Source organism: Pseudorasbora parva, chromosome 3, assembly GCF_024679245.1.
Source record: "Pseudorasbora parva isolate DD20220531a chromosome 3, ASM2467924v1, whole genome shotgun sequence".
NCBI lineage: Eukaryota > Metazoa > Chordata > Actinopteri > Cypriniformes > Gobionidae > Pseudorasbora > Pseudorasbora parva.
The window spans coordinates 56,597,960-56,670,048 of NC_090174.1; the positions used below are offsets into that span (position 1 = coordinate 56,597,960).

General features: G+C 37.8%; 3 protein-coding genes across 4 annotated transcripts in view; 2 read left to right on the plus strand and 1 right to left on the minus strand.

Moving 5' to 3' along the window:
• gdnfb (glial cell derived neurotrophic factor b) overlaps nucleotides 1-6,960 on the minus strand; it is a 7,367-nt gene extending 407 nt beyond the window's left edge. The window contains exons 1-3 of one of the 2 annotated variants that reach the window (XM_067440298.1): nucleotides 6,588-6,960; nucleotides 5,709-5,948; nucleotides 1-1,760 (exon numbers count right to left, since the gene is read on the minus strand). The exon at nucleotides 1-1,760 is cut by the window's left edge and continues 407 nt beyond it. In XM_067440298.1, the coding sequence (XP_067296399.1) occupies nucleotides 1,339-1,760; nucleotides 5,709-5,922 (636 nt within the window). In that variant the 5' untranslated portion in view covers nucleotides 5,923-5,948; nucleotides 6,588-6,960 and the 3' untranslated portion in view covers nucleotides 1-1,338. Of the gene's footprint in view, nucleotides 1,761-5,708; nucleotides 6,121-6,587 lie in introns of those variants that run through there. The other variant, XM_067440300.1, reaches the window with a different exon arrangement.
• A 3,215-nt stretch (nucleotides 6,961-10,175) lies between these two features.
• On the plus strand, nucleotides 10,176-44,461 carry LOC137071518 (pikachurin). The gene is given in 28 exon segments (XM_067439606.1): nucleotides 10,176-10,634; nucleotides 15,747-15,856; nucleotides 19,585-19,671; nucleotides 19,866-19,892; nucleotides 19,979-20,096; nucleotides 20,187-20,322; nucleotides 22,675-22,841; nucleotides 27,922-28,034; nucleotides 29,598-29,997; nucleotides 32,969-33,069; nucleotides 33,145-33,245; nucleotides 34,074-34,218; nucleotides 35,597-35,786; nucleotides 36,477-36,602; nucleotides 37,631-37,884; nucleotides 37,973-37,998; nucleotides 38,000-38,072; nucleotides 38,992-39,040; nucleotides 39,043-39,062; nucleotides 39,065-39,109; nucleotides 39,266-39,392; nucleotides 39,395-39,445; nucleotides 40,819-40,842; nucleotides 40,956-41,034; nucleotides 41,137-41,280; nucleotides 41,415-41,498; nucleotides 41,653-41,756; nucleotides 43,460-44,461. Coding segments are annotated over 28 exon segments (3,147 nt in total). The 5' UTR covers nucleotides 10,176-10,540; the 3' UTR covers nucleotides 43,612-44,461.
• A 9,281-nt stretch (nucleotides 44,462-53,742) lies between these two features.
• Nucleotides 53,743-66,717, plus strand: opn4xb (opsin 4xb). Its single transcript, XM_067440301.1, has 6 exons — nucleotides 53,743-53,879; nucleotides 58,828-58,961; nucleotides 59,247-59,450; nucleotides 62,655-62,826; nucleotides 62,921-63,076; nucleotides 66,606-66,717. The coding sequence occupies exons 1-6, from the start codon at nucleotides 53,743-53,745 to the stop codon at nucleotides 66,715-66,717; spliced, it is 915 nt and encodes a 304-aa protein (XP_067296402.1).
• Nucleotides 66,718-72,089: the final 5,372 nt, after the last annotated feature.

Genomic DNA, 72,089 nt, shown 5'->3' on the forward strand with positions numbered 1-72,089 from the left:
GTATCGAGCGATACATAAAAAACATTACCATTCTGAAACATCGACTTGTATTCAAGGCGGTTTGAGTGAGTGTAGGCGGGGCTCATTTGCATATTCATGGCTCTGCATATACTAAATTAGGCAAGGGTGTAGAGCAGGGCTATTTAAATCTTACCCTGGAGGGTAAATGCAGTGCAGAGTTTAGCTCCAACCTTAATCAAGCACACCTGAACATGCTAATCAATAGCTGTGTCTCATTTCAGAAGGCTGCGTCCTCTGGAGGTCGCATTCGAAGGCTGCATACGTCATAAGGCCGCCTCATTTCAAAAAAGTGACTCTCCAAATGCGACTTTCGAATGTGCCCTTCTTTCACAGGATTTCGGAGTGTGCATGAGGTGTAGCCTTCACGGCTGGAGATAACCCACAATTCTTTGCGTCTCCGTTAACAACCGTCATATTTTTTTATATTATATGAAAAAACGGCACCACCGCTAGATATATGCAAGCGTAGGTGTGGTGTTTAAATTAAGTAGTTCAAGCTTTTCTTTTCTTTTCTATTACCTCAAACAAATAGTTGTGGTAAACAGGATTACAACTTTTTAGTGCATTTTAAACGTTTAGAACAGTACATTGCTGTCAAGACAAGAAACATTTCATAGTCATTTTCAAGTTATAAATAATTTTCATTCATATAACTGGCGTGAGAGCGCAACGAGGCTGAACTTGTTGGCATAGCAACGTGATACTTCCTGCCTGTGTGTCCTACGGAGGACGTCCGTATACTGCATCCTACACAGGACGTGTCCTCCGGAGGACGCAGCCTTCGAAATTTAACGAAATGAGACAAAGCTAATGTCTCCAGGATCAGTAGAAAATCACAGGTGGGTGTGTTTGATCAGGGTTGGAGCTAAACTCTGCAGTGCATTGGCCCTCCAGGGTAAGATTTGAATAGCCCTGGTATAGAGTTACATTCAAGCTATTTTAAGGCATGAATATTTTTTTTCCCAAAGGAAAAAAAAAAAGTTTAAATATGCCATTTTGATGAGTTTTAAGGGATAGCATGTTTGACTACAGGGGGGCTTTAAGAAATCTGACAAAAAGATACCATAAGAACTTTTAAAATCACACAGCACACAAAACATCCCGTGTCTCGTTTTAAAAGGCCTGTTGAGGAGACCAGCATCGCTATCAGGTGCTTTAACGCTGTATATGGTATTGTATTTCATTCTTGAAATCCTGTATCTTCTCAGAGAAATGCAATCATGATGATTTCCTCAAACAAGTCATGCTCACACTTGTAATAACCTGAAATTGCTTCTATTGATTTTCCTGTCTTGTGTCATTGTCTCCCACAGTTGCTCAGACACAGCCACATTTCCGTGCCGAGTGCCTCTCCATGGTGTGGTATATCAGGTTGTCATCCAGAAACGACAGGTCGTCATCGTATTCGACCGGTCGACAGCAGGCGGTGGGAGGGGAGCTGCGCAGAATGTTTTTGGCTCCGCCGGCGAGGCTGGTGAGGATTTTGTCGTAGTTTGTGAGGGAGTTTACACACACGCCGCTGCAGTAGCTGAATATCATCTCCTCCTGACTCCGGTAGCCCAAACCCAGATCAGACACTTTCAGCTGGACCTGTCTCAGTGCACACGCTCTTCCTTTTCCTTTCTCTCTCTCGTCACGACTCGGTCTCTTTCTGTCCGTCTTGCTACGGAATAAACCTCTCCGTTTCAGAGATCTCTTGACTCTGTGGATGAAGGCTGAGTCGGGATTGGGAAAGCTGTCTGGATGACAGAGGAAATAGACACACTCACACATTTGCACTACAGATAAATCAATCTGATTTTTAGCAATGGGATCAAATTTGAGCAGTCTAAACCTGAACAAGGTGTTTGATTTGTGGAATGATTGACTTCTTTGTGTTGTGTATGCATGGTTTGAAATGGGTCATATCAAATAAAAAATAAATCCTTCATCTATTTAACCCTATAAAGCCTATGGAGCCCCTAAAAGGACCTTAGCAAAAAATAAAAAATATACAGACTTTATGGGTACGCGATATGTTTCTCGTGGGCATGTGAAAGTCTGTATATTTTGTATTTTTGCTAAGGTCTCTTTAGGGGCTCCGTAAAAGCCTGACAAGAAATCATAAAAAACTATTTTTGGCTCTATTGAACCTTTAAACAAAATTTAAAAAAAAAATGCATTTATGATTTTGTATAATATTTGATACATCAGGTTTATGGCTCATATAGTGAGCATATGAAGCTCATACTATACTCGTACTCAAAAAAAAAACTCTTTTATTCAGAGTCCAAAACTGAGCAAAAATATGTAATTTGGTGCTGTTGCTGATATTATTTGAACAAAAAGGTGAGATTAAATTCTGAAAGCTTGTAATTAATGTGTATCGAATATGATGAGTTTTATTATAGGGTAAATAAAAAATATATACCTTTTTTTTAATGAGATAACTCTGGTACAGATAGGCCGTTTATTGAAACTGTGCTTCAAAAAAGGTCAATATGACGTCTATGATTTTGAAGTTATATCTAACAATAAGAGTATGTTGGGAAAATCTGTCAAACCTTGTTTCCCTGCATCTTGCTTATGATCTCAACATTAGAAACAAGCATCACAAGTTTATTTTTAAAGGAGCTGTATGTAAGAAATGTATTTCAATGAATCATAAAATGTCCCTGATATGTCAGTAGACATTAAGAAATCATGTTAATTTCAAATACTTATATCACTATAATATCCTGGCCACAACAGTAGTCCGGCCAGGATATTGGACATCCTCAGCTGATGTTGATGTTAACGTGTTTTGGCCTGTAGCTCCGCCCTCCACCTATCGACCAATCACGAAGTCAGTAGTGTTTGGGCATCCGGGTTGCCAGATCTGCTCTAGTTACCACAGCTGCAGCTACAAACGTTTCCTGCTGGATACTGCAGCCTATCTGGCAACCTCGAGTGAGGGGGAGGGGGAGAGGGGGTACACCGCTCTACAGTCATTTGAAAGAGATTGCAGTACCAGTTTTGGCCACAATCTTACATATACTTCCTTTAAAGGGGGGGTGAAACACTCAGTTTCAGTCAATCTCATGTCAATCTTGAGTACCTATAGAGTAGTATTGCATCCTTCATATCTCCGAAAAGTCTTTAGTTTTATCATATTTATAAAAGAAATATAGGCTGTACCGAGTCTTTCCGGAAAAAACCGAGCGCCTGGAGGTGTATCGTGTGGGCGGAGCTAAAGAATGACAAGCGCGCAAAGCGGTGACGTCCTCAAGCGTGGAGAAACCCATCTATCTCAGCTAATATAGATAATGATCCACAATCAAATCTGAGGGAGAAATAAATTGAACAGGAGAAACGGCAACAGCAGGACGTCCGTCTCTGTGGTATGTAAGTTACTGTATTTAATGGCCTCTCCACATTTCTGTGTGTTTACTCGCAGAGTATGAGGACATGATTCGGTTTATGGACTATTGTATGCGACTAGACCTTAGAAGTAGCAAGCAAAACGGTTTTGCACGTCAGAATACTGTAACGTTATACAGAGAACAACAATGGAGTAACCGTTAGCGCATTTGAATGACGAAGCACGCGATCGTGTCGTTTACTGATGTTTACTCATGCGACGGTAGCCAATAGCAGAGACATTTGAAGCAGTTTAAGTTAACTCACCGTCGAAGCTTTATCGCTGGGACCGCTCCGTCAGAAACACACTTCTTTGGTATGATTTGGTGAAGTCCTGTGACAGCAGTGGCGTGTAAATCCATTTTGAGACGCAACTGAAACGATGTTGTCAAGCTTCCCGTCATTTCTGCGTTCAAATCGGTTCAAATGCAGCGCTGCCTTCCCGGAATGCTGTGCTGAAGAGTTGAAGTCGCTCGACGTCACCCATAGGAATAAAGTGGAGCGCGGCGCCGTTCACGGACGACTGGATCTGCAGCTGAGAGACTGTTTACAGCGTGCTCTAGTCACGCGCGCGCGCACCCTACCGGGAGAAGAGCCCGTACGGCCCATACAAGGACCTTCCGCTCTTATTAACGTCAAATAGACCCATACTCGAAAAAAACTCGCCGAAACTTGTGAGAAACCGGAAGGAGTATTTTTGACACAGAAATACTCCATCAAACGTCCAACATTAGTTTTTGAAACTTTGTCTATGTTTAGGATGGGAATCCAAGTCTTTAACAGTGTAAAAAGCTCAGTATGCATGAAACAGCATTTCACCCCCCCTTTAACAATGTCTCTGATCATTTCAATCTGATTTTAACAGTCTGCACGTTACCTTTTAGCACAGAACATTATATGCTATCTTGTAATAAAGCTAAAATAAAATAGAATAGAATTTTGCCATGGCAAATTAAAATGACAAAATCTGAAAATAAAATAAAATAAATGAAAGCTAAATAGAAATATAAAATAATAATACAATTGACAAGAGTGCATAAAATTACTAAATCATCTTATAAAATTAAATTAGAAATGTTCAACTTAAAAATAGTTCACTGAAAAAGTAACGTAATCTAGCGGTGAGATTGTGAATTGCCACCGCTCACCTTTCCCTTTAGAGGCATAGAGAGAAGCTACGGTGGCTGACACAGGACAAATATGTCGTCGTCTGAGACAGCAGAGTGACTAGTGCTCTGTAGAGCAGTTTGTCCATTTAGGGCTACTGTAGAAACATGGCGGTGCAAAATGGCGATTTCACTGTAAGGGACCTGCGGTGTATTGAGATAGAAATGGCTCATTCTAAGTTAATGAAAACATAATAGTTCATTTTGTAAGGTCTTTACACCCCTGAAAACATAGTTATGGATATGAGATTAATAGATCCTCATAAATACTACACACTGCACCTCTAAGAGCTGTGCATGTAAACCTCAAATAGGACGCTAGCAGTGGACGTTAGAGACTGCGGTCTTTAGCATCCTTGTTAGCATGCCCATCCTCATGCCAAAGACGGCAGTTCGAATCCCACTCGGAGCGGGATCAGTAGGACTGAATACATTGGTACTGTCACCCGGATGGGAGCGAGGTTTAGGGGGACAAGTGTTACAGAGGCAAGCTAGTAGGAGCTGTGCAAGTAAACCTCTCTGGCCTCAAGACGTTAGAATTAGACTGCGGTCTTCAGCGTTCTTGTTAGCGCACCCGCCTCCCAGGGGTTGAATAGGACCGGTTACATAAACGTACCCTAAGAGTCAAAGAGGGTAGAAGATGGTCATGTAAAACTAAATCATGATTTTTTTTGCAGGAGAAACCCTTGGTTAGTGTACCTCAAGAACAAAACGAACTGATATAAATTATGATATGACCCTTTTGAAGTGCACTGGACATTGTGTTTTGACAGTATGTAAAGCCGGTCGTGTTTTGATGTGCTTTGTGAAACGGTACCCCCATTGATAGCCATGAGAGGGCGAGTAGAGTGATCAAAGAACCATAACGTGATATAGTTTGCTTTATTCTGACAGCTTTTAGTAACAATACTGCTTTTGTCCACAGGTACCAGATAAAATACAGGTTTTCTAAACGTAGATGAGTTGTAAGCTGATAGAACTAGAGTGGTGTGTGTCTAGTGTCCCGCCCAGGTACAATGGGTCACCTGAAACTTCCTTACTTAACCATTACAACAGTATCAGGTGTGTCCTGAAACGCGCTTTATCACACCTGTGTGTATTCGTGTGACTTTTAATAAAAAGAATCATATAGGATCTCCTGACCTGAGTGACTTCTTGGCTGCAGATGTTTGATGGTTCGAGCATCAGGCAGATTTTGGTTTGCTTTTCTCAGCAGGTCCAGTCTTTGAGAACACTGAGTGTGTGGTTGTGAATAGCGAGAGTGTCCTGCTCGGTTCGGGATCTGTAGAACCAGCGGGACGGAGGACGCGCTGCTCAGCATCAGTGCACACGCCAGCATCACAGCCCAGATCTTCATCTTACTCTCTCCTCAGCTCAGAGAGCCTGTGTCGGTCAGCACAAACTCACATTACACACATGAAGTCCAGTCAGGAGTATAAATCACTTTATCACTGCAGCCTTTATTGTACTGTATTTTTATCACATTTATATCACATGATTTTAGAAAGCCCAGCTTTGTATCACTTTAAAAAACAATATTAAAACATTAAATTAATATATCAGTTAAGACAGATATATTGTGTTTTTGCATATATATATATATATATATATATATATATATATATATATATATATATATATATATATATATATATATATATATATATATATATATATATATATCCACAACTAGCCGCTATATAAAAAAGGCATTATATTAATCATAAATATAAAACTACAAATTATCTTTAAATAACTAAATGTGTGTGTGTATATATTTATAATAATAATAATAATAATAATAATAATAATAACAATAATTTACACAGAATCCGAATTCAACTAGCCCCTAGTTACTTACTATAAATAATAAAACTTGTCAAATTAGCATTATTAGCAGTAGGCCTAGTATAAATAGTCGTATATACAATTTAAAACTTAAAAACTTTTTGTGTGTGCTTATAATTGTGGCAGTGATGAACAGTGATGCAAAAAACAGAAAAGATGGTTGTTTCGACTCACCCGAGTTCAGCTCTGTGTATCCGGCCATCAGCACTGATGATCACAGAGCCAATAAAGGAGCTTTTCGAAAAAAAATTATTAAATAAAAACCGCGCATCTTATATTTCCTTTCAGCGGACTCTCATGCTCTTCTGCTGTCAGGGATCATCGCGCACAAACTTCATCTGCCTGACGTGACGGCGGTTTAACATATGGTGCAAAATATATTATTGTTTCTTATCATCTTCTATAATCAGATTATGTTTTTAATTGCATTGATTATTTAATTGCTCAGCTCCAGTCTGAGTCCAGTTCAGTCACGCGCCAGCTGTGATGTGCAGTGCGCGTGAACAGTTCGCGCGCTCGAAACACGCTGAGTGACATCATGAACAAAGCAAACAGCCTCCGGGATATTATTAAAACGTGTTGGAAAGATCGATAAAGATACATCTGTTGTAGCTGTATGATAAAATTTAGGCCAATTTAGTTAGTCTTCCTCTCATTAATTATTGTATTATATATATAGGGCTATTCAAGTCATCTCTTTTTACAAGAATTCCATGCTGAAGAGATATAAAATACAACAATAGGCTACCTCTATCCACAAAAAAAGTATATATATTATTATTCAAATGTACTATAATTAGTTTGGCAACAAATACATCAACAGACAACAATAACCTGTTGATATTGATAAATGGATTTCCACTTTCCATCTTGAGTTCGAGCTCATATAAATGACGAAGACTCCCTCTGGCGGTCAATGCTCTACAGTGCAGCGAGTTTAAAATGTGAAAGAATAATGTTAATTTATAAAACGTGAATCATCAGCCTTTTAAATTTATACGGCAACATTTACAACTTTTATATTAATTTAAATACCATATCTCAGCAGATGAAGAGAGTTTATAGCCCAAGTTTTATGTAGGAACACAAAAACAAAAGACAATTGTTCCCTCCTTCTCCGTAGCTCCTCATCTCACCCACAGCAATCAAATATACACAAGGGGAAGTGAATAACACTGATTCTCTCTTCATCACGGCATGTTAGTTGGTGGGATATATTAGGAAGCAAGTGAACATTTTGTCCTTAAAATGTATGTGTTAGAAACAGGAAAAATGGGCAAGTGTAAGGATTGAGCAAGTATGATAAGGGCCAAATTGTGATGGCTAGACTGCTGGGTCAGACAATCTCCAAAACTGCAGCTATTGTGGGCTGTTCCCGGTCTGCAGTGGTCAGTCTCTATCAAAAGTGCTCTAAGGAAGGAACAGTGGAGAACCGGCCACAGGGTCATGGGTGGCCACGGCTCATTGATGCCCGTGGGGAGCGAAGGCTGGCCCAAGTTAATGCTGGTTCTGATAGAAAGGTGTCAGAATACACAGCATATGGGGCTGCATAGCCGACCAGTCAGGGTGCCCATGCTGACCCCTGTCCGCCGAAAGCACCAACACTAGACATGTGAGCATCAGAACGGAACCACGGAGCAATGGAAGAAGGTGGCCTGGTCTGATGAATCACATTTTCTTTTACATCACGTGGCTGGCCAGGTGTGTGTGCGTCGCTTACCTGGGGAACACATGGCACCAGGATGCACTATGGGAAGAAGGCAAGCTGGCGGAGGCAGATTCTATAGGCAGTGTTCTGCTGGGAAACCTTGGGTCCTGCCGTCCATGTGACTGTTACTTTGACACACACCACCTACCTAAGCATTGTTGGAGACCTTGTTCACCCTTTCATGGAAACGGTATTCCCTGGTGGCTGTGGCTCTTTCAGCAGGATAATGCTCCTGACACAAAGCACAAATGCTTCAGGAATGTCTCTGATGATTGTCATTGTAATTAATTAGCTTACATTGTTAAAAACTGTTGAAGTTATATATATTCTTTTTTTAATTAATCACTTTAAAAAAATGCATGATCAAAAAGTCAGGACATATGTTTTTACAATACATTTAAAACATTTTTTTTTTTTTTTTAAGTTATACAAGATCCAACACATTTTTTTAATTGGTTTAATGTAATTTAGGTTAAAACGACTTACACAGACAAGTTGATTGTACTTGTAAATGTAATATCGGTAGCAAGTTTTTTTTTTTTTTTTTTTTTGGGAGATTATTTTATGGTGACAAATATACTGAAAGACATAGCCTAATGTGTAAGTTATTAACTGGAATCATTAATTATAATTCAGTACAAATAGAATGTATTAGACAAAGAAATAGTGAATATTTAACAAGAAACTGGTGAGAAACAGATGTCTAGGAATCTACACGTTTGCATATGACTCCCTCTTCCGGTCATTGGTCTGAAGTACAGGATTGTAGGCTACACGTCAACTTCTTGTAACCCGCTAAGCCGCACTATAACAAGCAATACACCATATCTTTTTCTGTGATTAAATTTCCGGTTAATTTGGTAAATAATAAAATTCATATAATATAATTTTATAAATAATATAAGGCGTGTGTGTGGCGCTCTCACTCGTTTTAAGTGTGAAATATTATCGGCCTGTGTAATTACAGTGAATGTGGTCACTAATTAGGCTGGGTTAATCATCCGACTTGATTAAGATTTCCATTGATTTTAGCAGGGAAAACAATGCAAATAATGTTGTGATGATTTTCTTTTTTGGACGTAAACATCCAATTCTATAAAAGAAATGATTGCTTTGAATCTGACAGATATGAATTCCTTAATTTCCGGTAGGCCTATAGAGCTGGAGATTCCTCATATCCTCCAGCAGCACGGAGAGAAGAAGAGAAAACATGGAAAGGAAAGGAAAACGGTATCTATCTATCTATCTATCTATCTATCTATCTATCTATCTATCTATCTATCTATCTATCTATCTATCTATCTATCTATCTATCTATCTATCTATCATTCCAAAGCATAATTTATAATGTCATACTTTTTACTGCACTACATTTCATTAATAAAAGTTGTTGTTTTTTACCTTTGACTCTTAATTGCATTAAACATATAGGCCTATAACTTTTTTTTGTACTAAAGTAATATTGTAATTACTTTTACTTGAGTAAAAGTATACAGCACTATATTTTTAATGTAGGCCTAGTTAAGTATTTAATTATATTCAATATGAAACGCAGTGCAGTAAAAAGTAGGCCTACAATATTATGCTTTGGAATGTTGTGAAGTAAAAGTTTTTGTTTTTTTACTTGAAAAATTAAATTACTTGGCAGGTAAAAATATTTCAATACTGTTCGTTTTTATCTATATCTATCTATCTATCTATCTATCTATCTATCTATCTATCTATCTATCTATCTATCTATCTATCTATCTATCTATCTATCTATCTATCTATCTATCTATCTATCTATCTATCTATCTATCTATCTATCTATCTAATCTCCCACAATAAGTAGCCTAATTTAGTTAACCTGTACTGTTATTTATGTTCAATACCAACCTTATAGTTGATATAATAGCCCGTTCATCTGCACTTTACCGCTCAAACTTTCCCTCCCCTCATCCTTCAGTCTGTGCTGTAGTATTTTATCGACCGGTCTCCGTGTTGCTATATTGGTCAGAGTTACTGAAGCGAGCTCAAGTCTCCATCTGTGTAGATTAGACCATTATCCTCTTAACTCCGAGTGTCCCTGCCTTCTCTCCTCACTCCTTGGCTCAAAAAATACTCTCAAATAAGAAGAAACTTTGCGTCTGACGCGGATTCGCAGACACCCGAGAGCTGCGTGCCGTGGCGCTCCGTGGATGTGGAAGTTCTTCAGAGTTGCTCTCGCGCGTCGGGGCTCCTGTGGGGCCGCACACGAGGAGTGTGTCTGATCTTCAGCAGACAGTAATCGCATCAGACCGGCTTCAGCGTGCATACAAAAACCTGCAACAGACTAGATCGCTTTTTTTATTCTCTATAGGAGTTTAGAATGAGGAGCAACAGCATTTGAAGATCAGATTGACGAGATTATACATTTCAGAATCATAAAGGATTGAAAATGCGCCTCCAGAAGAGAGTGATGGTGCTTCTAGCATTGGTGTGGATGTGTAAAATCGCTCTTTGCGCGAGGAAGTCTGCTGCACGGAAGACAGGTGAGTGTGATTTTCATCTTTTGTTACAATTAAGTCTCATCTTTGATGATTATTTGATTATGTAATACAGTGACCCCAACAAATAGGCTATTTTGGGACACATGTCTGATGTCACTGCATTAAATAGGCTATCCTCACTAACTTTTCTTCGTTTTTGCAATCAGCTGGTGTTTTGTTCATTTTTGAGTAATGTATGAAGTCAGTTCTTCTCAAGTCCACAGGTGTCCAACTTTTTTGTGTGTGCATTCTTTATAATCAATGACACTATTTTGTTAACTAATGCAATTACATGCACACATTTTTAAGCATGCATCAGGTGTCTGGATACTTTTTGGAGCTCCTTTATGTCCCATAATCACACCAGACAAATATTTAGGCTGTTCCGATGGATAGATGTACAGGTGATTTGTCACAGAGACATCTGAGGTCGCAGACACACAGCGGGGTCAGTGCTGTATATGGCACTTCCCTATGCCCTCCGGACGATCTCATGCCCAATGCCCATGGCCAACAGTTTCGAGTAATGAAAGCCATCAGTCATTTCAGATAAACAAGCCCTCTGATAACTGACACTTCAGATGAAATGCTGCAAATTGGTGCTTGTCCCTTTGGTAGCCTTCGGTATATGGAGATGATTAACCTTAATGCGCTTTTTAGTGGTATAGCCAAGAAACTGGAAGCGATATATAATTTGGTGGTCTTGATTTATTAAAAGACTAATTCATTCAAGTCTATAGCCACATATAGACACGTTTAGTCAGTTTCGTTTCAGATCTCAAGGTTTCGCCCTTTGAAAGTGGAAGGAATGAAAGTGTAGAAGTGGACTACTAGAAGTTACATTTCCTTAAGATTGCATCATCTGTTGAAAAAGATCTTTGCCTGGAGCATTTTTTCTTTAGTTCGTATTGACTCAAAGTTATTAATGAAAATGTGATATTTTTGGTCACCAAAGGCCCTTTCGAAAGTTTTCTTACCATCAAACTTAAACGTCAATTCCAATTTTGTTACACAATTTTCTGTTGCCTAAAAATCCATACCGTAATGATATCTACATTTTTCTGGGTTGCTCTCGAAGGATGCCATTAAATCAAATCTGGAGTACTGTGGCTTTGGCTTTTTCTGTTAGCTTTGGGTCTATCTATCCTCCTAAAAGTTACCAAAAGAATAAATATATGAGTTTTAAATTTAAATTATTTTATTTTTATAGTTCCGACTGCTTCTGACAAGCAATTGCACGTTGTAAATCATGGGCTGTGTTCAGAATGGCACGCTGACACCACACTATTAGTTAAATGATATGCATATGTGCACTGTATTCAAATCTTATACCAGATAAGCTATTGCATTTTCCAAAATGAGCACTAACAGAGCATGTTGGACGAAATACTGTATCCCACAATGCAATGCTCTTGACTTGACCTTTCATTATTTTGCGTGACGTGTGAAGCAGAAGTAATTGAAGAAATCTCTTTTCAACGACTTATTTGATTGGACTTCAAATGTCAAGACATTTTTACACAAAATTGTAATAAAAATGCAAAATAACTTGCTTTCCAAAGTGCAGTGTGATGAGGTAATTTGACAATAATATAGCATACTACTTTTTGAAATGTTTGAACATTCACTGGCAAAAAAAGAAAGAAAAAAAAAGGGTAACACTTTACAATAAGGTCCTGTTAGTTTACGTTAGCTAAATGTATTGCTCATTGGGTAACACTTTATTTTACAGTGTCCTTGTTACACGACACGTTACCTGTTACTACAGTAATTAATACTGTTCATTGTTAGTTTCAGAGGTGGACAGTAACTAAGCGCATTTACTTGAGTACTGTACTTGAGTACTGTACTTGAGTACACTTTTTGAGTATCTGTACTTTACTTGAGTATTAGATTTTCCTTTTTTATTAACTTTTACTTTACTACATCTGAAAGACAAATATCGTACTTTTTACTCCACTACATTTCTATCAAAGTCGAAATTCGTTTCTGTAGCAGCTTTGAAAGTCAGTGGATGATTTTTTTTCATGTTTGGGTTTTTGCTGAAAGCCTTTCAGGAATCACTCTTGTAGTAGCCTAGAAATCTAGACGCACTCTAGCGGCAGCAAATCAAATCTGCCGCGAGTATTGTCTAGCAACTCTCAATACCCTTCTGAGTCGTAAAAACCAAACTCTGGTCAGGCCAATCACATCGTGTATAGAGTCGGTGGGCGGGGCTTAACAGAATGACGTCCGAGTTTTTGAATCAGCTTTGACCGCGACTCTGGAAGACTTGGAGTTAAGCTTTTCTCTGAGAAAAGAACGGCACTGAAGTCATTCTTAAAAAGGGAAGATGTGTTCGGAGTTTTGCCGACCGGATACGGCGAAAGTTTAATCTACTAGCTCCGCTTCACCTTCGATGCTCTGGTTGGTGTAGCGCTATCCTATCGCGTGCAGAGGGAGTTTGAAAGACAACCGTTTATCCCGCCCCTCAGCTGTCTATGGTGAGTTTCCAGACCAAGCATCTTGATGTGGGTCTGGCTTGTCAGGCTACTCTTGTAGAGTCACGTGAAGTTCAATGATTTCCCAGCAATTTTTGAACACTGATCAGTTTATAGCAAAATGGAAGAAGACGGATGTCAATGTTCATTTTGGCAAGTATTCAACTAAACAAAGTTGATTATGTCTTAAGTTAACATAAACAGTTGGGAGAACATCAGATGTGTATCAGTGTATTGGATCCGTGCATTCGGCCTTAAAGTGACAGCCGCTTTGTAAAGAGCTTTGTAACGTTTTGTCAAGTTTAAATTACTTAAAGTTAGTCGTATGCTATTATGTTGGATGGAGCATCACTGACTGGCTTAAACCATAATGGCATAGTTTACATTCATACAACAACAATAAAATAATGCGCTGACATAAAAAAAGAAATGTACTTTTGATACTTAAGTACTTTTGAAAAAAAATACTTCTGTACTTTTACTTAAGTAAAAATCGTTTTTTACAACTTTCCCTTGTAACGGAGTAATCTTTGACCAGTAGTACTGTTGCTTTTACTCAAATAATGAAGTTGTGTACTTTGTCCACCCCTCTTAGCTCCATTAATATTAACAGATGCAACTTTTGATTTTAATAGTGTACTGACATTTATATAAGATTAATAAATGCTTCATGTTAACAAATGAACCTTATTGTAAAGTGTTTCCAGATATTGTATTAAGATTAATTGAAAGAAAAATGTATTTTTACCTCTTTTTAAAAGTTAATTTCTGAAAAGTTACAATTACTTTTCCACACTGTTGCTTTTGAGCTTTATGTTCTTCTAAAGAACACAACATGAAACTTCAATAATAATAACAAGCGTTCATTCGTGAGTGGTGAATGGCTCATCATGTGAGATCCTTCGTAAACTGCTTCCCATACGTTGGTCTGTTACATCTGATATGGCTCTGAATTTATATCTTTATTTCACTACATCCAGTAACATGCTTGGTTTGTATGTTTTTAGATTAGTGTCGGTTCAGATTGGTTTATTTTTCAGAAAGCAGTATTTTAATTGCGACACAAACACCTGCAGCTCATAACGGATATATCAGATCCAAGATCACATGGAACGCTCATCAAAGAGCGTATTAGTCATACTCCATCAAATGACTTGATTTCTCTAATGACTATACAAACCTTTTAAGTGAGATGTCTTGATGTGTGTTTATTTTGAGGGAAAGCGATATCTTGTTGATCTGAAAGGAGAGAGTGATGCGTTTGGAATAAATGCATCTTTAATGTGAATCCACTGCAGGCTCCATGAATGTGTCAGGAAGAGCTGAGGATGGGTTCACGGGATACACTGAAAAACATTTAGTTTTGTATGAAGCATTATAAAGGTATTCTAAGAATACATTATAATGCATTATATCTTTCCATAAAATTATTGTAACCTAAGTTAAATTAATTGTTTGTCATGTGTTTTAATGCATTATCCTTTGATAAGTAGTATAATAATGTATAATAAATGTGGTTACAATTATTCCTAAACTATACAATGTATAGCAATGTAATGCATTAAAATACTTTTATAATACATATGAAGGCTTTAAGTAAAGCGTTACCACAAGTTTCACTCAGAAATGCTATACATGTCTCAATTAGTTACAAAGAAACAGCAAATTACACATGTAATTTGACTAAAACATGACTAAAACATCGAATTACACATGTAAAAGTAGAAAAACATGTTATTGTAAAATTTACTCCAGTAACCTTTTATTTACAACTTTGAAAAAAAAGAAAAGAAAAGAAAAATGTGTATTATATATATATATATATATATATATATATATATATATATATATATATATATATATATTATAAATATTTTTTTTTTTTTTTTTTTTTTTTTTTACAGTGTAGAAACAATAGATGCTATTCCTAACAGGCTAGGTGAGTTTCTTTCTTTAGCTGAACACAAAAGAAGATGTTTTGAAGAATGTCGGTAACCAAACAGTTGACGGGCTCCGTTGACTTTTATAGTATGGAAAAAAATAGTAAAATAGTTTGCAGGTCAACGGGGCCCATCAACTGTTTCGTTACTGACATTCTTTAAAAAATCTTCTTTGTGTTCAGCAGAAGAAAGAAACTCATAAAAGTTTGGAGTAACTTGAGGGGGAGTAAATGATGACTCCCTTAATCCGTGAACTTTCAGAGGCAGTGGCTCCATCAGGAGATTGTGGTGTTGTCTTCCTGTCATGGGTTGCAGCGACACACACACACACACACGCACACACACGCACACACACACACACACACACACACATACACACACGCACACAAACTGTGCATCAGCTCTTGTAGACATTAACTTTTTCCTCTGATTGAGAGATTTAGGAAGGACCTTGTCCACACGCATCACCTGTAATTAATCCAAAATCAGCCTGTTTTATAGGCTATTCTGCTTTCCTTGTTTTCTTGTTACGAGCGTTCAGTTCATTAGTATTGATGAGAGACACATTAATTAATTAGTGCTGTTTGCTATCTGCAAGATCTGTTGTTTAGTTGAATGTTGACAGGTATGAACTGATGAATGATGAAGTAGTATTTGTATGATATATGTCTGCTGTGATGTGTTGTTCCTGTCAGAGAGGTTGAGTCCACCGCTGGACATTCAGCTGGAGACGGTGAACTGCACTGCATTCAGCGTCCGGTGGAAAATGCCCCGCAGACACGTCAGCACTATCACTGGCTACAAGGTACAAATCCTTCCATCTTTAAACTGTAAAACTGTGCTTAAACAGTTTTGTAACTTTTAATTTGGTGCCTTCATTAAAAAAATATAAAAATATAAGCCTTCTGTTCATGTCACTCTGCTGATTGAATAGAATATCGATTGCTCATCATATGTCAGTGTTAAAGGGTTAGTTCACCCAAAAAAATTGTCATTAATTACTCACGTTCATGCTGTTCTAAAGCTTGTAAGACCTTTGTTCATCTTCTGAACACAAATGAAGATATTTGTGATGAAATCTGAGAGCTGTCTGTTCCTCCATTGACAGCTACACAACTGACACTTTGACGCTTCAAAAAGTTCATAATGAGATAAAACTAATCCATATGAATTCAGCGGTTTAGTTCAAAATTGAAAATTGTCTCTAAAGAGACATGATCGCTTTATATGATGAACAGATTGAATTTAGCCTTTTATTCTCATATTTTATTCATTCCCACTGTTACTAAGAGCTTTGGGACATACTCTAGGGGAGCGCGGGGTTAGTTGTAACACGCATGGTTTAAAACTTTCCACACTTGCCAGGATGGCAAGACTAAGTGTATTTATTAAATGCCATATTAACATTATTTAGAGAAAAAATTACGCCAAAATTAAAAGAAATCTTTGGAAGATATGTCACTGATCATTTATTTAACCATAGGAAAAGTACATTTCTCACTTAAGTTGATTTTTCATTTCTGTTTTTTGTGTTTATTTAAAATCAAACAAATCTGATATTATTGTAATCGTATATCTGTTATAAGCTGCGGTTTAAATCCCAGTCGCGCAGGTGGTGTGTGTTGTCACACTGTGTTACAATCAGCCCCTGTTAGAACTATGATATTATATACTATACTTTTATGAATTCTTTTGAGAAACTATGAGAAAAGGGTGAACAAAGATCGAGAGTCGATGTTCAGAAGTGATTGATTTTTATTATTATGTTTTAACTATGCTATAGGTGTATTTAGCGATGTGTTTGTTGTAAACTCAAAAAAGTGTATATTTTTAGTAATTAAAAAAGGCAATTTTTTATTTAAAAAAGTTAATAAGTGTATTTTATTGACAAATATTTTTGTTTGTTTTGGATATTTTTGTAACATTTTAAGCTGTCATTTGGTCATGTTACAACCCCACCTATGGGGCATGTTGTCACATTTCACGTCCATTCTTTCTGAGTAAATCAAGAAACAAATATGCACCGTATTAATGAAACAAAACAACACAGTTGTACTAGACATGTGAAATGAATGTGGGAAAAATAAATACTCTGGATCCCAAGTGCATTTACACAAAGTGAGAAAGTCAAAAAGGCTTAGGTTGTCCCCGTTCTCCCCTACTCATTGTTGTGTCTTAGTTATGTGCATTTAAACTTGTCACAGTTAAAATCCTCCACATTCAATTGATTTTATTTTGCTACTGTATTGGGAAATGTAGCGCGTTGATCTTCCAGTCGAGTGTTTTTCATGCGGAGACTCTCCTCATGTGTTTGCGTAATGATGCGTTCAAAATTAAATGACCAAACATATCTTTATAAAAGTTCACAATGTTGTTTCAGATTAATAATAAGGTGTAACATTGAATAAATATCATTTTGTCAGTTTTGATACTGAATATTATCGATGCTAGCCCTTTCTCTATGTAACCATTGGTCTCACACAGCTGCCATTTTTGTAGTTTTAACAGCTTTTATCCATGTTTGTAGTTCTGATCGAATCCTCGTCCAACTCACAACAGATGTGCAATATTAGCTGTTGGAGTGTGTCTGGATCTGTACTTTGGATTCTAACCGGGAAAATTAGACCATCTGAGTATCTTTTGGGATACTTATTTCAACATACTACAATTTGGAACACTATTTATCATTTTAGTTTTAATTAAATATAATAACCCTGGCTGGTATTTGGATTGTTCTTGAGTAAACAATTTTGTGATGGCAAGACCAAAGTCATCCTATTGAATGTTTTGATTTATCCCATTCATATTTACAGTTTTTCTCAGTCGCTTTGGTACATTTCTCACATCACTTTTTACATTTGCACAGCAGTTAATGCAGTTCTCAAAACAATTAGTACAAACTGCAAAACCTATAGTTGATAACCTGCAAAAGTGTGTCACTTGCTCAAAATGGATAGCTCATTCCTCAAAAGCAAGTGTTCATGTCAATGAAAGTGTCAGTGTCATCCAGATGAAAAGTCCTGACACCATTGTTTATGAACAAGATAGTCGAATGGTTTTGTCATGTTTTCATTATGACAGTTTATTCTGTCTTATTTTCCAATGCAAAAAAGTCAGATGGTAAAATGGACTGCATTTATATAGCGCTTTTAACAGACCCTATGGCCATCCAAAGCGCTTTACATTTTTGCCTCACATTCACCCATTCATACACCGACGGCGATGTCAGCCATGTAAGGCGCCATCTAGCTCGTCGGGAGCAGCTGGGGTTAGGTGTCTTGCTCACGGACACTTCGACACTTGGTCAGGTGGAACCGGGGATTGAACCACCAACCTTTTGGTTTGTAGACAACCTACATGAACCACTGAGCCACTGCCGCCCCTAAACCACTGCCGCCCTAGATCTTGGCGACACTACCTGAAAATGCTCAAAACATCACTATATTCTGTTTGCACAGCCATTTGAAAAATACAGTAAAGTTACACAGTACTGTATTATTTAGTGAGGTGACTGAGTACAAGACACTGAATATGTGTTTCACATTTTTACTGCATATGCTCTTTGAAATTCAAATTTGTTTCTCAGCATTGTGCAAAAGAAAAAATACACCCTTATTTGCAACAAATATAAAAAAACAATATTGCAGTACATATTTGAACTGAACATACAACATACATAGTCCTGTAATCATTCATGCACCTCCAGACGTTACTCTCTGTCTGGCCACATCATTTCATCTACATCGCAGCGAATATCTCTTGCAATGCAGCGAAGAAAGTATCTAGTAAATGTGAAAAATTGGCTTGACAGATTTTGACAACAAGTTCAACATTTTTGTATGTAATGACTCAAGCAATGAAATGAGGACTATTAGTTTTATATGGAATGACTATTCGGCATTCACAAGTATAGTTCGTTTTGACTGACATGACATGAGCAAATGATAAAGTTATAAAACAGCAGGGAGTTGTATGAAAGCAATTGATGCATGTCCAAAAGCATTTGCAATGTGTTGGAAGGAATGAGAAACTGCTACTGTGATGTGCACAAATGTTGTGGAGGTTGAGCTATCTGTTGTGCAAATGTTAGTAGTGATGGGGGAAATGAGCCAAAGAGACTGAGAAACACTGTATTCTGGGTGCACCATCCGACCATATCCGTCATACTGTAGAAGCGCAGAAACGTCACACTTCTCCTTTAACTACAGACAGAAGAGTTTACCATCTGACCTACTGTACTGTAGTGTGAGGACGTGAAGCGCTTAGATCTTTTCCCCTTTATCCTATTTGTAGAGACAGTAGGAGGTGTCCTCATCTTTGCTTGCTGTTAGGGTACTCTATGTTAACTTATGTTAATGTATTAAGGTTGCTTATTGGATGAGCACTTGCCAAAACCGTCTGTTATTTCACTCACAAGCCTTAGTGAAGGCTCTCTTATTCTTCAGATTTCCACACCGGTGCTGTATAGATGTCACTACAGAAATATGATTTGAGAGCATGTAAATATTTGTTTTATTTTATTTTATTGACCAGGTGTTTTACACGGAGATGAGGAACAATCGTCCGACCAGCAGCGCTGTTGTCCTGGAAGTCCCACTGAGTTTAGAAATGCTCACAACTGTATGTCCATCCTCTTTATTAATCGGTATAATACTACTGCTAATAAAAATAACAATAAATTATGATATAGTTATATTTTTTGTTTATAGGTTTAAATTTACCTAGGTGTAATATTTAATTAAATATAGATCAAAGTGATTGTAAGGCTTCAGTATACCACAGTTGAAGTGAATGATTTGTATTTTGTCTTACAGGGGCAGTTTGATGGCCAGGCGAGCTTTGTGAGTATAGATGTTCAATATCTGATTTTCTATTAATGCCATATGGTGCTGTCCTGCATGGCAAGCTGTTCCCGTGTGTCTGTTAGGATGTGGTGATCGGGACCCTGAAGGTGGCCACGCAGTACCGTGTCAGTGTGGGCGCGTACGGTTGGGCAGGGGAGGGCAGACCCAGCATGCCCCGGGACATCAGCACTGGCTCTTATGGTGAGCAGACAAATCACAAAACATACATTTTGATCCGCATTACTGTGCATTTATCTAACAGAATTCATCAACTTTTCTCTTATGTTGTAGAAAAGTGCATGCCTCCTACACCTCCCACTCAGCCTAATGTGGTCGCCGTGTCTGACACAGAACTGGCCTTGTCATGGCAACATGGAGAAAGTGAAGGAAGTGCACCTGTGCTGTACTTCCTGGTGGCTTATATCAGGTAATTGTTCAGGTGATAGATAGATAATGTGACTTAATTAGACAGATGAACGGACGGACGGGCGGATAGATACTGGAGATGGAATGGATGGAAGGATGTATGGAAGGATGTATGGAGGGATAGCTAGATGGACGGACGGACGGACGGACGGACGGACGGACGGACGGACGGACGGACGGACGGACGGACGGACAGATAGATAGATAGATAGATAGATAGATAGATAGATAGATAGATAGATAGATAGATAGATAGATAGATAGATAGATAGATAGATAGATAGATAGATAGATAGATAGATAGATAGATAGATAGGACGTATGGATAGATGGATGGATTGATAGACAGATGAGGTAGAGATGGATGGTTGAATGAATGGACAGATAGACAGATGGATGGATGGATGGACGGACGGATGGATGGACAGACAGACAGAAAAGTAGAGATAGATGGATGGATTGGACGTATGGATAGATGGATAGCCAGATGATGTAGAGATGGATGGATGGACAGATAGACATAGAGATGCACAGGTAGACGTAGAGATGGATGGATGGATTAGACGGATGGATAGATAGATAGACAGATGATGGATGGATGGATGGATGGATGGATGGATGGATAGACATAGAGATGGATTGATGGATGGATGACGTAAAGATGGATGGATGACGTAAAGATGGATGGATGGATGGATGGATGGACAGAGATGGATTGATGGATGGATGACGTAAAGATGGATGGATGGATGGATAGACATAGAGATGGATTGATGGATGGATGATGTAAAGATGGATGGATGGATGGATGGATGGATGGATGGATGGATGGATGGATGGACAGATAGACGTAGAGATGGATGGATGGATGTATGGATGGATAGACGTAGAGATGGATGGATGGATGTATGGATGGATAGACGTAGAGATGGATGGATGGATGTATGGATGGATAGACGTAGAGATGGATGGATGGACGGACGCAGAGATGGATGGATAGACAGCGAGATAGATGAATGGATAGATTTGTACAAAAGCAGCTTTTTCATGTGAAAAACATTTTCAGTCGACAAAATAAAGTTCTGTCCATCTTCATTCATTTTCTTTCAAAGAATGCATTCCCTGAAAGTCTTCTGTGCATTTATTAAGACAAGAGCGACTGATGTTTCTGCGTGTGATCTTTACCCTGTCCTGATGACTCATGCAACTAATGCATTTCTGTGGTAGTTACTGTTCTAGAACACAACTAACCCATTCAGGCCAGTTCAGCACACATCCACACACACATTCACACACATCCACACACACATTCACACACATCCACACACACATTCACACACATCCACACACATCAAACCCCTGCCCCGCGGGACACAACGGACCGCTGTGATGTGTGCATGAGTCTTTGATAAAAGTGACTGAGTGGTGGTCCTCATTCTTTATTATTATTATATTTTAGAAAAATAAAGAAGTCATAAAAACTATGAGATATATATTTTTTGAGTAATAGATTAATGCATTTAATATATTGATTTAGATCATGAAAACTGTAATACTATATACCACTAAATTAATTTAGTGGAGCATGTCCAGATGTCCTCGTATGTTCATTTGGATTTAAAATTGTGTTTATAATACTAACTGGTTGATAATTGTGCAACATGATTCAATAGAACTGTGGCCTCCTGCAGATTAGGACCCCCCCCCCCCCCCCATCCCACAGAGACTGTCTGCTTCTCAGATTAACAACCTTTCACATAATCTGACCAGTGAAGTGGACGTCATGGTTTGGTAAACTTCTATATTGGTCAATGAAAACTATTACTACAAATATTATTTTTGGTATTCCCATTCATCTCAATAGTTACAGAAAAGCAGTCCACAATAAATTTCCATGATGTTCCAAAAGAGGAAAAAGCATTGAGAGATTGATGCCAAATTTTCCTCAGCCATTGTATTAGAAACACTTGCGCACCAGCATTAACCAATTTTCTGTAATTTAATGCCAAGGTTAGAAACTATAGTGTTATAAATTTTTTTTTTTTTAAAGGTAGATTTACATAGAGCTTCATCGCAGTCATTGAAAAGGGTCCAAATCAACATCCTGGCAACTACCCACAAACAAAAAATTTTTTTTGCTCAAGCAACACTCACAGTTTCTTCAGAAACTGGACAAAACTAGTAGCGTTTTAGAGTTAAACGCGCACAACTGTTCTCTAATTCTCTGATCAAGGAAAGCAGGATGACGGTTTGGTGATGTGTGTGTGTGTGTGTGTGTGTGTGTGTGTGTGTGTGTGTGTGTGTGTGTGTGTGTGTGTGTGTGTGTGTGTGTGTGTGTGTGTGTGTGTTGCAGGCCGGAGATGGACACTGAGTGGACGTACATCAGAGAGCCGGTAGAGTCCAACACTATGGTGCTCAGGGGTCTGATCCCTGACACGGAGTACCAGTTTGTGATCAGAGCCGTGAATGCACATGGGATCAGCCCTCCCAGTGCCATTAACATCCCCGTGCGCACACTCGGTGAGTTACAGTACAGGACATGACCTTAGGAGACCGGAAAGTTGCACTATAACCTATGCTCTTGATTTGTTCTTATAATAGTGGATAAAATGGTTTAAATGATTACTTATGTGTGGTTTGCATGATTTATAGTGCTCTAGTTAGAGTTTGGATGCTCCTCAAAGATTTAAGGAGGTTTTTTTGTGTGTGTGCATGCTGGCTGGAAAGACCAGACTAATTAAATTAAGCATCTTAAAGCCTGCTCATTGTGAGGAAGACCCTCCTCAATGTCACACAAAAACACATTTGGAGGAAGCTTATGGCTAGTTACCCGCCCCCCACTCGCTAGCAGACAGATTAAGAACACCCCAACACACACACACACTTACAGTCCAATCACATCAGATCACACTAACGCATTCTGATGTAGGGTTTCAAGAGAGCAGTCAGTTTGGTTGGTGTCGGCCTCCAATTGAATTCACTCAAAAACAACTGGATTAAAGGGTTAGTTCACCCAAAAAATAAAATTAGCCTGTGATTTACCCAGTGTTGGGAAAGTTCACGTTCTACATGAACTAGTTTAAAGTTCAATTCACAAATTTTAAAATGAACTAGTTCAGTTCATAGTTCAAACTACAAAATTTTGAACTAAGTTCACTAAGTTCCAAAAATGAACTAGTTCATAGTTCTGTTTTTCCATATGTTGCTGCGAGCTATTATTTTTCACAATTATTGCCACAGCCCATATAGAATCACAGACAGCAATTATTTTATCAGTTTTAACAATGAAGCTATGCGTCAGATTTCATCTTCATATCCAATTTTGAATCCTTATCCAACCAGGGTTGACATTATCATTGAGGGGACAGCATTTCCCCATTGTTGCTTTAATGCTTTGTTGCTGTCCATTCACTCCACACTAGTAGCAGCTGCAGCTTAACCCTACAGTACATTTTCAAAAACATGAGGAAAAACGTGCTGCTTGAATGGTCTTTCTTAAACAGGACAGTAATCATTAAGGTGCAAACGTTTTTCAAATTTAATAATTTTCCATTGTCCTCATGCTAAAACAGAATATTGGAATCCTGGAAAAATATACCAGGCAGGTTCAACAAAGCCCCTTTCACACTGCACGTCGGACCCGCAATATTCCCGGAACATTGCCGGGTCGCCTTCTGTGTGAAAGCAACCACGTCCCGGCATTGATTACCGAATTCGACCCGGGTCGGGGACCTAGTAACATTGCGGGATTTGACCCGGGACGAGCGCTGTGTGAACAAAAGCCGAAACTAATGCCGCAACGTAGGGCTGGACGATATGGCCAAAATTCATATCACGATATTTTTCTTAATTTTGGTCGATACGATATAATTCCGATATCGATATGAACTATATAAAAGCTTTAGAAAAAACTACTAAGAACTGCCACATAGGATGTCTGTCTGTACCTACAAACTTCTGAAAAATGTATTGGCCAAGTCTATGAATAGTCCTCCTATAAAATATAATATTTTAGAAATAAAACCAGTACAAATAAATTAATGTTCACCTTTTATTTGTATTTAGCCTTTATATGGAAAAGAAATGTGAAATCAACATCAAATAAACATAAGACTCTCACTTTATTAATATTAATATCTTTAAGTTTAAACTATAACATAGGCTGATTATATTATTCTTAATATAGATTAAACAAAAGTGATTCAGCCAGGATTCAGCCTGACTCAGAATATTCTAGCGGATGGATCTTCTTCAGATGGTGGATCTGCTTCAGATGGTGGATCTGCTTCACAGCGTAGGCTACAGTGCTCCTATGCCGCAGACGCAGTTTATTGAGCATTTTCTTTTAAGTTTTAAATTTCAGTGAAGAACAATTCATAGTGCTCTATTTTTCATTTATGCAAAATTATAGCATATATTTAATGCTGCATTTATTTAATTAAAAATGCAGTAAACAACGTAATACAGTGAAATATTATTCTGATCTACATCATCTGTTCACTACGTGAATATATAGTAAAGTGTCCTTTATTTCTGTGATCAAAGCTGAATTTATCATCATTACTCCAGTCTTAAGTGTCACTCATCATTCTCATATTAGGATTTGATGCTCAACAAACATTTATGATTATTATCAGTGTTGAAAACAGTTTTGTTGCTCATGATGCTCCTTCATTGCTTTCATATATTGTCGCAATCGTCTGACTGTCGATTGTCACCTTTCAGCTCATAACGATTTGTATGTATATGTAACGTCCTTCAGCTGCAGCTCCAGCGCGACAGTAACGTTAGTTCTGCAAATCCGCTTTTGGACTTTCTGTGAGAGAGCGTCCTCCTCATATTTAGATACGAATAAAATGACAGGTCATGCATAGATTATTTTTGGTCTCTGAAATTAAATCTTGATGTATTCACGTTGGTTTCTATGTATACACTTGCCCGTGACCTCAAGAAGCGCGCAATCAAACGAGGTTAGAGAAAGCGGTCTTTAGCGTCCCTGTTAACTTGCCCGCCCTCGCTCCAGGTAACGCCGTTTGGAATCCCGCTCGGAGCGGGTCGACTAGGACCGGGGAGACCCAGTAAAAGTGCGGGGGACACGCCGAACCACTTCCACCCCACTGAATTAACGTTAGTCTTTCTTCTCTTATCAACTATTTCTTTCTCCTTACTTGTGGAAGTTCGTTCAGTTACATTTGTGTTACAGTCAGGGAAACTGTTTTTGTAGCTAAAACTTGCCGCGTTGGATCTATCAGCCTACTACTGCTGAGCACTGACTGCGTTTCTGTGGTGTACGTCATCGCGCAAGTAGCCAATCATGTTCTGCTCTTTCTGACGGCTGCGCCCTGAACGTCAGTCAGTGAGGAATGCTGTAATATATTTATCGAAATATCGGAAATGTGTTTAAAAATCATATCACCGTTATTGAAAAAAATTATATCGCGATATATATTGATATTGAATTATTGTCCAGCCCTACCGCAACGTGTACGTAGTTATCGTGCGACTCCTAGAGCTTGTTTTTTCAATAATACAACCCTGCAGTGCCAGAAGAGCTCGTCTGTGTTTTAAACGCAGAGAGTGTTCGTATACAAAAGAAACTAAAATTAAACAAGCAGAAATGTGCGCAAACTGGACACAAGTCGAGACCACGGAGCTCCTTACTATCCGCGCTGAAGCTGAGATCGCTCGCCATTTAACGTCACATCAGGATGTCACGTGTCAACTCGACCCGGGACCGTTAAGCGTTGTGTGTGAAAGTGCACATATTACGGTATTTCGCTGGCAGTGAGAATGGACCAAATCTAGCGTCCCGGGACCAAATGCCGGGTCGCATTATCCGTTTATTTGCCGGAATCGCAGTGTGAAAGGGGCTCATGACACATGAATAGCAAAACCCGTTTCAGGTTTGCTGTGGATGTAACTAAAGTGCGGATTTTCTTTTTGAAAGCCGGCGGGCAAAGTTTGCACAGAAAAGTGAGATTTCTCCCATTCTCACCGACCTTGTCATAAAATTCTTTTAAATGATCATACTCCTTGCAACATGCTGTTGTCGCCTCTATGCCTTTTTTTTTTTTGATGACGCACCACGCATGCTGCGGACGGCGGTGCGACACTGGTGGCTGGTGTTGCCAGATTGGGTGTTTTCCCGCTCGTTTACGGTGTGTTTTAGCCGGGATTTCGCCTGGAAGGCTCTATAGAAATCTGGCACCCTACTGATGGAAGTTAACCTGAGAGAGCTTGCCGTTCACAGACACCAGAATGAACGAGTTCACAGTAACGTTCATCAGGCAGTAATACAGCACGTTCAGTTCACGTTCGCCCAAAATATGAACTAGTTCATGTACTATCGTTCAATGAACTCGTTTAGGTACAATACTGGATTTACCCACCGTCAAGTCATCCTAGGTGTATATGACATTCTTCTTTCAGATGAATAAATGTTGAGTTATATTAAAAAGTCCTGACTAATCCAAGCTTTATAATGGCAGGGATTGTTGCTCTGCTTTTGTAGTCCATAAAAATGCCGCAGTCCGTCAAATAACATGCTCCACATGGCTCCAGAGGTTAATAAATGCCTTTGGAAGTGAATTGATGCATTTGTGTAAGAAAAAATTACATTTTTAAAACTTTATTAAGTAAAGTTTCAGCAAATTGCCTTCCATGGAAAAGTGTTGAAAGTGCCTCTGCAGTTCAAAAGCTTATGCTACCAGTTATGCTCGCCAGACGTCGCGTACGCATCTTGAACTCCGAGAAGGCACTTTCAACACTTTTCCACAGACGGCGATTGGCCTGAACTTTAATTCAGAAAGTTTTAAATCTGGATATTTTTCTTTCACAAATGCAACAATTTGCTTCAGAAGGCATGTATTATCCTCCCAGAGCCGTGTGGAGCACGTGTGGAGCATGACAGATGCATTTTAATGGACTTCAAAAACAGAACAACAATCCCTGCCATAAAGCTTGGATTAGCCAGAACTAATTTTAATATAACTCAACTTTTATTCGTCTGAAAGAAGAATGTCACATACACCTAGGATGACTTGAGGGTGACTGAATCATGGGCTAATTTTCATTTTTGGGTGAACTATCCCTTTAAGAGCACCTTGACCACCTCAAATGTAACTTCAGGGTTGTGTGTCATTCAGAACTGACTCAACTGAGAACCTAGTGCATTTTCTTTTTTAAAAAGCATAACATTTGCTATGTTTACACCTGGCATTTACACTACTAGTAAACACTCGAAGTCTGAGAAATTAGGAAACGCTGCAGACGGCGTTTTTATTTGAAAACTCTAGGGTTGCATTTCAGTGTAAATGGACCAAAACTGAGACTATTGAAAACGAAGACGTAGTTGCCCACTTTTGCTCCCTGAATCATTACACATCCTTCCCTGATTCGTCAGGCCCCTATCATACGATCGATACCATTACAATAACAGACCAGAGCCATCGCTTAAAAAATATTGAAATAAAATGTTGTCATTTTAATACTTCAACTTATTTTATTATACTTATCAAGTTAAAAAACTTAAGATTTAAAAATCTGAAATGTTTTAGTCTAACCTTTTCAAGCACTGTATGATACCCTGCTTTAAAAACAGGTTCCGTGGATGTAGGCAGTGGAGACTATGACATCTACATCTCAAACTCTGACAGGAAAGATGAGGACGGGTTTGAGATCGACGACTCAGATTATGACGTCTTCGTTGAGGAGGTGAGCGATTTTTTGTGATTTTAAAGGGGTCATGAATTGAGAAATCAATGATCATTGTTCTATAAAAACATGTACGTTTCAAATCTCAAAACATCATCCATCATCAGTCTAAAAACAGCTTTTATTTAAACCAAGCTCCGAAGACAACTCACTTCAGATTTTGTCATATTTTAACTTTTTTATTTTGAAAAAACGTCTACTTCTACATCATCATGTCTTTGGCCCCGCCCACTGCCACCTTAGTGAGATGAGAAGAGAGATACAGGATCCCTGAACTAAAATAACATTGCCTTCCAAAGGATCATAATGCTAGGGATGTGGTTATTTATTTTCAACAATGTGAATGTCTCAGTAGAGCATTATTTGTTTGTATTAGGTACATTACAATATGGATTCTTTAGTAAATCAGTCCCAATTTAGATAGATAGTGCATGCTATGATATGGACCGACAGTAATGCGACAACATGCATGTAGCTGTGTTACTTCTAATGCCTGATCTGTGATCAGTGATGTCTGATATTGTCACCTTCCTAAAATAATTGCCCGAGCCATTAGACATTTATTTTAGGATGGTGACGATATGTAATGATTCATGTACAGTCAAACGTTCTTTGTCTCAAAATCATTTATTGCTGTTTATGTGTCCGTAAATCAAGCCAGTAACTTAACTTCACATTGTTTTTCTTAGTAGCATGAAAATAATTTTATTTAAATTGTGATTAAATTATATAGGCCTACAGAAAGCAAACGCTGGAGCTGTCAGTCACACAGCGTGAGTTTATCAGTGGCTGAATTCTGGATTTGCACCAAAACTCCCGTAATAATCAATGTCATCTGCTCCTATTTACATCATGTTTACACTGATAGTTATGATGAATGCATTCATGAGGGTGCAAAATCAATGAGGTCACTGCATTTCAAGAGAGTTACACATGTCCTGTTTATTTCATATGCAAATATGTTGGCCAATCACACCAGTGGGCATGTACACTGATGTCTAACAGCAGCCAATCACAGCAGTGGGCGTGTACACTGAAGTCTCACAGCAGTCAATCACAGCAGTGGGTGTGTACACTGATGTCTAACAGCAGCCACTCACAGCAGTAGGCGTGCACACTGAAGTCTCACAGCAGCCAATCACAGCAGTGGGCGTGTACACTGAAGTCTCACAGCAGTAGGCGTGCACACTGAAGTCTCACAGCAGCCAATCACAGCAGTGGGCGTGTACACTGACGTCTCAGCAGACACACCCCTTCAAACAGAGGGTTCAAATCAGAGGCTAAAATCAGTGTAGAAAATGGCCTCTTTTTTCTAAATTGTGACAATTTTTTATGTAAAAATCATACTAACATGATAAGTGCACCCCAGGAAACATTATAAAGTAATACAAAAAATGCAGAAACCTACTCAATGGAAGAGCCTAAATGAAAAATGAGAACGTGAAAAATTATTCAAATTTTTTTTCTATAAATACAACCATGTACACAATAAACAACATCTTGTCACTCAGAATGTGTTGCTATTCTGTTAGTAATCTTTCTGGCATTATGTGTTTTTTGCAGATACAGTTTCCTAGCAGTAAGAAAAACGACAGACGGTCTCAGCTACGCTCCCGCATCGGGACTCCCGGTAACGGAAATGTTATTTTTAGGATGCGTACACCTGCTTCCCAAAATATCACGTCAACAACAACTGTAACCATGACAACGGTCGCTAGCTCCACCCCCAGGACAACCACCACACCTATTATAGTGACAGACGCGGCTCCTACTACGCCTCCGCCTGCTGTGCCATCTCCCAGTCCGTCAATGACGGCGTGGAAAGGTGAAAGCCCGAGGGTCTACGACGTGCCATGTGACGAGACGGTCTGCCCTCCTGACAGCTTCTGCATCAACGATTACGATACAGGAGGCTCTCGATGCCACTGCAACCTCGGTCGCCAGGGAGACTTCTGCTCAGAAGGTTAGTTAGTTCTGTCTGGTTAAAGGGTTAGTTAACCCCCCCAAAAAATATTTATGTCATTAATGACATTTACATTTATGCAATTGGGAGACGCTTTTATCCAAAGCGACTTACATTGCATTCAAGGTACACATTTTACATCTTTGTCAATTCTTGCTTTCCCTGGGAATCGAACCCATGACCTTGGTGTTGCTAGCGCCATGCTCTACTCATTGAGATACAGAAAAGACACCCCTAATGACTCACCCTAATGTCGTTCCACATCCGTAAGACCTCCGTTCATCTTCAGAACACAGTTTAAGATATTTTATATTTAGTCCGAGAGCTTTTCTGTTCGTTCATGAGTGTATGCACACTATACTGTCCATGTCCAGAAAGGGAATAAAAACATCTTTAAAGTGGGTTAATTAGAATCTCTTGAAGCATCGAAAATACATTTTGGTCCAAAAATAACAAAAAACTACAACTTTATTCAGCATTGTCTTCTCTTCTGTGTTTGTTTTCAATCCTCAAACAAAGATTTGAACGGTTATGAATCAGCGTATCGATTCATGTTCATTTTGCTGACTGGCTGAAAAAAGTGTGAAATGTGACCAGTGATGTCAAGTCCATGGTTTTCCAGTGGAATTGGGCTACTTTTACACTGTTGCCACGGGTTGGGTTGTTTTTTAAGGGACTCCAAACTAACCCCATTTACCATGAAATGCGATTGAGCTAGTTTTTGACCGTTATTTGGCGGGTATTTAATAGTAATTGAGCTGGTTTTATTACGCCAACCTTGACCAAGTCTAGTACTGTCAGAGCGTTTGATTTTATATGACACCTATTTTGTCTGAATGGAGTATACTTTATGTTGTGGTATTAAAAAAAGCAGATAATTATTTATAATGAATCATTGCTGTTCTGCAGGATTTGCATTGTGTAGTAGTAGTAGTACTTCTCATCTCTTTCCTTAGTTGACACGATATACAGCAATGTTTTTGAAGTTTTGTTTTATTGAAAAAAACAAAAACCTTAGGAATCCACTAACCACTCTCTCAGATGCTTGGAGAATTGGTCTCTTTCCCTTTTTATTTCATTGTTTCCTCCATCTGTCTCTCTCTTGCCTTCTCTGGGGACTGTTGGGAGTGTGTAATCTTTGAGAATGGAGGTTTGCATGTGATGTTGTGTATTCCCCTGGCATTTTTTCTTCTTGTCTAACCTTTTCAAAGCGAGCTCAATAACATTTTTAAAACGAGTCGACTCCACAGACAAGATATTGCTTCATTGTTCTAAGTCTCTCACTATTGTATCTCAGTATTGCATATCAATTTTAATATGTTTAAATGTAATATATATGAGTTTTGCTGAAAATGTCAATTTCTGTCAAAACATCAGCTTTTGTAATAAAAGCATAGGCAGGCAAAATAAATATATAACACACATTCCTTCAGCCTCCAGGGGGAGCACTTAAGCTTTCCATTAGTTCCAAACTTACATTACAGGGCCCAGACAAAAAATATGCATATTGTGTCTACAAATTAACAATTTGTTCCCACAACACACTCAGAAAAAAAGTGTGTAAAAAATACCTTTAGGGGTACCAGAGCTTGCCACTGGGACAGTACCCTTAAAAGGACTTATTTGTATCTTTCTCACCCTTAAAACGTGCATATTAGTACCTTAGAGTAGCAATATGTTTCTAATTTGAACCTTTTAGGTGTAAAAAAAAAGGTACAAATATGTCTGTCTATGTACTGTCCCAGGGACAAGCTGTTGTACCCCTAAAGGTACATTTTTACTCTTTTTAAAAAAAAATATCAGCAAGGGTACATTTAATCGTTCAAACATAAAGACGTGCAATTTTCCGAAAGACATAAAAAAAAAAAATTCTGTTCTTTTGAACTTTCTATTCATCAAAGAATGATGAGAAAATAATTTTTGCACAAAAACGGTTTAAGCAAAAATATTAAGCAGCATAACTGTTTTCAAATGATAATAATCATAAATGTTTTTAGCATCAAATCATCATATCAGAATAATTTCTGAAGGATCATGTGACACTTAAGACTGGAGTAATGATGCTGAACATTCAGCTTTGATCACAGGAATAAATTACATTTGACAATATATTCAAATAAAAAAACTGTCATTTAAATTTTAATAATACCTTGCCCGGCCCCCAAAATAGTCGCTGTTTGGATTTAAATGCTTACGAGTCTATGATTGGATAATTAATGCAGTGGTTATTATGTTTCTAGCATGTTATCTGTTTGGCAACAGTTCTTCTCACCCACTGATGGAGTGTGTAGATTTTCATTTCTTAAACAACCATGAATGAAGACACATCATGGCCATATTCCAGGATGACAATGTCAAGATTCATCAGCTCAGATTGTGAGAAAGGTTGTGAGGGAGCATGAAGAATCGTTCTCACCTCCAGAGAGTCCAGAGCTTAAATTACAATGACAGTATTTGGGATGTGATGTGCTGGAGGAGACTTTACAGAGTGCTGGACTCTTACACTGACAATACAAGATCTTGCCCAAAAACTGTTGCATCTCTTGATGGAAATAAATGTTGTGAGGTTATTTCCATTTCCAATATTTCCCAATATTACGACCCCAAACTTTTGAACAGTAGTGTAGGTGACCTGAAAGCTCTTAAACATGGACTAAAAGCCACAAAACTTCAGTTTTTGGTTTAATTAGGGTTTGGGCTAAAGGTCATGTTCTAGCACTGTGAATGTGACTGTACATCAACATGGCAGTAATGAACTATGGGATTTGTGCCCAAGAGATGAAACACTCTGTAAACCCTTGTTGGATGCTGAGCCAGAAAGCTTGTCCAAACGGACTGAAAGAAATCATTTCCCATGACCTTCAGTCACAGTGTTTGGCTCTGTAGACTCCCTAGTAATGTAACAGTTTATGGATTTGTGCATGCAAAAAGATTTCAAAAACTAATGTTATCACATATCTGTGTCCTACAGGTCTGACTGTAAATTTCCCAAAGTTCTACGGCTACTCTCACATGACGTTTGAGCCTCTTAAAAACTCTTACCAGAGCTTCCAGATCAGCCTGGAGTTTAAGGTATAATCACTTACACAGGCAGACTTTGACGCGTTTGAGAGCACACTCTTATGAATCACTGCTTTGACCTCTCAGGCAGAGGCTGAGGATGGATTGCTGTTGTATTGTGGAGAGAATGAACACGGTCGAGGAGATTTCACCTCCCTGGCCCTCGTGCGGGGGAAACTACACTACAGGTATCTCCCTCCTTTTATTTGGGTCTTAATTATGGTTCTTGCAAAGACAGCTTTCTACATGTTACTTTTCAATTCACGCAGATTTCAATCAAGCTTTTTCTTTTTCTCCTTAAATGTACTCTGTGTTTAAAAGAATTGTACTTCATAGTTTTATTTAAAAAAAGATTATATTTTGACCCCATTGACTAATACTATAATGTACACTGTATTCATACTGACTAATATACTAACTAATAACTTATATACTAACTAATATAATGTTCAGCATATACAGTATCATAACCATTTCACACACTAAACATTCATCCACACTCATATTAATATTTGCATGCTGGATTGTGATTGTTTTTTTCTGACACTATTTGCTTATATTGATTCATGATTTTTATTTATTTACGGTATCTATTATTATTATTTGACCTAAAACTATACCTTTTTTGAAGAAAAAAAAAATATATATATATATATTTGACATACAAATATAATGTTTATATATAATTGATTCATATATAGGCTAAATGTATTTATTACAAAATGAATAACTAATTATAAAAGTGTCTATCTGTCTATCTGTCTGTCTGTCTGTCTGTCTGTCTGTCTGTCTGTATTCTCACACGATGCATATTTAGACACAAATGGAAAGACCAATCATGATTCTTCATCTATTAATATTAAGCTAAAATTATATTTTATAATTTTACCTAAAACATTTTGGTTGTAAGTGTAATTTACACTTCTTGTCTTGATTCATTACTCAATTTGAAAAAAAAAGTTCTCTGTATTAATTTGGTGATTATTAGTAACTGATCTTGATCATTATGTGCTCAGGTTTAACTGCGGTACGGGGGCGGCTCAGATCGTGAGTGACAGCTCCATTGTGATTGGTCGGTGGCACACTGTCACAATATTTAGAGACGGCATGAATGGCTGGCTCCGATTAGATAACGACACACCGGTATCAGGACGTTCTCAGGTACGCTTTGCCTTAATACACAAACAGCATATTGGGATATACACACAGTTGGTTTTGTGTCATACACTGTATTGACCAATCAGCATCCACAGGGGCCGCGTGCATAAACATTGCATAAAACTTATTTTTTCTTTAAGCCTGTTTTGAAAATCAGCTACATAAAAAACATAGATTAACGTAGGCCTAATTTGATATTGAAAAGTAAGACTTACTGTCCCTAGACTAACTGCTAGTAGATCTTTAGACACTGTTTTAAAGGTGCAGTGTGTGATATTTTTAGCGACATCTTGTGGTGAGGTTGTGAATTGCACCCCCACCTCCCTTTCGGAGCACATAGAGAAGCTATGGTGGCCGACAGAGGACAAAAATGTCATCATTGGCGAGAGCAGAGATTGACTAGCGGTCTGTAGAGCAGTTTGTCCGTTTAGGGCTACTGTAGAAACCGTAGACAGTAAGAAAAAGGGACAAAGCTACCCTATAGACTTCAACGGCAAAAAGTGAAGTCAATTAGCACTCATTAGCGTGCTGCGCAGCCTCAGACTGAGCTTGACGACGTAGATGTGACGTGAGCAACCTGTCTGACAGTTTTAAGTCTCCTAGAAGTTGTGGAAAGTGAAATCTGAATCATGTTGTTGAAATATTTTGTCCCGTTGCTTTTGGCTCTTTATGGGCTTCTCCCCATGCGTCTCCCTTGACTTTATCAGACTATATGCCTCATCATAGACAGTAAAAGATTTCCTGCAAGCGTCTCCTCCTGTCTATACGGTAATTTCTCTACTGTGCGACAGAGAGTCGTGTTGGTTATGACGCAATCGTTAGCCTATTTTTACAAAAACGGTTTCTACAGATCGATAGTGTAAGATACAAGGTAATGGAGCCTTTTATACATTGTCGTGTTTCTTTAGAAATAAACAATGGAGAAAGGGAGTCTTTAAACGCCTCAGATGTAAAGTTATTCACTGTAAAAGTGACGCCAAAATGAATGGGATGCTAGTCATGGGATGCTAGTCAATGGGATGCTAACAGCAGGTGATGGCTTGGTTAGCAATTGCCGCCCCTATGGAAGGCACGCTTTCCGGGGGCTGGATTACCCCCTTTGGTTGAAACATGGAGATGCAAAATGGGGATTTCATTGTAAGGAGACCTGTGGTGTATGTAGATAGAAATGGCTCATTCTAAGGAAATAAAAACATAACGGTTCAATATGTAAGGTCTTTATACACCACTGAAAACACAGTCATGTATATTATATTGGATTTTTGTCAATAGATCCTCATAAATACTACACACTGCACTTGTAACATAATTTCTATGTTTATGCAACTGACTCCAGGATTATAAAATGCATCTAAACGCCTCTTTTCTTTGTCTCTCTTAGGGTCAGTACAGTAAAATAACATTCCGCACGCCTTTGTTTTTGGGTGGAGCTCCGAATGCCTATTGGCTGGTGAGGGCGGTGGGGACCAATCGTGGGTTTCAGGGCTGCATGCAGAGTCTGACTGTCAACAGTAAAGCCACTGACATCCGACCCTGGCCTAAAGGAAACGCACTCAGTGGAGCAGACATCGGTTAGTCAGAGAATAACTACACTGTAAAAAATTATAGATTCAATAAGTTATGACAACGTATGTTTTTACATTGTTTAAACTCATCAAAATAAGTTAAGAAATGTTAAACAGTTTTTTATTAGTTATACAAGATGTAACTCATTTTTTTAAGTCAGTTTAACATAATTTAAGTTGAAATAACTTAAACATCCAAGTCGATTGTACTGCAAAAGTTCAAAATTTGCCTTTTTTTTTACAGTGTATAAGTGTCCAAATAAGTTTTGTCTGTAGCTTATCTATTGTTTTATGATGTTGGTATGGCTAATAAGATAAAAAAAAATATGTATGTATGTGTATATATATATATTCAGCAAGGATGCATTAAATTGATCAAAAGTGACTAAAAACTCTTTAAAATAAATGTTCTTTTGAACTTTCTAGACATCAAAGAATCATGTAAGCATTAAATCAGTTTATTATAATGAAGACTGGAGTTATGATGCTGCAAATTCAGCTTTGATCACAGGAATAAAATACATTTGACAAAATATTAACATAGTAAAAGGTTTTTTTTTTTTTTTCAAAAATGAAAATGATAAAAAAAATGACTGTAGTGTAGTGATCTAATGCAGTGATATTCAGACATGTGTACATGTCCACATACTTGTATGTTTGTAGAGAGCATCTTCCTCTCTTGTGTGTGTGTTTCAGGCGAGTGCAGCAACAGTGTGTGTGAGAAGGTCACCTGTGCTAATGGAGGGATCTGCTTTGCCAACCGAGCGGATGGCTTCATCTGCCTGTGCCCTCTGGGCTATAAGGGCTTCCTCTGTGAGGAGAGTGAGTCACACACTGCATACCTTTAAAAAGTGTGCTTATTACAGAAATGATAGATTTTGAAAGTATATAATTAAATGCAAACTGAATGTAATGGTATAAGATACTTAAAGAGTTAATTCACATCAAGTGATGTGTTTGTGTAAGAAAAATATCCATATTTATAACTTTATAAAGTAAATATCTAGCTTCCTAATCATGGGCTAATTTTAATTTTATGTGAACTAACCCTTTAAATGCATGTTAATTTATAATTAAATGAAAATGTATTAGAGCTTAAATTTATATTAAATGCAATTATCTTAACTTCAAAGTGCACTTTTGACACGATTAAGTACATCTTTATATGTCATTTCGTAATTGCTTATGTCATCTTTGAAATATGGTTTGTGTACTGCCGAATGTACTGACAAGCATTTATGGTAACTTAAATATACTAATGTTATTTCAGTTTAAACTTGAATGCCATGCATTTAAATATATTTGCAATTTAGTTCATTTAAAATATATTTACGTTAAATTTAATATTAAATAACAGTGCAGTTAAAATCATAATTAAATACTTTACATATGTTAGTCATCATATCAAAATAAATGTACTACTTTAAAGCACGACTTAAGATTAAAACAATGATTTAAAATGTAAACGCACTTTTAAGTGTGCCTATCTGCATATCTTTTTTTTATATGCTTTTAGGATTTATAGTGCACATTTAATACAATTAAGGACACTTCTTTTTCACAAGGGAAATACATACATATATGTCATAACATACATTTCACATTAGGAACAATGGCAAATGTAATAGTAATAATAATAAATTGAAGTGTAATAGCATAGTATACTGAGCGTATTTATAGAAAATAAATACTGACAATCTGCAGTTATCTGTGAACATTTTAACAAACGAGAAAGAACTACTTGCTCAATTACAATTTCAGGGTCCAAAATGAAAACTGTAAATGCACTTTTGACACAGCAATGGCAACCAATCATGATTCCCTAACTTCATATTTCTGAATGGTTCCAGGTTTCCTGTTGTCTCTACCCCAGTTTAACGAGAGCATGTTCTCGTACGCCAGCGCCCCGTGGCCTCAGCCCTCCCACAACTACCTTTCCTTCATGGAGTTTGAGATGACCTTCCAGCCAGCGAATCCCGACGGCACGCTGCTCTACACCGATGATGCTGCCAGCCGTGACTTCCTGTCCATCAGCCTGGTGGCCGGATACGTGGAGTTTCGCTTCGACTGTGGCTCGGGTGCCACCGTTATCAGGTCGAGTACAGTGGAAATGCGAAACATTTGAGGCTCTTTATGATTAGGCAGTGTTAATATTGAAACAATATGTTTTCTTCTGTTGACAGAGTGAAGAGGCCGTCACTATGGATGTGTGGCATGAGTGGTGTGTCTCGAACTGCAAAAAATGGCATTTTGCAGGTAGACAACCAGAGACCGGTGGAAGGCATGGCAGAGGTGAAGAGATTTATATTTTTTAATCATAATACACTAGCTTTCAAATGTTGTTTTTAATTTTCTTTATATTTTGGAGGAAAAAAGTCCTCTTATGTTTACCAAAGCAGTATTTATTTGATCACAAATACAGTAAAACTGTGAAATATTATTACAATTTAAACTAACTGTTTACTATATTAATATATTTTAAAATGTCATGTGATCTATCATTACTCCAGTCTTCAGTGTCACATGATCCCTTCAGAAATCATTCTGATATGATGATTTGCTGCTCAAGAAACATTTCTGAGTATTATTAATGCTGAAAACAGTTGTGCTGTGTGGGTAATATTTTATGATCTTTTTTTGGAAACTGTTATAAATTTTTTCACAGGTTTTTCAATGAATCCAAAGATTTCATAAGACGAGCATTTATTTAAAATATAAATATTTTGTAACATGCCACTTTTGATCAATTTAATGTGCAATTGCTGTAATTTAAAGTATTAATTTCTGTCAAATCTCACTGACCTTATACTTTTGAATTGTAGTATGTAGATATAAACTGAATATATTCATATTCCTTTGCAAATTTAGTTGCAATATACACATTTCGAACTAGACTATATTTTTGTACATTTTGTATTTTAATTTTATAACAAAAAAAAAAAACACTGAAAACCTTTCACTTTGTTTAGGCTTTTGTGCATCATTAATGACGACAAAATGTATTTGATCAAAAATAATGTATAATACAAGGAATCTAAATGCTTTCTTAGGTTATTTTTTTATGTATATTTGTAATACAAATAATAATCTTCTCTCTCTCTCTCTCTCCTCTCTCTCTCTCTCTCTCTCTCTCTCTCTCTCTCTCTCTCTCTCTCTCTCTCTCTCTCTCTCTCTCTCTCTCTCTCTCTCTCTCTCTCTCTCTCTCTCTCAGGGTGCATTTACACAGATAAAGTGCAGTTCTCCTCTCTTTATTGGAGGGGTTCTAATTATGATATTACTAAGAGACGAGTGCTGGCGTCCTGAGACCCTTCAGTGGAACGGTTCAGAGGGTAAATCATGATTTTTAAGTAACGTAATTCAACTGCAGTTACATCAGTATGAGAAGATGTATAGTTATTACAGGAGACATTAAAATCTGACTGCTTACTACTGCAGATTTCATCTTAAAATGGTGAAATAATTTTCAGCCTTTCCTCCTGACCCAGATCTCTCTGAATGACCGGCGTATAGAGCTGAACCCAGGTCAGGCTTTTGGGGTGAACGTGTTGAACGCAGATCACCCCTGTGTGGAGAACCCGTGCGCTAATGGGGGAACGTGCAGACCGAAGTGGACGGATACGACTGTGACTGTGCGCTTGGGTATGATGGGAAACACTGTCAGAAAGGTGAGAAAACACACACACACACGTTTGTTTTTGTGAAATGTGGGGACATTCCATTGGCGTAATGGTTTTTATTCTGTACCAACCATATTTTCCGTTCCCTTACACTGCCCCTACCCCTAAAACCTACCCATCACAGGAAACATTCTGTATTTTTATAAATAAATAAAAACTCATCCTGTATGATTTATAAGCATTTTGAAAGTGGGGACATTGCAAATGTCCTCATATTTCACCCTCTCCTTGTAATATCTGTGTCATACCCATGTCATTATACACATTTGTGTCCTCATAGTTTATAAAAACATGCCCCCCCCCCCACCACACACACACACACTCTCTCTCTCTCTCTCTCTCTCTCTCTCTCTCTCTCTCTCTCTCTCTCTCTCTCACTCTTCTCTCTCTCTCTCACACTCTCATCTCTCTCTCTCTCTCTTCTTCTCTCTCTCTCTCTCTCTCTCTCTCTCTCTCTCTCTCTCTCTCTCTCTCTCTCTCTCTCTCTCTCTCTCTAAAACATGCTGTATGTGCTCCTGAAGATCTGCCATCCAGTTCCATAATTTAACTATTACATGATTCACACAAACCTGAAGCCACTAATCCAGGGATATGTTCAGAATGCAATAGTTATGAATACTTCTCATCCATTTACATTTATGCATTTGTCAGACACTTTAGTTTCACTTGATTGTGATGGTTCCTTTAACACATTATTTTGACTATAAGTAAAGTTGCACCTACATGTCTACTAACTCTCAGAATGTTAGTAGAGTATTATTACACTGGTAGGTTAGAATACATGCAAAGGTTATTGCTATAGTCAGTAGAAAGTCTATTAGTGAGCATCAAAATAAAGTGTTAGCAGACATTAAACAGGCAGACTTGTAATACTTTAATGTGTTCTAGTTGACATGTAGTTGCAAAGCTACTTATAGTTAATACAATCTCTAAAGTGGACTATCGAAATAAAGCCCGGTTACTTCTGCCAAAAAGCAGAGCACTCTGCAACAAATACTGTAGCCCACAAAGCAATGCACTGAATTCAGTCTTCCATGCCTATAATGACTTATTTGATCAGGCTTTTTAAAATACAAAATTAGATTTTTTTTTTAAAGCAAATTTTGTGAACAATGCAGACTACTTAGCATTGCATACTGCATATTTCACATTATATTATTAGTACAGGTTTGTCATTAAACTGCTGGAAGGCAGATCTCCAGGAGCAGGATTGAACACTTTCCTTCTGTAGTAAAACAACAGTATTTTGCATTTGGTATTAGCCTGAGATGTTGCTTTGACATTCTTTTCAGACTTCTTCCATAACACTTCAAAATCTTTCTTAAGCTTCTTTTATTTTGTTTTGTGCTCTCACTGTGCAGAATGTGGGAATTATTGCTTAAACAGTAAGTGCTCGAGGCAGAATGTCTCATTTGAATGGCTCTAGTGTATTTATGACGTGTGCTGTCATCTAGTGGACGTTAAACAGCTCTGCACTCTTTGTTTTTTGCTGTATCAGCTGTTACTGAGTCTATTGAGATCCCTCAGTTCACTGGACGCAGCTATCTGACATACGACAACAGAGATATCCTCAAAAGGTAAAGGGCCTTTGCCTTCATGCTCTATAAGTGCACTCAATATTTATCATATGAAGTTTCTGTGCAAACATGCATAGCATATAATGGTGCATGTCTCTGCAGGATTTCAGGTTCCAGAACAAACATGTTCATGCGTTTTAAGAGCACGTCCAAAGATGGTCTTTTACTATGGCGGGGGGACAGTCCCATGAGAGCCAACAGTGACTACCTGTCTCTCGGCCTTCAAGACGGAGCGCTCATTTTCAGGTATAACCACATATACACTCATGTCTGCATGCACCCACAAGTCCTGAGATTTACATTTACTTTCATGCATTTTTGCTGGTATTTACAACAGAGGATCAAAAGCATCCTCCTAACACCTCTTGTTTTCCCTACAGTTATAATCTTGGTAGTGGAACCGCCACTGTGGTCATTAATGGCACATTTAGTGATGGCAAATGGCACCGAGTGAAGGCTGTCAGGTCAGACGTGTGCCATACTGCATCAAATCCTTATTAAGAATGTCTTTCTTTGTGGACTGGCATATGTAAATTAATTTGTGGGCTTTTTCTCTGTTCAAAAGGGCTGTAGCTTTACAGAGATTTACCAAGTTTTTATGTTTGTCTCTGTTTGAAGGGATGGACAGTCTGGTAAACTAACTGTTGATGATTATGGAGCTAAAACAGGCAGATCTCCCGGTAAGATGAGACAGCTGAACATCAACGGTGACCTTTACATTGGTAAGAAGCAGCAAATTAATAATGATTACTGTCATTTTAAAAAGTCTGCATTTAAAAGAAGCCGTGATAGTCTTCTTCCCTATTCTGATGTATAGCCAAGTGAAATGGCTTCTCAAACAAGAACAAACGTGTGGGGACTTGATTTTGTCTATGTGGAATTGATCGGCTGGTTTTGGTTTGCTATTGGTGGATCTCATGTGAGCGACAGTTTGCCCCGCCCTCACACCAGTAAACGCATCATCAGAGAAGAGAAAAGATGCAACAGGAAGGGGAAGTTTGTTTTTTTGTTTTAAATTGAGGAATCATCGAAGTGGTTTAAGCTTAGGCATTTTGTCGCACTTGAACCATGAATATACACACACAAAATTGACTGTATTTGAGGAGTTCATGTGGTTGTATTAAATCCTTCCCTCACGGGTCAATTTGCAACTTAAGGCTGATTTATTCTTTTGCGTCGGACATGCGTTGTAGCCTCTACGCCGTGGGCTACGCAACAATTGTCATTTATCCATCTGTTCTGTGTCCCCGTGCAGTTGAAGATGCAGAGGGAGAATGTGTTACTGGGTTCTGGCAGACCAATCACAGCGTTTGGAGCCCGTGTAGAACTGACATTGTTGTTCATTTTGGGAGAGGTACACGTCAGGGGACGCCGCAGGCTACGTGTGCAACACAGCCTACGATGAAGCTACGGTGTACACTTGACGCAGAAGTTTAAATTGGGTTTTAGGAGTGAACTGAATGCGAGGAATGCTTCATTATACATAGGAAATCCTAACAAATGCTCAAAATAAAATAAAAAATTCTAAAACTTTGAAGAACTGACTGTAGGACCCATTGGCTCCATATAAAACTATACGGCCCATCTAGTGGCAAGAGTTATGAAATATCATGTTATATAATTTTTCCCCCCACAAGAGGTTGGCAGAGACACCCAAATTGTAAGATATTTGGAGCTGATTTGAGCTGGGTTATGCATGTATTGGAAAGTTATTTTGAAAGAATGTGCTTAAATTATATTATTTATTGATAGAATCTAGTACTTTAAAAGTAAATAAAAAATCATTTAACATTATATAAGCTTTCTGGACAAAAAGGGCACAATTTTAAAGCTTCGGGTCACTTTGACCCTTAAGGGAAAGATTTGTTACAAGATGCAAGGAGGGGAACAAGAGTTATAAAAAATCAAAGAATTCGTGGTTTTGATTTCATAATACCTAATGATGCTTATAATAATGATAATAGATGTTCTCGTAATATTATATTATAAATAAATAAATATTTTATTGAAAGAAATTATTTTATTCAGCAAGGGTATATTAAGTTAATGAAAAGTGACAGTAAAGACATTCATAATGTTACTAAAGATTTCTATTTCAAACTTTCTACAGAATCCTGACAAAACCGTATCATGGTATCATCATCAAAAATATAAAGCAGCACAACAGGTTTCAACACTGATAATAATAATAAATGTCTCTTGAGCAGTAAATCATATTAGAATTATATCTGAAAGATCATGTGACACTGAAGACTGGAGTAATGATGTTTTGATCACAGCGATAAATTACATTTTAAAATATATTTTAAATTGTAATAATATATATCATAGACTCTTTCAAATACAATCATAAAATACTGACTTTTGAACAGCGGTGTATGTGCAGGTATTTGTCTAGTTGATTTCAAAGTTTCTCTTTCTCCAGGTGGGATGAAGGAGATCGCATTGCACACTAACAGGCAGTACATGCGAGGTTTAGTGGGATGCGTTTCTCATTTCACTCTCGCCACGGACTACCATCTGTCTCTGGTGGATGATGCAGCTGACGGCAAGAACATCAACACCTGCACCAACTGAACACCTCAAAAACACATCCTACAGATCGCCAACATCAATAACATGTGTACTCTTCAAAAACCACCACAACTCAAAAACCATCAGGAACAGCAGCTCACTGACCTCAGCTGAGAAGACATTAACCTCCATCTGATGAAAAGCATCTAGCTTGGTGTGATGGAGATGAAGATGAACGTGTTTTCTTCTGAATTCTCCATTATATCTCCTGCAATAACAGCCAGATTTGGTGTTTTTGTTTAGCTTCAGCACTGTCATTGAATTAACTGAAAGGTTTTCAACCATGTAATTGAATCGCAGTATTATTGCTTAAGTGAGCATGCTGATGTTTGAAGGCAGGACGAGCTCAGAGGTAACTTATTCCTTATGCAAGATTTACAGCGCATAGTAAACGTTTTTTTTTTTTTTCTGTCAAATATACAACTCTCCTGTTATGGCACTTATGAATCAGCAACCAATTCTTGTTCAAACCCAATCAGGTGCATTTACATTATTCCCTTCAAGAGCAATGGCCAGGGTAACTGTATTTTTTTGTTTGTTTGTTTTTTATATCATTCATTTTGTATCAGTATTGAATAGAGCTTTTGAAGAGTCAGGCTGTCATAGAGTAGTAAATGTCTCTCTCTCTCTTCTGAGGTAAAATCTTTGCACTGTGTGTTTTTTTAGGCTGCTAGTGGTGGAAGGACAAAGTGATTTGATTTGTCTTTTGTATCAGAGGCTCTGCCTCTCTTTTCCTTCTAGCTGCAAACTTTTTTGAATCCCAAAGACTCTTTAGTAGCCACTGTAGCTCTTTATTTTCTACTGTAGCTCTTTATTAAGTTAATGGATGTCTGAAAAAAATGCATCTCTTAATTTTTTTCTGCCTTGATGTTTAAAAAGCCTATCATTTTGCCATCAAAAATGTGACTTACTGATTTTATTCATGAAATAAAAAGAATGTCAGACACTTCATTTCATGTGGGGTTTTATAAATATATAATTATAAGAATTCAACAATATTATAATATATTATGTAAAAGGTTTCTGGATATCTGCATTTACATGCACATGAACTTAATGACGTCTCATTCTTTATCTGTTGGATTTAAGATGGAGTTGGCCCACCCTTTGCAGCTATAACAGCTTCAACTCTTCCTGGTCCAGTCCAGTTCCCCCTCACCAAACTTACTCATCCATGTCTTTATGGACCTTGCTTTGTGCACTGGTGCGTAGTCATGTTGGAACAGGAAGGGGCCATCCACAAACTGTTCCTACATAGTGAGGAGCATGAAATTGTCCAAAATGTCTTGGTATGCTGAAGCATTAAGCGTTCCTTTCAATGAAACTAAGGGACCAAGCCCTGAAAAACAACCCAACACCATAACCCCCCCCCCCCCCACCAAACTTTACACTTGACACAATGCAGTTAGACACGTGCCATTGTCCTGGCAACTGCTAAACCCAGACTCTTTCATCGGCTTGCCTGATTTGTTACTCCAGAGAACCCGTCTCCACTGCTCTAGAGTCCAGTGGTGGCGTGCTTTACACCACTGCATCAGCTTTGCATTGCACTTGGTGATGTAAGGCTTGGATGAGCTGCTCGGCCATAAAAACTCATTCCAGTAAGCTCTCTACGCACTGTTTTTGAGCTAATCTGAAAGCCACACAAAGTTTGGAGGTCTGTAGCTTACTATTAACAGAAAGTTGACGGGCCTGCCACTGTTTCAACTACGTTTGCTTATACACTAGCATAGCATACAGATACCCGATTAGCCTGATGTCCAAATGCATTGCACATAAATGTCCAAATAAATGTCCAAATAAATGCAAAAAGTTTTAATAAAGAAGGAAAACCTAAATAAACGCGATGTATCTCTTTACTCGGTTAATTGGTTAATTGCTGCATCCCTAGGTGCGTGCATTAAGAGTTGTTTGCAATTCGAATCAACAATGAAGTTTAAAAAGTACAACCATTGTCATTGGCGAATTTGTCATGGCGTTACTTCCAGTGTAGACAGCATCACTGATTATAATGAGTTCTATTCGCTTTTGTCATTTGCATCGGTTTTGACAAGGTGTTATATAGAACTCTTGGGTACTTAGGAGAAATGTCTTAAATGATTGCATAATACTTTCATGTTTATTTATTACTTATTTATTTTTATATTGAAAAGGTATGTTTACGTTAATTAAAACAAAATCCATAAAAGATCTCATGATGGGAACCCCAAAAAAAGTCCTATATGAAGCGCCTGAAAGAACCTTGCATACAACCTTTTATTAAGAGTGCTATAATGACGCAGATGTCCTTTGATATTCAATGTTTATGCCTCAAAAGACCTTTTTGTCTTCTTTTCTCTGCCCAGGTTGACACATTTCTCCACATGAAGCTGACGTTTAAGCCGAACAGGGGATCAGCAAGTAATCAAAACTCTTCATTTCAGATAAAAAAATTACATGACCATTCATCTTGGCCTAAAATAGAAGTAATCCCAAGACAACAAAAGATTAAGTTACGACATGACCCTGATAGCAAAGTTTAAAGCTGTGGTAAATTGCACATCTTATTTCACTGGGGAATAGATCGCCAGCCATGTGGAGTCATGATTCATTTCCAATGCCAAAATAATGATTTCCAAGAAACTCTGTCCATCTCTGAAGACCAAAAGAAGATAAAAAATTGTGATTTAATTGCAAATTGACCACAGAAATGACAGCAGAATTTGAGTGGGAGCATGCAATTATCAGATTTTTTTTTTAAACAATGTTTTAATTTTCATTTGATCACTTTCCTCTGTTTGCTTCTGTCATTTGCATTGGTTGAAATCAGGGGTGTTTCCTCCGAGGAGGCAAGGAAGGCAGCGCCTCCTCAAAAAATTAGATGAGAACATAACCCATATTACAAAAATAAAACGATGCAAATATAATTACAAAATGTGACATTAAAAATGTATAAATCACTCTAAAGTAACACTGTTCAACAACAACACCAGCAGGTAAAGTTACAGTGAGACGTCTCTCTTGCCTCCCTTGAGCCCATTGACTTAGCAGAACCTCCAAGCGTGCGCTGGGTTTAGTGGTGGGTTATTTAGAATGAATGGGGGAAAGGTCCGCCAATACAGCACTTAACATTTCTACACGCCCCACGGAAGAGAGGGGTGGGGCGAGCAGTAGCTCATTCATGCACCAAAACGGGTCGCTGTGAACAGAGCTGTTTTTGAGGAGGTAAAAAGGGTGTTGTTTTACACAAACATGGAGGGATTTTAACCAAAGTATGTCACATCAATGTGAAAAATGTGAATCCGATGACTCCGAATGCAACACACGTCTCACGGACATCCTGTAAAATTCAACCAATCACATCAGACACTCAGCCAACGATCCGAGGGCGTGACGTCTGAGACTGGATATGATTGGTGCGTGCAATAAATCATGCCTCTAATTGTTCTCGTGCATTCTCGGATCAGTCCGAATTAACAAAAGTATGGCTTTGATGGGAAGACTAATTAAAAAAAGAAAGTTAATAACTTATATATCACTGCTTTAGGTCATGCCAAAATCAAACTTGAAATGGCCTAAAAACATAATAAACATTATTATTTTTATTTTTTTTGTGAGCAATCAGCTTGGTGAAATTTAAAGGTACATTGTGTTTACCGAACTTGATGACTATAAAGAACAGCTGAACATCAACTGACAAATAAAATATATTGTTTAAATTGTTGCTGCAGTTACATAATGCATACAAAATAGACTTGCACTTGCATCTTTTTTTCTTTTATGTAATGTCTATTTAACCAGGGAAATGTGACTACATTGAAGATTTACATTTGATTTGTGCTTTCCCTTTTTTTTTTTTTTTTTTGCACGCCGCTGGTTGAAATCATACTTCAACCTAACATGTAGGCTATAGTGTTAAATGATGTAATGTTATTGTTGTTCCCTGTTCGTTCACAAATAATCCATCCTTCAAAACATTCTCTTGATTAAACAGACATTTAATTTCATATCAGCCACATTTAGATCATTGTTACATTAAAGCTCAATGCTACAGAATGATGATTTGGTCAAGACAGACTAAAGAGGCTTACATCTGCCTTTACCTGTGCCACGGTCATATAGAAACGCCAGATTGCTTTTGCGCATCACGCTGGATTCAGGATCCCTAAATCTCTCCACTCATCTAAATGAGAGTCTTTTGCATCCCAATTTGCCTACTTATTCAATGTCCTAAAAGTATTTACTGTGGGATGTGTAGAAAAAGTGTTGTAGGCCCTGTCGGCAATTTGGGACACACTAATACTTCATAATTGCATCTTTAACGGGCCGCTTAGTTACATGCATCATGTCAAAGTTGAAACTGCCCTGTAAATCATCTTGTCACTGTTAAAATCCTCCACATTTAACTTTATTTCATTTTCTACCATACTGGAGATAAATGTTGTATCACGTTGATCTGCCAGTCGAGTGTTTTTATTGCGGAGACTCCTCGTGTGTTTGCATAATGATGCTTTCCTCACTTTTTTTTTGTTATGACCAAACTTATTTTTATAAAAGTTCACTATTGTAATTGATAACATTGAAGAAATATCTTATACTGATTATTAATCACTCAAACCCTTCCTCTGCTTAAAGGGTTACTTCAGCGATTAGCATATGGCTTTGTATCAGTAGAAACCCTGGAGTATATTCAAATGATTGTGCTTTCCCCCCTCATATCCCCCTGAGACAAGAGATTTATGCATTTTATTTCTGGTAAAAATTTTCAGACAAAGAATGTTTGGCCAAAGGCTAAAGACTACAGCCAGCAGAGGGAGCCATTTCCGCATGTTTTGAACCGTAGCATGGGGGATGGGAGATTAAGTTACACTCAGCTCGCAGCTACAGGCACTCATTTAAACGGAGCTATGGAGAGCAATGTAAGTCTTTTAACTTCTCAAATTAATTTTTATGAAAGTTAAGCCTGCAAAGGCATAAACGGAAACGTGCCAGACTGAACTCGCGTTGTGAATGTATGCCGCGAGTGTAGACGCGATTACCTCAGCTCTCATCATGAGAGCTCATCAGCTGAGAGCTTATCTGACTCCTGCAGTCAGTGCTCAGTGCTGTGATACTCGCGCGGTGACTCACTCATTATATTGAACAGACACGTTCAGTTTTTAATTGTAGTGTCTTCTCCAACTCAGTCACAGTAATCAAGTTGGTGTCTTTGGGAATGGCCTCACAGGGCAGCGAAGCATTCTGGGAATTGTAGTCTTTCATCCCCATGAGACAAAAATACATTTTCTGTCTTTTCTCAGTCTAGAAGGCACCAAATTCAAAAATAATTTCACATTTCTACTGCATTGATGACCCAGTTTAAATACAGATTCATCTTCCCAGCGCTGAAGTACCCCTTTAATCATTGATCTCACATATTTGCCCCGTTTGTAGTTTTTAAAACTTTTTATCCATGTTTGTAGCTCTTCCATCCATGTACCTTTGGGATATTCATTTCAACATGTACTATAATTTGGGACATACTAATCCTAATGTTGAATACTCTTCAGGACGTAGTGTTCCTCTTTATATAGAGTTGAGAGTGTTGTGGGTAACGTTAGATAGGGTGTTGCTATGCAGTTGCTAATGTGTTTGAGCGTTTGCTGCATCCGAAATCGCATCCTGTCTGAGTAGGTACTACATTTGATTTTGAATTGACTTAGCGACTGTTAAAAAAGTATGCTCTAAATAATGTGAATGTGAGTAGTTTTCAAACTTTATGATGCCAAGGACCCCCAACTATGATGAACCTTTATGAGGGACCCCCTCCCTTCCTAAAAATCCATGTCTATATTTTTTTTTAATGAAAAAAACAGTAAGTCGCAGTAAGTGTAACATTATAAATACAACATATTGTTTCCAAACTTAAACTGGCTATATTTAATGTTGGATGTAGCCTATAAACCTGATGAATTGAACATTTTTAATTAAAAATTATTTGTATAAGCAACTTTCACAATAAATGCATGTAAACAAGCTTTCATACTGCGTTAAGAATTCTGCCTTACAGCCCCAGTGAGTGAGATAAAGGGAGAAAAACTCACTATAAAACGTACAAGACAAACATATCCACATTTCCAACAATTCTGGAAAGTATATGGCAAGAAAGGAGAGAAACATTTAGAAAATGAAACAGTTTATCTATTTTTGCTTTGTTTTTTTATTCCCGAAATTTTCTGGGGACCCCTTAGAGCCTTCTGGAGGACCCCTGGGGGTTCCCGGACCCCAGTTTGAAAACTCCTGGCATAGTAGATCTATTCCGCCAATAGCAAATATCATGACATTGCCATATCCATTAACATGCCAGTCTCTTTCTCTCTAAAAGTTTCACATGACAGAAATACAGTAAAACAGTCCTTTCAACTTCACCCTTTCCCTCATCCTATCCAATCTCTCAGATTAGTCAGAAGCTCTTATGTTCCAGGTTAGTGGGATTGATTCCTTGATCTATAATATAATCTGCTGGAGGCTGTCGTGTTGCTGTGAACACGGTTGTCATATAGGCTGAATTAGAGTAATGCTGTTATTGTCACTGAGGTTTTAGCTAAGATGTAGGATTATGGAGAGAGATATAATCCCACATCTTTCAATCCCACAGCGTGCCGTTGACTGTTGTGGAGAGAACAGAAGTGATGCCTGGATTATGGTGCTAAAGAGATGGATGAGCAGAACATGCATAAAAACACACACATTCTCTAAGGACAAACCATTAAGCTTTTTTTATTTGCTGGCTTTTGTAGGATAAAACAAGGTGTTCACATTCAAAAGTGTGTTTTCTGCTTTAGTTTTTAGCAAAGATTTGTATTTGTCATATGTGTACCAACATGGCAAACAGCAGAACTTGCAAACAGCTTGTCATTGAAATATTCATTTTTTAAAATGGATTATTTACTTGAATTTGATGGTCTCCTCCCACAATGAATATGTCTGCTTCCTTGTTAGTATATGTCAAAAGTAAGTGAGCTATGTCTAGTATTAATTAGGTGAAAATTACCCAGATGAACTATTACTTCCGCTGAGATTCTGATATGTGCATTTGATGGATGGTTTACTTTCCCATGAGGCCAAGGGAAACGAGACAACATCAATATGGTGGCATACACCACTGTACATATAGCCTGGATGCCAGCCGAACTTAGCCCCAGCCACAGCATTTTTAGGTCGGGCAGTTCGGTCTGGCCTCGATCCATAGAGGAGTAATTATCTCCAAACAGAAACTGTTCTGACCAATGAGATCATCAGGGCGGGCTTTAGACGATGACGGACAGATGATGAACAGTAACGTAATCATGCACGTCATCAAAGGGGCTTGGATTATATTTGTTCGAATCCTAAACGGAGAGCTTGTTTGCATCTGCATTCACCTTCACTATTTCTCTCAGAAATGTTGATCATGTTGGGTGAGTACTCTGTGTATCATCAAATGATTTAATTTTTTTACAACACCGGCAAAGATCGTTTATTTCAGCGTGCGTGCAGACAGGGTTGGCAAATTTTTACAACAAAACTCGCCAACTACTAGCCCTAAACAATAGCTTCTCGGGGGGTTCTCTGGGGAAAATGGTGTTTGGGGTAAAATGTGTGTTATTTTGGCAAGGTTGCCTGCTAAAATTCGTACTCATGGGTCTATATATCATATAATAGTCGCTTCAACCCGCGGACATAGAAAACAACCCGAGGAAAAAAACGCGGACTTGGCAACACAGTGGAGTTGAGTTCTGTTGACATTTGACAACTAACATAATGCGTCGCTTCGTTGCTCTGATTGGTTGTAGGTCTATCCAATTGATGTCTTTCCTGGTTCGGTTGAAACACGCCCCATAATCACAGCCCAATGGAGCAGTATCACACTCATATTCTGACTAGAATTGAGTATGACCACTTCAGGCTACCATACATAGGCTCCTTCTGAGATTGCATTGAGTAGGTGAGTAGGTTTTTAAAATAAATTTGCAACCATTAAAGGGATAGTTCACCCAAAAAATAAAAATTGTCATAATTTACTGACCCTCAAGTTGTTCCAAACCTTTATGAGTTTCTTTATTCTGCTGAACACAACAGAAGAATGAAACTCATACAGATTTGGAACAACTTGGAGGTGAGTAAATGGTGACAATTTTATTTTTGGGGGGGAATTATCTGATCTGGCATACTATATTTGTCATGTTATTGTGACCTACAGCGGCAGTTGCATCCCTTCAACTTTTCTGCCATCCACAACTTTTCTCCCAAGGCCTCATGGGATAGTAAAGTCTTCATTGGATGCGCATTCAGAATCTCGCAAGACATGGAGGTCATCATGGGTACTTTTTGCTTATTGTTTTATGAATACTCTGAATTTGGACATACTATTCTTTTCACATAAAGTACTTAAAATCGCTAATACGTTTAAAGAAAACCAAGTGTTCAATGTTGTTTGTATGTCTATGGTGTTTTTAATGTGCTTTAAGACAAACCATAGTCACCATTGCTGAGTATTTTCTAAAAGCTGCAGTGGAAATAAGATGGTTTGAAATCCGCTGGTGTTTCTGACATAGCAAACTACCTTGTAACCAATTCCATCAGTGTGTGGGCAGACTTTAGCCTATCATTAACTGCTCTGAAGAAGGCGATTCTCAAAAGAAGGCAGGTTATAACAGTATATTTTTCTGTTGATATGAAAAATCATGTATATTTAGCAATATAGTGGGTGAATTATGTATATGATGTTCATTACAATGTTATGAGGAACTACCTTTCTCCACTGATGTTCTCAGTTGTTCAAAACATTTCTAAGGGTGCTGATTTTTAGGAGACTCTGAGCTGGCGAACGTGAACACATTATTAGATGTTTGAGTTACGCTTCTGAGCCATCGACTTTGTAGACATGCTTGTATAATTCACTCTTCCACTTCTTCTGTAACTGATTCTGGTTCATATGGCTATATATACATACTTTACATATACCCCGCCTCCACTCACTCACATCAGCTCAGAGATTCACATGCTCAACTTTATATATATATATATAAAGTTGAGCGTGTGAATCTCTGAGCTGATGTGAGTGAGTGGAGGTGGGGCTAATTTGCATATTCATGACTCTGCATATACTATGAAGTAAATATGAATGGGTGTAGAGTTACATTCAAGTTATTTTAAGGCATAAATACATTTTTCACAGGAAAAAAAACTTAAATATTTCATTTTGGTGATCAAAGATGAGTTTTAAGGGATAACATTATTAATTACTTATTATTATCTATCTATCTATCTATCTATCTATCTATCTATCTATCTATCTATCTATCTATCTATCTATCTATCTATCTATCTATCTATCTATCTATCTATCTATCTATCTATCTATCTATCTATCTATCTATCTATCTATCTGTCTGTCTGTCTGTCTGTCTGTCTGTCTGTCTGTCTGTCTGTCTGTCTGTCTCTAAAACACTGGTGGATTGTATTGGTATGTATGGCTGTAATCCAGTCGCTCTGTCACACTTCTGAGGTTTGACCTCAGGAAATGTTCCTGGTGTTTTTTAAGCTCAGCATCATGAACCACTGCAGCTGTGCATGTTCTCTCTCATTCTGAATCTCCTTCTGTCACTCTCACCCTCTGACCTGTTTACAAAAAACCTCACATCCATTACAGACCTGATGAACCCAGACAGAAAGCACTGTAATCTATCTTACACATGGTCTCATTTCATCTAATCTTTTGTCTCGTTTCTTTTAGTCTCGGGCGACTTGTGTCTTTTCTTTGAAAGAGAAGAGAATGTGATGTCTTCTGTTCAAAGAGAAGAGAATGCGGAATAACTTTTTTTAATATCACGCTGCTGGTGTCTGTGAGCGTGAGATTGCTCTGAAGACACAGAAAGGATGGGTGGGACAGATGATGGAGAGAGGGGTGTGTCATGTGACATGACCAAACTGCTCCGACAAGTAGGTCGCTGTGTGTCCGGCTGCTGCAGATACTGATAGTGTGACTAAACTCTCTTATTCTGAGCAGAGACAGACAGAGAGGTAGAGATGCAGGAAACTGAAGACGGAGACCATGACTGAGTCTGCACTCAGGTTTGCTTTGTTGAAGTGTTGTTCTTCAGTTTTTGTTGGTGTATCTTAGTGTTCAGTTTGATGATGGAGCCCCAACGGCAGATATACAAAAGACTGGACATCCCGGATCATGTGCATTACATCATCGCCTTCCTCGTCCTCATCATCGGCACTTTGGGGATCACAGGCAACGTTCTGGTCATGTTCGCCTTTTACAGGTAACGTTGATAAATTTAACGAATTAACAAATATTAAATTATATCATTCTTAATAGATTATTTCATGTACATTCATTCTGTTAAACATGATTCATACACTTTATTTATTATTTTTTATTACATTTGAGTAGTTAATGCTATTAGGTAAGAGAACGGTTCAGTGAATTGTCACCAAGTTTTTTTTAAACTAGTACAAATTCACTAGTCTTGTAACAAGTACACATACTATATTAATATGAAGTAATAATTAAAGCTGCATGCATAATAATTATGAAAGAGTTTAAAATGTTTAAAATGTGAGTAGATTATTGGTAACACTTTACATTTGTTTCATTTGTTGACATCAACTAAATTACTCAACATAAATAATAAAAAATACATCTAAATAATGTATTAATCTTAATGTTAATCTCATATATACTGAAACATTTCAAGATCAAAAGTTGTATCTTTTAACATTAATTAATATACGAACCTTTTTATAAACTAACTTTATCAAAGGTTGATGAGTTCTGTTCCAGATTGTTTATGTGAATGTGTTATTTCTATATCTATCCCTTAGTTTTTTTTCTTTGTTTAATAAATTAGTATTTTTGATTGATCTTTGTCTAACGCTTGACAGTCTTCCAACTGCTCCTTCTACAGCAGAAGGAGTAAGATAAATAAGCGTTTCCTAATCTGGGGTCTGTCCCCCTTAGGGCACCAGAGTTCACAGGGTTGGAACATGGGAGCTAATATGCTTTGAGGTCAAATTTGGATAGGAAAAACCTTTTAATATGTAGTTTTCAGAAATGCTCTGAATGATCCAGTTGATAATTATGTCCTTTAATTCTATACGTGGTCTCTCAGCTTGCCAGTCACATAAACCTATCATATTTTTATGATGCAAACGACACAAGCTTGCTTACACTGGCCGTGAGAGGTGTGGCAAAAATAAAAAGATCAGCGGATGGCATCTCAGTCTCCGGGCTAGACAATAATAATGCAGTGAAAAGGTGTGTATAATTCAAACAACTATAGCTTCTGTACATCTACATACATGTGCTGCTGTTCTTCCACTGTCTTCTGAACTCTTTCCCATGTTCTCTGTATTATAGCTCTATGATGGTACACTCTCAGAAAAAAAGGTACAGTACTGTCACTGGGGCGGTACGCTAAGGTATAAAAGTGAAAAGGTACATCTTTGTACCTTACGCTCCCCTAAATGGTACATATTAGTACCTTTAAAGTTACATATCAGTACTTTAAGAGTGTGAATTAGTACCTTAAATTAGTACCTTTTTTGTTTTGTACCTTAGGGTACCACCCCAGTGACAGCAATTTACCTTTTTTCCTGACAGTGTAAAAGGCTGGCAGTAGTAGAGATGCACCAGTCGAGCAACCATCAATCAGAACCACCCAGTTACATTTTTGTAGCAGTTTTTTTGTTTTGTTTTTGCTTATATGTAAGGAGGGGGGGCTCAAGAACAAAAAGGTAGGAAACCACTGATCCATAGTCCTTCTCAAACCTGTCTTGGGAACCCCCCCATTGCACATTTTGGATGCCCCCATCATCAGACACACCTAGTTCAAGTCTTGCAGTCTGTACTAATAAGCTGATGTGTTGAAATAGGTGTGTAAGGTGAGGGAGACATGCAAAATGGAGTTGTGCTAGTGAATAGCGAATCATCACGTCACCAGCGCCACTCCGGACCCAGAGCACAGCCAGCCATCTTCCACACACTGCACGGGGTGTATGTCAGAGCCCAGAAGCGAAGCCCGAGCCTGCCGCATTTTTAGCTCCAGATGGAACAAATACAGAGCCAATCATCACCTCGGAGCCCAAGCCCAATGGATTATCTGACAAGGTGCGCAAGCTCAATCCACCATCTGTCACTGTTGGTATCCTCGTGGACTTCGAGGGCATGGACTAAAACCACGCCCACACTCCCGTCCCATCTCCAAGGTATCCGTCCATCTTTTGTCTCCCACCTGGTCTGTCCAGGTTCTTGGCTTGCTCCCTTTAGTCCCTCAGCACCTCTTCTGACTCCAGTCTGCTGTGTGGATCTGTCTCAGGTCTTCTGGTCTAGAAATCTAGACGCACCCTAGCGGCAGCAAATCTAATGTGTCGTCGTCTACTCTAGCAACTCTCAATACACTTCTGAGCTGTAAAAACCAAACTCTGGTGGGGCCAATGACATCGTATATAGAGTCAGTGGGCGGGGCTTAACATAATAACGGCCAAGTTGCGTTTGCGTGCTACTAGTAAACACAGAAACTGGTGAACGGCGGTCTTTCGAATCAGCTTTGACCGCGACTCTGGAAGACTTGGAATTAAGCTTTTCTCTGAGAAAAGAACAAAGAACGGCACTGAAGTCATTCTTAAAAAGGGAAGATGTGTTCAGAGTTTTGTTTAATCTATCAACGAGCTCCGCTTCACCTTCGTTGCGCTGGTTGGTGGAGCACTATCCTATTGTGAGCAGAGGGAGTTTGAAAGACAACCGTTTATCCCCTCAGATTGAGCCCTGTCAATGGTGAGTTTCCAGACCAAACATCTTGATGTGGGTCTGGCGTGTCAGGCTACTGGTCTCCAGCTCCGCCTTGTCAGATCCCCTGGCTTTGCCTCCACCTTGATTTTTCAACCTCCCACTTCACCTCCATCGTCCCTATGGCTCCACCGGGCTCCATCATCCCTCTGCCTCTACCTCCGCCAATGGCACAAACTTATTGGCCTTCAGCTGCTTTTGAAGGCCAATAATTCATTGGCTCCACCTCTTCAGCTCCGTCAGGCTTCGGCTTCCCTCCGGCTATGGCTCAGCCCTCTGGCTCCACCTCAGATGCTTGTCGCTGCAGCTCAAGTGAGGCTGGACTTTCATCTGTTCGTTTACGGTACAAGGACGCTGACGTGTAATGTTACAGTTATTTTAAAGGGTTAGTTCACCCAAAAATGAAATTTCTTTCATTAATGACTCACCCTAATGTCGTTCCACACCCATAAGACCTCCGTTCATCTTCAGAACACAGTTTAAGATATTTCAGATTTAGTCCGAGAGCTTTCTGTCCTTTGAATGTAAGTGTATGCCCACTTGCTGTCCACGTCCGGAAGGTAATGAAAACATCATCACAGTAGTTTTATTCAGCATTGTCTTCTCTTCCGGGTTCCTCAAATAAAGATTCAAACAGTCATGATTGAAGATTCGGATCGCGTGCTGAAACTGCTGAAATCACGTGACATCGGCGATATGAATCACGAATCAATCTGCTGATTCCCGGCCGTTTGATTCTTTATTTAAGGTTTGAAAACAAACGCGGAAGAGAAGACAATGCTGAATAAAGTCATATTTTTTGTTATTTATGGACCAAAATGTATTGTCGACGCTTCAAAAGCGTCTAACTAACCCACTGATGTCACATATGGACTACTGTGATGATGTTTTCATCACCTTCTGGACGTGGACAGCAAGTGGGCATACACTTACATTCAAAAGACAGAAAGCCCTCGGACTAAATCTGAAATATCTTAAACTGTGTTCTGAAGATGAACGGAGGTCTTACGGGTGTGGAACGACATTAGGGTGAGTCATTAATGAAAGAAATGTCATGTTTGCGTGAACTAACCCTTTAAGTTCTATCAGTTTATTGTGTTTTAGTTTGGTTTTCCCTGCATGTGTCTGAAGTTCTAGTTTCTTGTTTATTTCTGTGGTTGTGAATTAGTTCTGCACCTGTTCTGTTTTCTGTTCATTGCTCCCGTTAAGCTTTTAGTTCAGTCTATTCCAGGTTCTGTATTGTTTATATGAATGTGTTATTGCTACAATTACATATATTAAAATAATATAAAATAATGATGAATAACATTATTTAGTCTTATCTTTTTGTCACTTTATAGTTCTATTTTGTTGCAGTCTATTTTTTTTTTAGGATAGAGTAATAGTTTCATTTTTGTCCACCTTTAAAGAGTTGTATGGTGTAATATTTCAATTTGTTTTCAGTGACTTAAAATTGTGAAAATAAAACGTATTTAAAGTGTCTTAAATATAGTGACAGTTTTGCTGCCTGCTTTTCGGCAGATCATCTGTTGGATAAAGCCTCCAAGTCTCGGATATATTATTGACTTTAATTGCTTAGTGAATTGGGTCAGTGCGGTAAAACAAGAGCAGGCAGTGAAATTCTAGTTAAAAGCTTCTGTTTTCTTTTTTACAATCCCTGTTTGCTCAGATTAAAGTTATGCACGCAAAACAACCTGCAGGTCACTGGACAGCCCTAATCCTCATTTTCCATAATTGTTTTTTCCTTTGTGTTCAAAATAGGGCAAATGTGCTAGAAACTGGGTAAAGTGTGAATGTAGTATATAATAAGTTTAATGCATTACAAAATATGGATACAATTATTGCAAACACAGGCTTCTGTGGAGTGGACAGAAATGGACTGCTATTCCAGGAATGCTGGGAATCCCTAGAACTTCAATACTATTGATGGAAAGAACTGTAATGGTGGCATTTGATCTGTTTGATATCAGCTTGGCAGAATAACTCTCATTTGCCTCCCACCTTCATTTTATGCATTTATAATGAAAAGTCTTGTTGTACTTAATTATTGAACCCAACAAAGATCAACAAAGTAGAGATATGCTCAGACAAAATTGATAATAAATACAAAATAACATCACATGTTTGCATTTAAATTAAGTTGAAAGGATAGTCCACCCAAAAAGAAAATTCTCTCATCATTTACTCACTTTTATGTTGTCCCAAATATGACTGACTTTTTTTCTTCTTCTGTGAAGTTGAGGCTCAGGTTCAATTCCTTTGTCTCTTTGTCCATATAATGGAAGCCAATGGAAACTACAACCATTTGGTTAACAACATTCTTAAAAATGTCTTCTTTTATGAATAAACTGTTCTTCCTGTTTTAACAATGGAAACATTTAACTCAACTTTAATGTTTTTTGTTTGTTTGTTTTTTTGTGCAGTAATAAAAAGTTGCGGAGCCTGCCAAATTATTTCATAATGAACCTGGCGGTCAGTGATTTCCTCATGGCCATCACACAATCTCCAATGTTCTTCATCAACTGCCTGTATAAGGAGTGGATGTTTGGGGAACTTGGTAACTGTTTTTAGTTTTAAGCATTCACTCTACATAACACTTTATTTCCAATGAAACAAGTAAAAACAATTCTGATGTCAAATGACTAAGAAATCATGCTGGTTATCTTAGTGCTGTGGTGCACTCAACAAAAAAAATATTAAGACAATTCAAATTCAAGCTTTTCACTTTAAGTGTGGGATATTTTGAAGGTTTATCAATTCTGTAGAACGTAATCACAACATTGATTTCATGAAACTCTATATATTTATATTGTATATTATATATATCTCTATTTGCTCTTAGGATGCAAAATATATGCGTTCTGTGGCGCACTGTTTGGCATCACCTCGATGATAAACCTGTTGGCCATCTCTGTCGATCGCTACCTGGTCATCACCAAACCGCTGCAGACCATCCAGTGGAACTCCAAACGCAGAACCTCTCTGGCCATCCTGTGCATCTGGCTCTACTCTCTGGCCTGGAGTCTGGCACCTCTGATTGGCTGGAGTAAGATTTACAGTTTTTCTTAATTGCTAAAACACTAAACCCTATTGTCTGAACCAAATGCTCAGTGGCCTGTTGCACAAAGCTAGTGTCAGTTGTTACCCAGGTAAGTTCGAGATTAGTTTGAGCAAACTCTGGATTTTTGGGCTCAAGAAGGTGGGTTGGTTTTTATCAGTGTTTATCACCATGGTAACTGACACTACACAGCTAACCTGGGGCCTGTACCATGATGGTAGTTTAACAAACTCAGGGTTAAAGGATTAGTTTTGAGTTGACAAAACCAAACCATTGTATTAAGGCTTTGTTGGTCCCATGATGCTGATCTTCCACTTTCTTTGTCAACTCAGGCTTTGATCCTGAGTTCAGGAGTTTAGCTGTGACATCAGTAGTGAACAGCCAATCACACGCTGTGGAACTGAGACGAACTTCTCGCGAGACAATCAGTGAGATTCATTTCTCTCTTCTGCAGAATATTGCATGATTGAAAAATGTTGAGAATTAAAATAAAAAAAAATACACAGCAAGAAGAAAAGCTGTCTATGAAAGAGGACAACTTTAAGAAAAATAGTATACGTCAATGCAAGTAAAAGTTATGAAGTTAGTTTAGTTGATATAGAGAAAATTGAACATTTAAGCTTAGTAAGCTTCTTTTTTTTAATAGGCTAGTTTTATTTATTGATTTTAAAGCTTATCCATATGACTTTATGCAGGTGATGTTATTTATATGACTTATGTATTAATTTTAACAAAGTGCCTATTAATGATTGATTAACTAAAATGATAAATGTGTAATTTATTAAAGGTATAATAATTACATAAGTTATATCTAAATCATTCAAAATTATTATTTTTTATAAATAAGCATTGTTAAAAGCCAGACACTTTAGTCTTTAAAAACCATTTACTATGCAGTTACCTTTAATTTGGAGTAGAAACAGGGGGAGTGACTTGCGACACTGCATCAGAGGTGTGTCACTTTACTCACAGCTGATTGGTCCAATTTCAGATTGAGATCTCTAATCCAGAACATAACCTGCCCCAGAGCAGGTTAGCTCTGGAGCGTAAATTACTATGGTGATGAACACAGCTAAAAGCCAAACCACTTTAATGGTACCTAAAACCCAGGATTGGCACAAACTAAGCTTAAACAAATCTGGCTAGCCAGCTAAACCAGCTTCATGGTACAGGACCCTGCTCTGGAGACGGTTTTATTCTGGGTTAGAGATCGCAAATCCAAACTGGACCAATCAGCTGCAAGTAAAGATGCAATAAAGCCACACACCCTGTATGTCTCGTTCCAAATTAAAGCAGTTTATAATGAAAAAACTTTTGAAATAAAATTGTGCATCTTTTGGTGCTAATTATTTATTATATTTATATTATATGAATTAGAATCACTTTGAATTCATATAATATGTATATTATTTTAATTGACAAGTAGCCAAATAGTAAAATAAAAATATTACATGATTCATAATTCTTTTAAACAATGTGTATTAATTTGAGCTCTTTGTGAACCTATAATTATTAGGCATATTTCTTTGATTCACATCATGCATTGATAGTCAGATCATCTTTCAGCTGCCTTCTCAATCTTTCTCTGCAGTAGCAGTGTTAATTTCTGCCTTGTAAACACATTTAATTTCATAGTAATTTTCAAAACGATCTCAATCTTCAGAAGAGAAGTGAATCAAACGGACACTGTGATTGGCTGTTTGCCGCACGTGTCACACTTTCAGGTGCACGTGCTTTAGAGTTGATCGCTAACTCTGGATTAAACCTGAGTTGACAGAGAAAGTTTAAACCGAGCTTTGAGAAACGGTTGAACTTGATCTACACCAGGTTGGATTTATCTGGATTTATCAACTCTAAACCTACTCTGAAACTCAGAGTTTGTTCAGCTAGCTTCATGCAACAGGCCTCAGTTTCCTGAACCCACTCACTCTTTTGGCAAAACCATAAGCACTTTTCAGCTGTTTAGACACAACTTGCCAACACATTTTCATTGTGATGCACACGTGCTGCATAATGGTGAGCATAGGTGACAAAAGTCAAACACAATTAAAGCACAGATGTCACCACTTGAACACAACAACTCAAAATGGATGACACTTGTGGCTAATGGTGTAAAGGAACAGTAAGCCAGTTCAGAGAGCACTGGTCTGTGAGGCCCAACAATGGGTAGAAATCTGAGAGAAAGAGTACTGTACACAAGTGGCAAATGCATACAATTTCTGTTTTGTCTTTTTGTACAAGTGCTAAATGCACAGCTTTTTTGTTTTGTTTTGCAACATGCATTAAGCCTACAGTGAACAATTAACATTTATTTCTCCAGCTTCATGTCCGTTGTGTTTTCTATTTTTCTACATAGTGTTTAGTGACTGTTCAGTAGTGTTTTTAATTTGAAATGACTCTTGGCACGGTTTGACAACATAGTTCAGGTTTGAGCACAGATTGAACTGTTTGAGGTGAAAGTTTGGTTTTGCAAGAAGAGTCTGAGGTTTTGTGAATGTAGCTTGAAAATTGGGTTTTGTGTTCACAGTTTAGAGAAAATGAGAGCAGCTTTCAAGTAATGTGTCTTAGCAATCGAGAAAAACTGTAAATATTCTATTACATATGAAGGCATTTAAATATTCTAATTTGACTTGAAGTAGGTGTTTTTTTCAGGCTATAATAAAGATAAAGGTATAGGGCTAAAAAGTGCTGCATCTGTTAAAATTATAAATGAAATTGCTCTTGCAGTTTTGTTTTCATTTTTTATTTGAAGAAGGAACATGTAACAAACAAAGCATAACATACAGCAGATCACAAAAAGTGTAGCAGCACACAGAAAAAAAGGGTGTCAAAATTGTACCTTTAGGGGTACAGCAGCTTGTCGCTGGGGCAGTACCCTTAAAATGACAACTTTGTACCTTTTTTACTCCTGAAAGGTGCATATTAAAACCTTTGAGTACAAATGCGTACCTTAAGGAACTTTTTGTGTTGGTAAAAATGGTACAAAGTTGTCCTTTTAAGGGTACTGCACTTACAACAGCGACAAGCTGTTGTACCCCTAAAGGTACAATTTTGACACCCTTTTTTCTGTGGGAGGGGATCCAATTCTCTCATAATAATTAAACATTAATAAGTTAATGACTTATTATTTTTTTAACAATTTCAAAGATAATCTATAAATGAGTTGAATTCCACTATAAATTGCTCCTGCAGGTTCCTACATCCCTGAAGGTCTGATGACATCTTGCACGTGGGATTATGTCTCGCCGTCTCCCGCCAACAGGAGTTACACCATGATGCTGTGCTGTTTCGTCTTCTTCATCCCCCTGGCCATCATTCTCTTCTGTTACCTGTTCATGTTCCTCTCTGTACGAAAGGCCAGCAGGTCTGAGCTCCTCACGTCCCCACTGGCATCTTGAGTTTGAAGCGTGATCATTGAAAAGCATTCATGACTGTGTTATGTGTTTGTGTGTGTTTAGAGATCTAGAAAGGCTGAGCTCTAGAAAGTCCATCTTTGTGAAGCAGCAGTCCATGAGGAGCGAATGGAAACTGGCTAAAATAGCGGCTGTGGTCATAGTCGTGTACGTTTTGTCCTGGGCTCCCTACGCATGCATCACCCTCATCGCCTGGGCGGGGTGAGTGATGAGCATACACACATTTTCAGTGTTTCATACATTTCTTGGGACTTCCGCGTATAAGCTTAGATAGCATCACTAAATCTCTTGTTTATATTATGATTAGTGTGTCACTGTAAAAGAACACTGTAAAGTTGCCAGAACTTTACTGTAAAAAATATGCTAGCAAAATTTTAGGTTTTACAGATGTAAGTTACATTTACCGTAAATAACCGTATTTCATTAACTGAAATAATGTTAAATTACCACTCAATTGAAATACTAATATCTGTTATGTACCTTTGAGATAGACTGACAACCAGCAACGACAGTGGTTATGAGTCACATGATGAATCAAAGACCATCACAAGCAGCTTTTAGGAGGACAAAACTAATGAACAGAAGGTGCACAGTGTCATTCACACTAACGCTAAACACCATCATGGTAACACACACATGACATTTCGAAAAAAAGGCAATAAACATTAAGTTTGATTAGAAAAAAAAAAATCTAAGAAGAAACAGTTATTTCAATGAAAATACACCAATGTGAAGTGTCACACAGGGAATATCAATTTACAGTTTTTCACTGTGAATTACACAACGACTTGTTCTTTTTCACTTCCAAAAACTGTCAATTGAACAGTTTTTACTGTAACATTAAATGTAAAGTTTATCTATTACAGTTATTCACTGTATATAGTATGGAAACTTTTTGTTAACCAGTTAACTGTTTTAACCGTAGCATTTTTACAACCGTTAAAATCACAATCATTTTATTTTGTGCTGATATTGTTTAAAAGTTTGGGGTCAGTAAGATTTAATACTTTTATTCGGCAAGATGCTTTAAAATGATCAAAAGTGACAATAAAGATATTTATTATGTTATAAAGGATTTTATTTTGAATAAACGCTGCCCTTTTTTTTTTTTAACCAAAAATTCTGAAAAAAATGCTGTACATTCACTGTAATTTTTTGTGTGAAAATGTTCTATTTCACATACATTTTTCAGTTGGCCAAATTGTATTTCTGTGAATTTATACAATTCAATTTGGCCAACTGAAAAATGTATGTGATCAGTCACTAGAAATTTTTCAATTGTAGAGTCCTGAATTCTTTTACAGTGTTGATAATAATAATTAATTAGAATAATAAAACGTTTCTTGAGCACCAAATCAGCATATTACACTCTAAAAATGTATTAATAGGGACATATTATAACTTAAATGCATGGTTGAAAGTAATTAGACATTTTAAGTAATGTGAGGAGATCTGTTGATATAATAATGTTAATCATTACATTAACTTAATACTGTAATTTAATTTGATGTAAATTTCTGTGTTAATTGTTTTTAAATATATAACAAACAAGACTACTAGATAAGTTCACCCAAAAATGAAAATCCTATAGCCCTCAAGCAATTCTAGTTGTAAATGACTTTCTTCTTTCAGCCACAATCAGTTATATTAAAAATATTCATGGCTCTTCCAATTTGTATTTATTTTTTTATTTATTTGTTTATTTGTCAGGGACAATGCAGTGCACATTATTACATACATAATTATCATAGACAAGCCACAACAAAAAATGTGTAGATGTGTTGCATAAAAGGTTTCTAGCCAATAGGCTAATTTGCAATGGGAGTGAATGATGCCTTTTTGTTTAAAGTACATAAAAGTGCATCTATCCATCATAAAAGTAATCCACCTGCTCCAGGGGGGTTAATAAAGGCCTTCTGAAGCGAAGCCATGACATATTTATATATGGAGACAGACTTCTTTAGTGATGTTGTTGTTTTTGTGGTCTAAAAACAAGAAAAAACTTGTTTGAAACCTGAAGCAGTGTATTTGGCACACACTGTAAAAAATATTGTTGGTTTTAACTTAAAAAAGTAAGTAACCTGGTTGCTTTAAAATTTTGAGTTTATCGAAATAAAAAATTTGAGTTGATATAATGAAGGAAATTATTTTTATATATAGAAACTCAAAATATTATTGTATCTGAATCACATAAAAAATGTGATAAATCATGAAAATAACACAATTTGGCATGTTTCACTGCGTCATCACAAATAAAACACACACAATTACCCAATATGCCTAAAAAAGTATTTTAATAATAATATTTTTAAATAATATTTGAATAAAGTTTGTCGATTCTTAAAAATGTTCATTGTATTAACTCAAACTTTTAATTCCAATGAAATCTTAATTTAATAATTAAAATTAATAATAATAATTTAAATTAACTCTTAATATTTTTTTACAGTGTAGAAATACTGTTATACGTCCAACTCGTTTTTTGAAATTTTGTCCCTGTGCATGAGACTCAACTCGTTAACAGTGTAAATAAGTCAGAATGCATGCAATAGCAATAGACCCCCCCCCCCCATGACAATATTTTAATTTTTGTTTGAACTAACCCTTTAGAAAGTGGTTGTAAAAGTGTACATGTGGTTGTAAAACGATTCATTGTTAAACATCAGCATTATTGTCACATGCAACCATGTGGTTGTAAAACCATTCATTATTAAACATCAGCATTATTGTCACATGCAACCATATGTGGTTGTAAAACGATTCATTATTAAACATCAGCATTATTGTCACATGCAACCATATGTGGTTGTAAAACGATGGCCTCGTACTGAAGCTATACTGTCATGTGATGAGAGCCAAACAACCGCTGCCTTGTGTGGGCCCTGTGTGTGTACACTAGACTACTTTGTTGTTGTTATCTGTAGGCATGACATGGTCTTTCCTCTGTGATTAAAAGATACATTGAATGAGAAATACTTCTGAAATACAGTATTTGCCCTAAATTATATGTCTCCTAACACATATGTTGTGTTTGCAATATAATATTGTGTAAAATTGGGTAGTTTCCATAATTAGATCTTGATTTCTGTATAACCACATATTTTAAAGTACTAAAGAAGAAAACAAACTAATCGTTGAACATTTCCACAATTATTACTAGATATTGTCACCTTACATGGTAAGTTGTCACAATGGGAAATCACTGTTTAGAGAAATTGTTATTGATTTGAAGAAAATAGCTTTATTGTTCAGAATTAATAGAGGTTTTAGCTCTGTTAAATGTTGATACTGTATACTTGTTTAGTAAATTCTGATTTGTTTTTTTGTATTTGTGATCAATTTGAATATTCAATATTTTAGACAACATTACCATATAAAAGGTTGAATAAAAAAAGTCACATTTCTGACTGATATACAGTATGATGCATTGAAACCGTATACTGGAAGCTTTCTTTCTGTATCAGAAGTGTTGCAGTGTCTGTAATCTGCAAATCCCCTGATTCCTGTTTATCTGGCACTCTTCGATGTACATTTGTTTCATTAGAGTGTGTGCGTGTGTGTGTGTGTGTGTGTGTGGAGCTCTATAGTGTCTCTTAAGCTCAGCGCAGCTGTGAGAAGTAGGAAGTGATTATAAAACATTGTAATCTCTCTTTCTGTCTGCAGCGCCCCTTTACACTTTCTGAATGACCTAATGTGTTTAAAAGTAACTACTTTTTCCTTGGTTTCTCAGGCAAGCAAACATCCTCACGCCCTACTCTAAAACACTGCCGGCGGTCATCGCCAAGTCATCGGCCATCTACAACCCTTTCATATATGCCATAGTTCACTCCAAATACAGGTAAATCAATCATCAAACAAACATGTCAATATGTTCTCTAAATGTAAATGAAAAGGTTTTAAAATACAGTCCAACAGATCTCCATTCATTTTGAATTCATTTTACCAACAACAAAAACTCTAGAATATGGAAATAACTTTTACTGAACCTTCTGATCACACTTTTTCAGTAGTTTTGTCTTGTTATCCAGTGCAAACATCTAAAAGATTCTTAAATCAAGATGCATTTACTTGAGAAGTAAAATGAGATGACACCTTGTGAAAGTGTTTTTATGATTAAAATGAGACCAAATATCTGCCAATGTTCAGAAAAAAACTGAATTCTTAATTCTTTAATTTAGAATTCTTTTTAATCTTTTAATTTTTATTAATTCTTAATAAAAAAATATATTTTTTCAAAAGCATTGACAGATGTTTTAAGCATAAACTCACTTAATTGAGTTAATTTATTAATTTTACATGTCAAGTAAATATATCTTGATTTAAGGATGTTTCAATATTTGTACTGGAAAACAAAATGTTTTTTTCAGTGCATGCAAATTCATTTTACAATTTAATTTAGGGCCCTAATCCATTTGATTTTTGTTTTAGTTTTACTCTGTTTTAATTGTTAAATTACATTTTATTTCTAATTAATTGAAATCATGACACAATTTAAATTAAAGTTGAACAAAAAAAAAAAATGTTAAGGGCCCTATGATATATAAAAAAAATTCTCAATTTTTATTTAATTTTTTACCAAATTCAGTGCTTTTCAGTGCAATATTTATTAACTGGGTGAGTAAATTATGACAGAATTATCATTTTACTGACTGATTTATTTAATCATTAGTTGACAAATTCCATGACATTCTGGATTACACAGTAAATTCCATATTTATGAATGGATTCTGCGATTCTGTACATATTTCTGCATCGCGAAAAGAGCTAAAATGTATTTAAACTTTTTTTTAGGCATAACATAATTACCCTAATATTATCTTAATATTGTGTTGGTCCCCCTTTTGTTGCCCAATAAGCCCTGACCTGTCAAGGCATGGACCCCTGAAGGTGTGCTGTGGTATCTGGCACCAAGATGTTAGCAGCAGATCCTTTAAGTCCTCTAAGTTGTGAGGTGGGGCCTCCATCTATCAGACTTCTTAGTTCAGCACATCCTACAGATGCTCAATTGGATTGAGATCTGGGAAATTTGGAGGCCAAGTCAGACCATCAGACCAGGCCACCTTCTACCACTGCGCGGTGGTCCAGGTTTGTTGCTCACGTGCCCACTGTTGCCGTTTTCGGCGGTGGACTGGGGTCAGCATGGGCACCCTGACTGGTCGGCTATGCAGCCCAATTTGCTGTGTATTCTGACACCTTTCTATCAGAACCAGCATTAACTACTTGAGCAATTTGAGCTCCAGTAGCTCGTCTGTTTGATCGGACCACACGGGCCAGCTTTCGCTCCCCACGGGCATCAATGAGCCTTGGCCACCCATGACCCTGTCACCGGTTCTCCACTGTTCCTTCCTTGGAGCACTTTTGATAGATACGGACCACTGGAGACTGGGAAAACCCCACAAGAGCTGCAGTTTTGATCATCACAATTTGCCCCCTATCAAACTCGCTCAAATCCTTACACTTGCCCATTTTTCCTGCTTCTGACAAATCAACTTAAAATGATGTTATGCCTGATCGGTGTGTGCATGTGTGTATCTCTCTCTCTCTCTCTCTCTCTCTCTCTCTCTCTCTCTCTCTCTCTCTCTCTCTCTCTTATATATATATATATATATATATATATATATATATATATATATATATATATATATATATATACATACAGCATATTATAATGATTTCTGAAGGACTGCGACTCTGAAACCTGTAATAGTGATTCAGCAAATTCTGCTTTGAATCAGGATTTAATTGCATTTGAGAATATTTAAGTATAAATAAAAAACAGTTATTTTAAATAGTAATGACAGACAGACAAATATAAAAGTCATGGCCAATTTTGTCTGGTTTCCCATCATTCTGATCATTCTTCCTGCAGAGCCACGTTAGCTGAGAAGGTACCGGGCTTGTCCTGTCTGTCTCGCTCTCAGAAGGACTGTCTCAACTCCTCCATCAATAGTGATGCCTCCAGTATCAGCAGACAGTCATCTGTCTCCAAGAACAAACTCCACACGACCACCGCCAACTACTCCTGCACTCTGGTACAGTAGAAAGGCCCATCTGTAGGCTCCAGTCATATAGACTGTTGAAATCACACGGCCAGATGATTACTTCTCACTTTATCTCAATAACAACTTTCAGTTGCCATATATACTGCTGGTTTATTCTCACTTGCTGAAGCTTCATTATGGATCTATATTTTAGGGTGTGTGTTTGTGTGTGTGTGTGAGATTGCAGGTAATGGGAGAAGTGGAGCTGGACCTAATTGAGAACAGGTCAAAAGTGTCTAAAGTGCCATTTAGAGGCTCTTCAAGACAACGGCTGCTCAAATGCTCCTCACTGCTCATAGAGAAGGTGAGGTATAATTCTCTGACATGCACTGAAACATTATATAGAGTTCAAAATGACTTACAGGAAGGGGGCGTGTCCATATAATTCAACCAATCACCAAGCGTGTTTCTGTGTGTGTCCCGTAGCCTCCGGTACAGATGAGAGAGATGAAAGAGTCTCTCAGTCTCTGCGAGCGAGATCTCGTCTCCGGTTCCTTCGCCATGGCGAGCACACCAATGGACGTTTACACTAAAAAGAGCAGGAGTGCTGAATTGACCTCTGACCTTCCATTTAACCCTAAACATGACTCCATGACCCACAGCTTCTCAGACACTCCAACAATCATCATTAGTCCAGCCTCAGAGAGCAACATCAGAGAAGATACAGTTGGAGAAGAAAAGTCTGGATCTCAGGACTCAAAGAACTTAATGTTCGACCTGACAAACATAAACTGTCCAGCAGAGTTAATGGAGAATATGGAGAGATTTCTCACATGAACCGACCTACTCTGTTAAATAAACTCTAGAAGTTTCTAGGTAACTTACGGTTTTAGGCTTTAATTCAGTGTAAATGAGAGGTGAAATTAGAGGTGTTTTTGTGTATTTGTTTTTAATGAAAATGTACTGATTAAAAATCATATATTTGTACTTTCCACATGAATCTCATTGATTAGGAACATTTCTTCAAGCATAGTGATGAACAGGTTTTTAGGAAAGTGGTGTGGGAGAAAATAAAATCTGTGTTTTTTTTTCTTCTCGTCTAAAATATTTAGTAGGGTGAATTTAGGTTGACTGGGACACATTTTGCCACTGTTATGACCTGAAAGAAGTGTCCCAATCATCCTGAATTCACCCTATATTATAATGCAATTTTAAAGTCCTCATGAAATCAAAATTGACCCTATTTACTTTGTTAGCACATATTATAGGTCTCAGGGTGAAAAATTAACCATGCGTTTCACGCGGTAATCTTTAATCAAAATCTGGAAAGTAACTTCCGGTCTGGAAATGGCGTTACTTCTCAGATTAGGTCAGTTTGATGGCTTAGGTTTGAAAATGTGTAACCACTCCCCTCCAACCGTTAGTCTGCTATGAGTGAGAGATGGAGAGGAGGAGCACTGAAGTCAAACCCTGCCCTCTATTCAATATTCTGTTTCACTTGTAAATACGTCACAGCACTGAAGAAAACTCACTTATTACTTCCGGTTCACTGGGACTTTAAAGGTGCACTATTGTAGTATTTTTGCAGTTAAATATCCAAAAACCACTAGGCCAGTGTTATATATTTTGTTCAGTTGAGTACTTACAATATCCCAAACGTTTCCAACTATTTGTAAATTGTGAGAAAATTGCTATTTTAACCAATGAACCGGGACGGTTTAGGATAGCGTCTGAGGAAGTCGCCTGTCAATTGCGTCATATCTGCGTTTCCCTCGGTTTCGTGTTTTATTTGGCAGGAGCGCTTTACTCTTAGCAGTGTGAACAAGTGAACGCACGGAGTAAGGCCGTGTGTCCACCAAAGCGTTTTTAGCCAGCTGAAAACGCTAGGCGCTCAGCTGAAAATCCTCGCTGTGAGCGCTTGAGAGCGTTTTGGCAGGCAACGTTTTTTTCTCCTCAGTTGAGACTGCTTGTTTATATAATACGGAAAATCCGCGGAAGTCTTTCTAATTTCACAGATAGTTTGTTTCTGTATTGATTCTATATAAAATTGCAGATACAATGTAAAGTATTTGCTCTGGCTTTTGTTTTAAATCATTTTATTCTGTTATTATTTGCTTGTTGTCATCTGATGACGACACGCAGAATGTGGCAGTTGGTCTGTGTTGTGTTTGTGCCGCCCCTCCTCCACTGTGATTGGACGGCTGGGTGAAAAGTGACAGGGGTGACAAGCGCTGCGTTTACTCAAAGTTGAACATTCTTCAACTCTCGGCGACCAGTAAAAAACGCTGAGCGCTCAGCGCATGAGCGTGAAATACTCGCTCAGTGCCTCGGTGCGCTCCAGGCGCTCTAAAAACTCGGCACTCTCATTGAAAACAATTGAAAACGCCAGCCAGCAGCGTGAAAAAACGCTTTGGGTGGACACACGGCCTAAAGTCATAACATCATTTTAAACACACTTAAATGTATCTAATATGATAAACAGAGCTCCATTACCTCATAATCATAACCGGAAGAGCGGATCAGTGTAAGGCGCCCGGTGAATGTGTCCCGTCCCATCATAATAAAAGTCCCGGTGTTCGCGAGCCGTGTGTTTGTGTAACAATCGCTCCAGCAGCCGTGCTCAGCTCCACAACACTCGGTCCTGCTCTGCTTTACACTAAAGTAACGTTAATAACCGCATCCATTAACATGATTTCTGCCCGTGTCCTATTTTCCACCGGCTGTGAGGTGAAGACCACGTCCCAAGATGCCGCCTTTGTTTTGAATAGGCGCCCTCCAGTGGACGGAAAGTTGCATAGTGCACCTTTAAAGATAAGCTATGTAAGCCCCCTAGCTGTTAAAATACAAAACTGCTTGCATTTTGCGGAACAACACTGTTTCGGTTGTGCTTCGGCTCTGCGTGACTGCGGATGAATATGGTTCTTTATCAAAACTTAATAAAGAGAGAGATATTATCCTTATGCTCATAAAACATTCACTAGAAAAACAGTTTAGAGGGAAAGGCAAAGTTTAGCTTTACTCATGAATAGACACGTACTTCCTTTATTTGAAAATAAATATTACATATTTACCTCATGTACCGGTAGCCTAAATAAGAGGCTGTATTAAATTATTTCAGCTCATTTCAAAAACAGACAAAAAACGTATAAACATTATAAACTATCATTTGTCTATCTTCCTATTTTTAAAACGAGATTTAACTAATTAAATAATAATTAGGATATTATTTTCCT

Bases quoted from the DNA above. Each gene is read 5' to 3' on its own strand.
- opn4xb (XM_067440301.1), top strand. From the start codon at position 53,743: ATGATGGAGCCCCAACGGCAGATATACAAAAGACTGGACATCCCGGAT. The intron at 58,962-59,246 runs GTAACTGTTTTT...ATTTGCTCTTAG, and splicing joins GTGGATGTTTGGGGAACTTG to GATGCAAAATATATGCGTTC. The intron at 59,451-62,654 runs GTAAGATTTACA...TTGCTCCTGCAG, and splicing joins GGCACCTCTGATTGGCTGGA to GTTCCTACATCCCTGAAGGT.